A 72,089-nucleotide genomic window follows, 5' to 3' on the forward strand; every position below is an offset into this window, starting at 1 on the left:
AAGAGCTAGCACAAACCGTGTTTGATTTAGAGTTCCAAATACATGTATCCATATAGGAGAAAACAGACAGAAACCTAAAAATTAAAACTGTTACTGCAAACGAATGGTTTACCCTAGAAGCACGAAATTTGGTGAGCCAAGTGGGATTGGTGTACTGATCATTACCTGCAAGTATCATCAAAATTGGGGGAAAAAAGATTTGCTGAGATGTGAGGAAACTCGTAGTTTTTGGGAAGCTTGGCAAACCCTTTCAATGAAAGTGATTTTCGCCAGTCTCTGCTTAGGGCTACATCAATAGGAAACAAACCATAGAGCTAGAACTTGGAACTACTTTATTGTGTCAAGTTTGAAAGAGCTAGCAAAAACCGTTTGATTTAGAGTTCCAAATACATGTATCCATATAGGAGAAAACAGAGTGAAACCTAAAAATGAAAAGAGTTACTGCAAATGAACGGTTTAACCTAGAAGAATGAAATTTGGTGAGCCAAGTACGATTTGTGTACTGATCATTACTTGAAAGTATCATCAAGATGGGGTGAAAAAATATTTGCTGAGATTTCAGGAAACTCATAGATTTTTGGAAGCTTGGCAACCCCTTTCAATGAAAGTGATTTTAGCCAGTCTCTGCTTAGGGCTACATCAATGGGAAACAAACCATAGAGATACAACTTGGAACTACTTTATTGTGCCAAATTTCAAAGAGCTAGCACAAACCGTGTTTGATTTAGAGTTCCAAATACATGTATCCATATAGGAGAAAACAGACAGAAACCTAAAAATTAAAACTATTACTGCAAACGAATGGTTTAGCCTAGAAGCACGATATTTGGTGAGCCAAGTGGGATTGGTGTACTGATCATTACCTGCAAGTATCATCAAGATTGGGTCAAAAAAGATTTGCTGAGATGTGAGGAAACTCGTAGTTTTTGGGAAGGTTGGCAAACCCTTTCAATGAAAGTGATTTTCACCTGTCTCTGCTTAGGGCTACATCAATAGGAAACAAACCATAGAGCTAGAACTTGGAACTACTTTATTGTGTCAAGTTTGAAAGAGCTAGCAAAAACCGTTTGATTTAGAGTTCCAAATACATGTATCCATATAGGAGAAAACAGAGTGAAACCTAAATATTAAAACTGTTACTGCAAACGAACAGTTTAACCTAGAAGAACGACATTTGGTCCGCCAAGTGGGATTGGTGTACTGATCATTACCTGAAAGTATCATCAAGATTGGGTGAAAAAATATTTGCTGCCATTTCAGGAAACTCGTAGTTTTTTGGAAGCTTGGCAACCCCTTTCAATGAAAGTGATTTACGCCAGTCTCTGCTTAGGGCAACATCAATGGGAAAAAAACCATAGATACTGAAATTGGAACTAATTTATTGTATCAAGATTCAAAGGGCTAGCACAAACCGTGTTTGATTTACAGTTCCAAATATATGTATTCATATAGGAGACAACAGAGTGAAACCTAGAAATTTAAACTGTTACTGCAAAGGAACAATTTAACCTTGCAGAATGAAATTTTTTGAACCAACTGGGATTGGTGTACTGATCATTACCTGAAAGTATCATGAAATTTGGGTGAAAAAATATTTGCTGCCATTTCAGGAAACTCGTAGTTTTGGGAAGCTCAGCAACCCAGTTCAATGAAAGTGATTTTATCCATTATCTGCTTACGGCTACATCAATAGGAAACAAACCATAGATATAGACCTTTGAACTACTTTATTGTATCAAGGTTCAAAGAGGTAGCACAAACCGTGTTTGATTTTGAGATCCAAATATATGTATCCATATAGGATAAAACAGAGTGAAATCTAAAAATTTAAACTGTTACTGCAAAAGAACGGTTTAACTTAGAAGAACGAAGTTTGGTCCGCCAAGTGGGATTGGTGTACTGATCATTACCTGAAAGAATCATCAAGATTGGGTGAAAAAATATTTGCTGCCATTTCAGGAAGCTAGTAGTTTTTGGGAAGCTCGGCAACCCAGTTCAATGATAGTGATTTTCGCCAGTCTCTGCTTAGGGCTACATCAATAGGAAACAAACCATATAGATAGAACTTGGAACTACTTAATTTTGTCAAGTTTCAAAGAGCTAGCACAAACCGTTTTTGATTTTGACTTCCAAATACATGTATCCATATAGGAGAATAAAGAGTGAAACCTAAAAATTTAAACTGTTACTGCAAAAGAACGGTTTAACCTAGAAGAAGGAAATTTGGTCCGCCAAGTGGGATTGGTGTACTGATCATTACATGAAAGTATCATGAAGATTGGGTTAAAAAATAATTGCTACCATTTCAGGAAACTCGTAGTTTTGGGGACGCTTGGCAAACCCTTTCAATGAAAGTGATTGTCGCCAGTCTCTGCTTAGGGCTACATGAATAGGAAATCAAGCATAGAGAGAGAATTTGGAACTACTTTATTGTGTCAAGATTCAAAGAGCTAGCACAAACTGTGTTTTATTTAGAGTTCGAAATACATGTATGCATATAGGAGAAAACACAGTGAAACCTAAATATGAAAACGCTTATTGCAAACGAATCGTTTAACCTAGAAGAATGAACTTTGGTGAGCCAAGTGGGATTGGTGTACTGATCATTACCTGGATATATCATCAAGATTGGCTGGAAAAATATTTGCTGCCATTTCAGGAAACTCGTAGATTTGGGAAGCTTGTCAACCACTTTCAATGAAAGTGATTTTAGCCAGTCTCTGCTTGGGGCTACATCAATAGGAAACAAATCATAGAGACAAAACTTGGAACTACTTTATTTTGCCAAGTTTGAAGAGCTAGCACAAACCGTGTTTGAATTAGAATTCCAACTACATGTATCCATATAGGAGAAAACAGAGTGAAACCTAAACATGAAAACGGTTACTGCAAAGGAACGGTTTAGCATAAAAGAACGAAATTTGTTGAGCCAAGTGGGACTCGTTTACTGACCATTACCTGCAAGTATCATCAAGATTGGGTGAAAAAATGTTTGCTGAGATTTCAGGAAACTCGTACTTTTTTGGAAGCTTGGCAACACCTTTCAATGAAAGTCATTCTCGTAGGGTCTGCTAGGGGATAAACCAATAGGAAACAAACCATAGAGATAGAACTAGGAACTACATTATTGTGCCAAGTTTCAAAGAGGTAGCACAAACCGTGTTTGATTTAGAGTTCCAACTACATGTATCCATGGAAGAGAAAACAGAGTGAAACCTAAAAATGTAAACGGTTACTACAAACGAACGGTTTAACCTTGAAGAACGAAATTTGGTGAGCCAAGTGGGATTGGTGTAGTAATTATTACCTGAAGGTATCATTATGATAGGGTGAAAAAATGTTTGCTGAAACTTCAGGAAACTCGTACTTTTTTGGAAGCTTGCCTACCCCTTTCAATGAAAGTGATTTTCCTCAGTCTCTACTAGGGGCTACACCACTAGGAAACAAACCATAGAGATAGAATTTGGAAGTACTTTATTGTGCCAAGTTTCAAACAACCAGCACGAACCTTGTTTGATTTAGAGTTCCAACTACATGTATCCATGTATGAGAAAACAGAGTGAAACCTAAAAATGAAAACGGTTACTACAAACGAACGGCATAACCCGGAAGAACGAAATTTGGTGAGTCAAGTGGGATTGGTGTACTGATTATTATCTGAAAGTATCATGAAGTTTGGGTGAAAAATGTTTGCTGAGATTTCAGGAAACTCTTAGTTTGGCTAAGCGTGGCAACCCCTTTCAATGATGGTGATATTCCTCAGTGTCTGTTATTGGCTACACCAAGAGTAAACAAACCACAGAGATAGAACTTGGAACTAATTTATAGTGCCAAGCTTCCAATATCTAGCACAAACCGTGTTTGATTTAGAGTACCAACTACATGAATCCATATAGGAGAAAACAGAGTGAAACCTAAAAATGAAAACGATTCCTGCAAACGAACGGTTTAACCTAGAAGAACGAAATTTGGTGAGTCAAGTGGTATTGGCCTACTGATCATTACCTGAAAGTATCATCAAGATTGGGTGAAATACTGTTTGCTGAGATTTCAGGAAACTCGTGGGGTTTTTTTAGTTTGGCAACCCCTTTCAATGAAAGTTATTTTCGCCAGTCGGTGTTTGGCGCTACATCGATAGGAAACAAACCATAGAGAGAGAACTTGGAACTACTTTATTGTGCACAGTTTCAAAGAGCTAGCACAAACCATGATTTATTTAGAGTTCCAACTACATGGATCCATATAGGAGAAAACAGAGTAAAACCTAAAAATGAAATCGGTTACTGCAAAGGAACGGTTTAACCTAGAAGAACGAAATTTGGTGAGCCAAGTGGGATTGGTGTACTTATCATTACCTTAAAGTATCATCAAGCTTAGGTGAAAAAATGTTTTCTGAGTTTTCAGGAAACTTGTAGTTTTTTGGAAGCTTGGCAACCCCTTTAATGAAAGTTATTTTCGTCAATCTCTGCTTGACGCTACATCAATAGGAAACAAACCATAGAGATAGAACTTGGAACTACTTTATTGTACCAAGTTTCCAACACCTAGCACAAACCATGATTTATTTAGAGTTCCAACTACATGGATCCATATAGGAGAAAACAGAGTAAAACCTAAAAATGAAATCGGTTACTGCAAAGGAACGGTTTAACCTAGAAGAACGAAATTTGGTGAGCCAAGTGGGATTGGTGTACTGATCAATACCTGAAAGTATCATCAGGATTGGGTGAAAAAATGTTTGCAGAATTTCAGGAATCTAGTAATTTTTTGGAAACTTGGCAACACCTTTCAATGAAAGTGATTTTCCTCAGTCTCTGCTAGGGGTTACATCAATAGGAAAGAAACCATGAGTTAGAACTTGGAACTGCTTTATTGTGCCAAGTTTCAAAGAGATAGCACAAACGGTGTTTGATTTAGTGTTCCAACTACATGTATCCATACAGGAGAAAAGAGAGTGAAACCTAAAAATGAAAATAGTTACTGCAAATGAAGTGTTTAACCTAGAAGAACGAAATTTGGTGAGCCAAGTGGGATTGGTGTACTGATTATTATCTGAAAGTATCATCAAGATTGGGTGAAAAAATGTTTGCTGAGATTTCAGGAAACTCGTAGTTTGGGGGAAACTTGGCAACCCCTTTCAATGAAAGTGATTTTCCTCAGTCTCTGCTAGGGGCTACATTAATAGGAAACAAACCATAGAGATAGAACTTGGAACTACTTTATTGTGCCAAGTTTCAAAGAGCTAGCACAAACCAAGTTTGATTTACAGTTCCAACTACATGTATCCATATAGGAGAAAACAGAGTGAAACCTACAAATGAAAACGGTTACTGTAAACGAACGGTTTAACATAGAAGAAGGGAATTTGGTTAGCCACGTGGGATTGGTGTACTGATCATTACCTGAAACTATCATCCAGATTGGGTGAAAAAATGTTTGCTGAGATTTCAGGAATTCGTAGTTTTTTTGGAAGCTTGGCAACCCCTTTCAATGAAAGTGATTTTCGTCAGTCTCTGCTTGGGGCTACATTAATAGGAAACAAACCATAGAGAGAAAACTTGGTACTACTTTATTGTGCCAGATTTCAAAGAGCTAGTACAAACCGTGTTTGATTTAGAGTTCCAACTACATGTATCCTTATAGGAGAAAACAGAGTGAAACCTACAAATGAAAGTGGTTACTGCAAACAAACTGTTTAACCTAGAAGAACGAAATTTGGTGAGGAAATTGGGATTGGCGTATTGATGATTACCAGAAAGTATCATCAATATTGGGTGAAAAAATGTTTGCTGAGATTTCAGGAAACTCGTAGTTTTTTGAAAGCATGGAAACCCCTTTCAATGAAAGTGATTTTCCTCAGTCTCTCCTAGGTGCTACAACAATAGGAAACAAACCATACAGATAGAACTTGGAACTACTTTATTGTGCGAAGTTTCAAAGAGCTAACAAAACCATGTTTGATTTAGAGTTCCCACTACATGTATCCATATAGGAGAAAACAGAGTGAAACCTAAAAATGTAAACGGTTACTGCAAACGAATGGTTTAACCTAGAATTACGAAATTTGGTGAGCCAAGAAGGATTTGTGTACTGATCATTACCGGAAAGTATCATCAAGATTGGGTGAAAAAATGTTTGCTGAGATTTCAGGAATTCGTAGTTTTTTGGAAGCTTGGCAACCCCTTTCAATGAAAGTGATTTTCGTCAGTCTCTGCTTTGGGCTACATCAATAGGAAACAAACCATAGAGATAGAACTTGGTACTACTTTATTGTGCCAAGTTTCAAAGAGCTAGCACAAACCATGTTTGATTTAGAGTTCCAACTACATGTATCCATATAGGAGAAAACAGAGTGAAACCTAAAAATGAAAACGGTTACTGCAAATGAACGGTTTAACATAGAACTTAATTAGGTGAGCCAAGTGGGATTCTTATACTGATCATTACCTGAAAGTATCATCAAGGTTTCGTGAAAAAGTGTTTGCTGAGATATCTGGAAACTCATAGTTTTTTTGAAATTTGGCAACCCCAACAATGAAAGTGATTTTCATCAATCTCTGCAAGGGGTATATCAATACGAAAAAAAGCATAGAGATAGAACTTGGAACTACTGTATTGTGCCAAGTTTCAAAGAGCTAAGAGAAAACGTGTTTGTTTTAGAGTTCCAACTACATGTATCCATTAGTAGAAAACAGAGTGAAACCTAAAAATGAAAACGGTTACTGCAAACGAACGGTTTAATCTAGAAGAACTAAATTTGGTGAACCATGTGGGATTGGTGTACTGATCACTCCTGAAAGTATCATCAAGATTGGGTGAAAAAATGTTTGCTGAGATTTCAGGAAACTCACAGTTTTTTGGTACCTTGTCAACCCCTATCAATAAAAGTAATTTTCCTCAGTCTCTGGAAGGGACTACATCAATAGGAAACAAACCATAGAGACAGACCTTGGAACTACGTTATTGTGAAAAGATTCAAAGATCTAGCACAAACCGTGTTTGATTTAGAGTTCCAAGTACATGTATCCATATACGAAAAAACAGATTGAAACCTAAAAATTAAAACGGTTACTGCAAACGAACGTTTTAACCTAGAAGCTCGAAATTTGGTGAGCCAAGTGGGATTGGTGTACTGATCAGTACCGGAAAGTATCATCCAGATTGGGTGAAAAAATGTTTGCTGAGATTTCATGAATCTCGTAGTTTTTTGGAAGCTTGGAAACCCCTTTCAATGAAAGTGATTTTTCTCAGTCTCTGCTAGGGGCTACATCAATATGAAAGAAACCACAGATATAGAACATGGAACTACTTTATTATGGCAAGTTTCAAAGAGCTAGTACAAACCTTGTTTGATTTAGTGTTCCAACTCCATGTATCCATATAGGAGAAAACAGAGTGAAACCTAAAAATGAAAACGGTTACTGCAAACGAACGGTTTAACCTAAAAGAACGAAATTTGGTGAGTCAAGTGGGATTGGCGTATTGATCATTACCTGAAAGTATCATCAAGATTGGGTGAAAAAATGTTTGCTTTCAGGAAACTCGTATTTTTTTGGAAGGTTGGCAACCCCTTTCAATGAAAGTGATTTTCCTCAGTCTCTGCTAGGGGCTATCAATAGGAAACAAACCATAAAGATAGAACTTGGAACTGCTTTATTGTGCCAAGTTTCAAAGAGCTAGCAGAAACCGTGTTTGATTTAGAGTTCCAACTACATGTATCCATATAGGAGAAAACAGAGTGAAACCTAAAAGTGAAATCCGTTACTGCAAACGAACGCTTTAACCTAGAAGAACGAATTTTGGTGTGCCAAGTGGGATTGGTGTACTGATCATTACCTGAAAGTATCATCAAGATTGGGTGTAAAAATGTTTGCTGAGATTTCAGGAAACTCATAGTTTTTTTGAAACTTGTCAACCCCTATCAATGAAAGTGATTTTCCTCGTCTCTGCAAGGGGCTACATCAATAGGAAACAAATCATAGAGATAGAACTTGGAACTATTTATGGTGCCAAGTTTCAAAGAGCTAGCAAAACCGTGTTTGATTTAGAGTTTCAACTACATGTATCCATATAGGAGAAATCAGAGTGAACCCTAAAAATGAAAACGGTTACTGCAAATGAACGGTTTAACCTAGAAGCTCGAAATTTGGTGAGCCAAGTGGGATTCTTATAATGATCATTACCGGAAAGCATCATCCTGATTGGATGAAAAAATTGTTTGCTGATATTTCTGGCAACTCATAGCTTTTTGGAAGCTTGGCAACCCCTTTAAATGAAAGTGATATTTGCCAGTCTCTGCTTAGGGCTACACCAATAGGAAAGAAACCATACAGAGAGAACTTTGAACTATTTTATTGTGCCATATTTCAAAGAGCTAGCACAAACCGTGTTTGATTTAGAGTTCCAACTACATGTATCCATATAGGAGAAAACAGAGTGAAACCTAAAAATGAAAACGGTTACTGCAAACGAACGGTTTAACCTAGAACAACGAATTTTGGTGATCAAATGGGATTGTTGTAGTCATCAATACCTGACAGTATCATCAAGACTGGGTGAAAAAATGGTTGCTGAGATTTCAGGAAACTCGTAGTTTTTTGGAAGCTTGGCAACCCCTTTCAATGAAAGTGATTTTCCTCAGTGTCTGCTAGGGGCTTCATCAATAGGAAACAAAGCATAGAGATAGCACTTGGAACTACTTTATTTTGCCAAGTTTCAAAGAGCTAGCAGAAACCTTGTTTGATTTAGAGTTCCAAATACATGTATCATATAGGAGAAAACAAATTGAAACCTAAAAATGAAAACGGTTACCGCAAACGAACGGTTTAACCTAGAAGACTGAAATTTGGAGAGCCAAGTGGGATTGGTGTACTGATCAGTACCTGAAAGTATCATCAAGACTGGTGAAAACATGGTTGCTGAGATTTCAGGAAACTCGTGTTTTTTTAAGCTTGCCAACCCCTTTCAATGAAAGTGATGTTCGCCAGTCTCTACTTAGGGCTACAACTATAGGAAACAAACCATAGAGATAGAACTTGGAACTACTTTTTTGAACCAAGTGTCAAAGAGCTAGCACAAACAGTGTTTGATTTACAGTACTAAGTACATGTATCCATATACTAGAAAATAGAGTGAAACCTAAAAATGAAAACAGTTACTGCAAACCAATGGTTTAACCTAGAAGAACGAATTTTGGTGAGTCAAGTGGGATTGGCATACTGATCATTACCTGAAAGTATCATCAAGATTGTGTGAAAAAATGTTTGCTGAGATTTCAGGAAACTCGTTGTTTTTTGGAAGCTTGGCCACCCCTTTCAATGAAAGTTATATTCGGCAGTCTCTGCTTGGGGATACATCAACAGGAAACAAACCATAGAGATAGAACTTGGAACTACTTTATTGTGCCAAGTTTCAAAAAGATAGCAGAAACCGTGTTTGATTTAGAGTTCCAACTACATGTATCCATGTAGGAGAAAACAGAGTGAAACCTACAAACGAAAACGGTTACTGCAAACGAACGGTTTAACCTAGAAGAAAGAAATTTGGTGAGGCAATGGCATTTTGTACTGATCATTACCTGAAAGTATCATCAAGATTGGGAGAAAAAAAGTTTTCTGAGAATTCAGGAAACTCGTGTTTTTTGTAAGCTTGGCACCCCTTTCAATTAAAGTGATTTTCGCCAGTCTCTGCTTAGGGCAACAAGTATAGGAACAAACCATAGAGATAGAACTTGGAACTACTTTATTTTGCAAAGTGTCAAAGAGATAGCACAAACCGTGTTTGATTTAGAGTTCCAACTACATGTATCCAAATAGGAGAAAACAGAGTGAAACCTAAAAATGAAAACGATTCCTGCAAACGAATGCTTTTACCTAGAAGAACGAATTTTGATGAGCCAAGTGGGATTGGTGTACTGATCATTACCTGAAAGTATCATCAAGACTGGGTGAAAAAATGTATACAGAGATTTCTGGAAACTCGTGGTTTTTTGGAAGCTTGGCAACCCCTTTCAATGAAAGTGATTCTCATCAGTCTCTGCTTGGGGCTACTTCAATAGGAAACAAACCATAGGGATAGAACTTGGAACTACTTTATTGTGCCAAGTTTCAAAGAGCTAGCACAAACCGTGTTTGATTTACAGTTCCAACTACATGTATCCCTACAGGAGAAAACAGAGTGAAACCTAAAAATGAAAACGATTCCTGTAAACGAACGGTTTAACCTAGAAGAACGAAATTTGGTGAGTCAAGTGGTATTGGCCTACTGATCATTACCTGAAAGTATCATCAAGATTGGGTGAAATACTGTTTGCTTAGATTTCAGGAAACTCGTGGTTTATTGGAATCTTGGCAACCCCTTTCAATGAAAGTGATTGTCGCCAGTCTCTACTTAGGGCGACACCTATAGGAAACAAACCATAGAGATAGAACTTGGAACTACTTTATTGTGCCGAGTGTCAAAGAGATAGCACAAACCGTGTTTGATTTAGAGTTCCAACTACATGTATCCATATAGGAGAAAATAGAGTGAAACCTAAAAATGAAAACGGTTACTGCAAACGAACTGTTTAACCGAGAAAAGCGAAATTTGGTAAGTCAAGTGGGATTGGCGTACTGATCATTACCTGAAAGTATCATCAAGACTGGGTGAAAAAAATGTTTGCTGAGATTTTAGGAAACTCGTGGTTTTTTGGAAGCTTGGCAACAACTTTCAATTTAAGTGATTTTCCTCAGTCTCTGCTAGGGGCTACATCAATAGGAAACAAACTATAGAGATTGAACTTGGAAATACTTTATTGTGCCAAGTGTCAAAGAGCTAGAAGAAACCATGTTTGATTTAGAGTTCCAAATACATGTATCCATATAGGAGAAAACAGAGTGAAACCTAAAAATGAAAACGGTTACTCCAAACGAACGGTTTAACCCAGAAGAACGAAATTTGGTGAGCCATGTGGGATTGGTGTACTGATCTTTACCTGCAAGTATCATCAAGATTGGGTGAAAAAATGTTTGCTGAGATTTCAGGAAACTCGTAGTTTTTTGGAAGCTTGGCAACCCCTTTCAATGAAAGTGATTCTCGTCAGTCTCTGCTCGGGGCTACGTCAATAGGACACAAACCATAGCGATAGAACTTGGAACTACATTATTGTGCCAAGTTTCAAAGAGCTAGCACAAACCGTGTTTGATTTAGAGTTCCAAATACATGTATACATATAGGAGAAAACAGAGTGAAACCTAAACATGAAAACGGTTACTGTATAGGAACGGTTTAACCTAGAAGAACGAAATTTGGTGAGCCAAGTGGGATTTGTGTACTGATCATTACCTGAAAGTATCATCAAAATTGGGTGAAAAAATATTTGCTGAGATTTCAGGAAACTAGTAGTTTTTTGGAAGCTTGGCAACCCCTTTCAATGAAAGTTATTTTCGGCATTCTCTGCTTAGGGATACATCAATTGGAAAGAAACCATAGAGATAGAACTTGGAACTACTTTTTTGTGCAAAGTTTAAAAGAGCTAGCACAAACCGTGTTTGATTTAGAGTTCCAACTACATGTATCCATATAGGAGAAAACAGAGAGAAACCTAAAAATGAAAACGATTCGTGCAAACGAACGGTTTAACATAGAAGAACGAAATTTGGTGAGCCAAGTGGGATTGGTGTACTGATCATTACCTGAAAGTATCAGCAAGACTGGGTGAAAAAATGGTTGCTGAGATTTCAGGAAACTCGTAGTTTTTGCTAGCTTGGCAACCTATTTCAATGAAAGTTATTTTCGGCAGTCTCTGCTGGGTGCTACATCAATAGGAAACAAACCATAGAGATAGAACTTGGAAGTACTTTGTTGTGCCAAGTTTCAAAGAGATAGCACAAACCGTGTTTGATTTAGAGTTCCAACAACATGTATCCATATAGGAGAAAACAGAGTGAAACCTATAAATGAAAACGGTTAATGCAAATGAACGGTATTGCCTAGAAGAACGAATTTTGGTGAGCCAAGTGGGATTGGAGTACTGATCATTACCTGAAAGTATCATCAAGACTGGGTGAAAAAATGTTTGCTGAGATTTCTGGAAACTCGTGGTTTTTTGGAAGCTTGGTAACAACATTCAATGAATGTGATTTTCCCCAGTCTCTGCTAGGGGCTACATCAATAGGAAACAAACCATATAAATAGAACTTGGAACTACTTTTTTGTGCCAAGTTTCAAAGAGATAGTACAAACCGTGTTTTATTTGGAATTCCAACTACATGTATCCATATAGGAGAAAACAGAGTGAAACCTAAAAATGAAAATGATTCCTGCAAACGAATGGTTTAACCTAGAAAAACGAATTTTGGTGAGCCAAATGGGATTGGTGTACTGATCATTACCTGAAAGTATCATCAAGACTGGGTGAAAAAATGTTTGCTGAGATTTCAGGAAACTCGTAGCTATTTGGAAGCTTGTCAACCCCCTTCAATGAAAGTTATTTCCTGCAGTCTCTGCTTGGGGATACATCAATAGGAAAAAAACCATAGAGATTGAACTTGGAACTACTTTTTTGTGCCAAGTTTCAAAGTGCTAGCACAAACCGTGTTTGATTTAGAGTTCCAACTACATGTATCCATATAGGAGAAAACAGAGTGAAACCTAAGAATGAAAACGATTACTGCAAACCAACGGTTTAACCTAGAAGAACGAAATTTGGTGAGTCAAGTGGGATTGGTGTATTGATCATTACCTGAAAGTATCATCAAGACTGGGTGAAAAAATGTTTGGTGAGATTTCAGGAAACTCGTGGTTTTTTGGAAGCTTGGCAACCTCTTTCAGTTAAAGTGATTTTCGCCAGTCTCTGCTTAGGGCTACACCTATAGGTAACGAACCATAGAGATAGAACTTGGAACTACTTTATTGTGCCAAGTTTCAAAGAGATAGCACAAACCGTGTTTGATTTAGAGTTCCAACTACATGTATCCATATAGGAGAAAACAGAGTGAAACCTAAAAATGAAAACGGTTACTGCAAACGAAGGGTTTAACCTAGAAGAACGAATTTTGTATAGGCAAGTGGGATTGGTGTACTGATCATTAACTGAAAGTATCTTCAAGATTGGGTGAAGAAATGTTTACTGAGATTTCAGGAAACTTGTCGTTTTTTGGAAGCATGGCAACCCCTTTCAATGAATGTTATTTTGTCAGTCTCTGCTTGGGGCTACATCAATAGGAAACAAACCATAGAGAGAGAACTTGGAACTACTTTTTTGTGCTAAGATTCAAAGAGCTAGCACAAACCGTGTTTGATTTAGAGTTCAAACTACATGTATCCAAATAGGAGAAAACAGGGTGAAACCTAAAAATGAATACGGTTACTGCAAATGAACTGTTTAACCTAGATGAACGAATTTTGGTGACCCATCTGCGATTGGTGTACGGATCATTACCTGAAACTATCATCAAGATTGGGTGAAAAAATGGTTGCTGAGATTTCAGGAAACTCGTGGTTTTTTGGAAGCTTGGCAACCCCTTTCAATTAAAGTGATTTTCACCAGTTTCTGCTTAGGGCTAGACCTATAGGAATCAAACCATAGTGATAGAACTTGAAACTACTTTATTGTGCCGAGTGTCAAAGAGATAGCACAAACCGTGTTTGATTTAGAGTTCCAACTACATGGATCCATATAGGAGAACACAGAGTGAAACCTAAAAATGAAAACGGTTAATGCAAACGAACGGTTTTACCTAGAAGAACGAATTTTGATGAGCCAAGTGGGATTGGTGTACTGATCATTACCTGAAAGTATCATCAAGACTGGGTGAAAAAATGTTTGCTGAGATTTCATGAAAATCGTAGTAATTTGGAAGCTTGGCAACCCCTTTCAATGAAAGTTATTTTGGAGAGTCTCTGCTTGGGGCTACATCAATAGGAAAAAATCCATAGAGATAGAACTTGGAAATACATTTTTGTGCAAAGTTTCATAGAGCTAGCACAAACCGTGTTTGATTTAGAGTTCAATCTACATGTATCCATATAAGAGAAAACAAAGTGAAACCTAAAAATGAAAACGGTTACTGCAAACGAACGGTTTAACCTAGAAGAGCGAAATTTGGTCAGTCAAGTGGGATTGGTGTACTGATCATTACCTGAAAGTATCATCAAGAATGGGTGAAAAAATGGTTGCTGATATTTCTGGAAACTCATGTTTTTTGGAAGCTTGGCACCCCTTTCAATGAAAGTTATTTTCGGCAGTCTCTGCTTGGGGATACATTAAATAGGAAACAAACCGTAGAGATAGAACTTGGAACTATTTTTTGTGCCAAGTTTCAAAGAGCTAGCACAAACCGTGTTTCATTTAGAGTTCCAACTACATGTATCCTTATAGGAGAAAATAGAGTGAAACCTAAAAATGAAAACGGTTACTGCAAACGAACAGTTTAACCTAGAAGAAGGAAATTTGTTGGGTCAAGTGGGAGTGGCGTTCTTGATCATTATCTGAAAGTATCATCAAGATTGGGTGAAAAAATGTTTACTGAGATTTCAGGAAACTCGTGGTTTTTTGGAAGCTTGGCAACCCCTTTCAATGAAAGTGATTTTCACCAGTCTCTGCTCAGGGCTACCCTATAGGAAAAAAACCATAGAGATAGAACTTGGAACTACTTTATTGTGCCACGTTTCAAAGAGCTAGCAGGAACCGAGTTTTATTTAGCGTTCCAACTACATGTATCCATATAGGAGAAAACAGAGTGAAACCTAAAACTAAAACGGTTATGGCAAAGGATCGATTTAACCTAGAACAAAGAATTTTGGTGAGCCAAGTGGTATTGTGTACTGATCATTACCTGAAAGTATCATCAACATTGGGTGAAGTAATGTTTGCTGAGATTTCAGGAAACTCGTGGTTTTGTGGAAGCTTGGCAACCCCTTTCAATGCATGTGATTTTCCTCAGTTCTGCTTAGAGCTACATCTATAGGAAAAAAAACGTAGAGATAGATCTTGGAACTTCTTAATTGTGCCAAGTTTCAAAGAGCTAGCACAAACCGTGTTTGATTTAGAGTTCCAACTACATGTATCCATATAGGAGAAAACAGAGTGAAACCTAAAAGGAAAACGGTTACTGCAAACGAACGGTTTAACCTAGAAGAACGAATTTTTGTGAGCCAAGTGGGATTGGTGTACTGATCATTACCTGAAAGTATCATCAAGACTGGGTGAAAAAATGTTTGCTGAGATTTCAGAAAACACTTAGTTTTTCTAGCTTGGCAACCCCTTTCAATGAAAGTTATTTTCGGCAATCTCTGCTGGGTGCCACATCAATGGGAAACAAACCACAGAGAGAGAACTTGGAAACTACTTTATTGTGCCAAGTTACAAAGAGCCAGCAGAAACCGTGTTTGATTTAGTGTGCCTACTACATGTATCCATATAGAAGAAAAGAGAGTGAAACCTAAAAATGAAAAACGGTTACTGCAAACGAACGGTTTAACATTAGAAGAAACGAATTTTTTTTGAGCGAATGGGATTGGTGTACTGATCATTACCTGAAGAATCATCAAGACTGGGTGACAAAATGGTTCCTGAGATTTCAGGAAACTCGGGGTTTTTTGGAAGCTTGGCAACCCCTTTCAATGAAAGTGATTTTCCTCAGTCTCTGCTGGGTGCTACATCAATAGGAAACAAAACGTATAGATACAACTTGGAATTACTTTATTTTGCCAAGTTTCAAAGAGCTAGCACAAACCGTGTTTGATTTAGATTTCCAACTACATGTGTCCATATAGGTGAAAACAGAGTGAAACCTAAAAATGAAAACGGTTACTGCAAACGAACGGTTTAACATAGAAGAACGAATTTTGGTGAGCCAAGTGGGATTGGTGTACTGATCATTACCTGAAAGTATCACAAGATGGGGTGAAAAAATGTTTGCTGAGATTTCAGGAAACTCGTGGTTTTTTGGAAGCTTGGCAACCCTTTCAATGAAAGTGATTTTCCCCAGTCTCTGCTGGGTGCTACATCAATAGGAAACAAACCATAGAGATAGAACTTGGAACTACTTTATTGTGCCGCGTTTCAAATAGCTAGCAGAAACCGTGTTTTATTTAGCGTTCCAACTACATGTATCCATATAGGAGAAAACAGAGTGAAACCGAAAAATGAAAAACGGTTACGGCAAACGATCGATTTAACCTAGAACAAAGAATTTGGTGAGCCAAGTGGTATTGGTGTACTGATCATTACATGAAAGTATCATCAAGATTGTGTGAAGTAATGTTTGCTGAGATTTCAGGAAACTTGTGGTTTTGTGAAGCTTGGCAACCCCTTTCAATGGATGTGATTTTCCTCAGTTCTGCTTAGAGCTACACTTATAGGAAACAAAACGTAGAGATAAAACTTGGAACTTCTTCATTGTGCCAAGTTTCAAAGATCTAGCACAAACCGTGTTTGATTTAGAGTTCCAAATACATGTATCCATATAGGAGAAAACAGAGTGAAACCTAAAAAGGAAAACGGTTACTGCATACGAACGGTTTATCCTAGAAGAACGAATTTTTGTGAGCCAAGTGGGATTGGTGTACTGATCATTACCTGAAAGTATCATTAAGACTGGGTGAAAAAATGTTTGCTGAGATTTCAGAAAACTCGTAGTTTTTCTAACTTGGCAACCCCTTTCAATGAAAGTTATTTTCGGCAGTCTCTGCTTGGGGCTACTTCAATAGGAAACAAACCATAGGGATAGAACTTGGAACTACTTTTTTGTGCCAAGTTTCAAAGAGCTAGCACAAACCGTGTTTGATTTAGAGTTCAAACTACATGTATCCGTACAGAGAAAACAGAGTGAAACCTAAAAATGAAAACGTTTACTGCAAACGAACGGTTTAACCTAGAAGAACGAATTTTGGTGAGCCAAGTGGGATTGGTGTACAGATCATTACCTCCAAGAATGATCAAGATTGGGTGAAAAATTGCTTGCTGAGATTTCAGGAAACTCGTACTTTTTGAAGCTTGGCAACCCCTTTCAATGTAAGTGATTCTACTCAGGCGCTGCTTGGGGCTACTCCAATATGAAAAAAACCTAGGGATAGAACTTGGAACTACTTTATTGTGCCAAGTTTCAAAGAGCTAGCGCAAACCGTGTTTGATTTAGAGTTCAAACTCCATGTATCCGTATAGGAAAGAACAGAATGAAACCTAAAATTGAAAACGGTTACTACAAACGAACGGTTTAACCTAGAAGAACGAAATTTGGTGAGCCCAGTGGGATTGGTGTTCTGATCATTACCTGCAAGTGTCATGAAGATTGGGTGAAGAAATGTTTGCCGAGATTTCAGGAAACTCATAGTTTTTTGGAAGCTGGCAACCCCTTTGAATGAAAGTGATTCTTGTCAGTCTCTGCTTGGGGCCTACTTCAATAGAAACACACCAAACTATAGAACTTGCAACTACTTTATTGTGCCCAGTTTCAAAGAGCTAGCACAAACGTGTTTGATTTAGAGTTCAATCTACATGTATCCATATAGGAGAAAAAAGAGTGAAACCTAAAAATGTAAACAGGTTACTGCAATCGAACGGTTTAACCTAGAAGAACGAAATTTGGTGAGCCAAGTGGGATTGGTGTACTGATCTTTACCTGCAAGTATCATCAAGATTGGGTGAAAAAATGTTTGCTGAGATTTCAGGAACTCGTACTTTTTTGGAAGCTTGACAACCCCTTTCAATGAAAGTCATTCTCGTAGGGTCTGCTTGGGCCTACTTCAATAGGAAACAATCTATTGCGGATAGAACTTGTAACTACTTTATTGTGCCAAGTTTCAAAGAGGTAGCAGAAACCGTGTTTTATTTAGAGTTCAATATATATGTATCCATATAGGAGAATACAGAGTGAAACCAAAATATGAAAATGGTTACTGCAAACGAACGTTTTACTAGAAGAACGAAATTTGGTGAGCCAAGTGGGATTGGTGTACTGATCATTACCTGCAAGTATCAGCAAGATTGGGTGAAAAATGTTTGCTGAGATTTCAGGAAACTCGTAGATTTTGGAAGCTTGGCAACCCTTTGAATGAAAGTGATTCTTGTCAGTCTCTGCTTGGGGCTACTTCAATAGGAAACAAACCATAGCGATAGAACTTGGAACTACTTTGTTGTGCCAAGTTTCAAATGAGCTAGCAGGAAACCGTGTTTGATTTAGATTCAAAGTACATGTATCCATATAGGAGAAAACAGAGTGAAACCTAAAAATGAAAAATGGTTACTGCAAACGAACGGTTTAACCTAGAAGAACAAAATTTGGTTAGCCAAGTGGGAATGGTGTCCGGATTCATTACCTCCAAGTATGATCAAGAATGGTTGAACAAATAATTGTTGAGATTTCAGGAAACACGTAATTTTTTGGAAGCTTGGCAAACCTTTCAATGTAAGTGATTCTTGTCAGTCTCAGCTTGGGGCTACTTCAATAGGAAACAAACCACAGCGATAGAACTTGGAACTACTTTATTGTGCTAAGTTTCAAAGAGCTAGCACAAACCGTGTTTGATTTAGAGTTCAATGACATGTATCCATATAGGAGAAAACAGAGTGAAACTTTAAAAATGTAAACAGTTACTGCAAACGAACGGTTTAACCTAGAGAACGAAATTGGTGAGCCAAGTGGGATTGTGTACTCATCATTATCTGCAAGTATCAGCAAGATTGGGTGAACAATGTTTGCTGAGATTTCGGGAAACTCGTAGATTTTGGAAGCTTGGCAACCCCTTTGAATGAAAGTGATTCTTGTCAGTCTCTGCTTGGGGCTACTTCAATAGGAAACAAACCATAGCGATAGAACTTGGGACTACGTTATTGTGCCAAGTTTCAAAGAGCTAGCACAAACCGTGTTTGATTTAGAGTTCAATCTATATGTATCCATATAGAGAAAACAGAGTGAAAACCCTAAATATGAAAACAGTTACTGCAAATAAATGGTTTATCATAGAAAAACGAAATTTGGTGAGCCAAAGTAGGATTGGTGTACTGATAATTACCTGCAAGTATCATCAAGATTGGGTGAACAAATGTTTGCTGAGATTTCAGGAACTCACTGTTTTTGTAAGCTTGGCAACCCCTTTCAATGAAATTGATTCTTGTGAGTCTCGCTTGGCGCTACTTCAATAGGAAACACACCATACAGATACAACTTGGAAATACTTTATTTTGCCAAGTTTCAAAGAGCTAGCACAAACCGTGTTTGATTTAGAGTTCAATCTACATGTATCCGTATAGTAAAAAACAGAGTGAACCTAAAAATGAAAACGGTTACTGAAACGAACGGTTTAACCTTGAAGAACGAAATTTGGTTGAGCCAAGTGGATTGCTGTACTCATCATTACCTGCAAGTATCATCAAGATTGGGTGAAAAAATGTTTGCTGAGATTTCAGGAAACTCGTAGTTTTTGGAAGCTTGGCAACCCCTTTCAATGTAAGTGATTCTCCTCAGTCTCTGGCTTGGGGCTACTTCAATAGGAAACAAACCATAGCGATTGAACTTGGAACTACTTTATTGTGCAAGTTTCAAAGAGGTAGCACAAACCGTGTTTGATTTAGAGTTCAATCTACATGTATCCATATAGGAGAAAACAGAGTGAAACCTAAACATGAAAACGGTTACTGCAAAACAAACGGTTTAACCTAAAAGAACGAAATTTGGTGAGCCAAGTGGATTGGTGTACTGATCTTTACCTGCAAGTATCAGCAAGATTGGGTTTAAATATGTTTGCAGGGATTTCAGGAAACATAGTTTTTTTGGAATCTTGGCAACCCCTTTCAATGTAAGTGATTCTCGTCAGTCTCTGCTTGGGGCTACTTCAATAGGAAACAAACCATAGCGATAGAACTTGGAACTACTTTTTTGTGCCAAGTTTCAAAGAGCTAGTACAAATCGTGTTTGATTTAGAGTTCAATCTACATGTATCCATATAGGAGAAAACAGAGTGAACTCTAAAAATGAAACGGTTACTGCAAATAAATGGTTTATCTTAGAAGAACGAAATTTGGTGAGCCAAGTGGGATTGGTGTACTGATCATTACCTGCAACTATCAGCAAGATTGGGTGAAAAAAATGTATGCTGAGATTTCAGGAAACTCGTAGTTTTTTGGAAGCTTGGCAACCCCTTTCAATGTAAGTGATTCTCGTCAATCTCTGCTTGGGGCTACTTCCACAGGAAACAAACCATAGCGATAGAACTTGGAACTACTTTATTGTGCAAAGTTTCAAAGAGCTAACAGAAACCGCGTTTGATTTAGAGTTCAAACTACATGTATCCGTATAGGAGAAAAAAAGAGTGAAACCTAAAAATGAAAACGGTTACTGGAAATGAACGGTTTAACCTAGGAGAACGACATTTGGTGAGCCACGTGGGATTGTTGTACTGATCATTACCTGCAAGTATCATCAAGATTGGGTGAAAAAATGTTTGCTGAGATTTCAGGAAACTCGTAGATTTTGGAAGCTTGTCAACTCCTTTCAATGAAAGTGATTCATGTCAGTGTCTGCTTGGGCAACTTCAATAGGAAACAAACCATAGCGATAGAACTTGGAACTACTTTATTGTGCCAAGTTTCAAAGAACTAGCACAAACTGTGTTTGATTTAGCGTTCAAAATACATGTATCCGTATAGGAGAAAACAGAGTGAAACCTAAAAATGAAAACGGTTACTGGAAATGAAAGGTTTAACCTAGAAGAACGAAATTTGGTGAGCCAAGTGATATTGGTGTACTGATATTTACCTGCAAGTATCATCAAAATTGGGTGAAAAAATGTATGCTGAGATTTCAGGAAACTTGTAGTTTTTTGGAAGCTTGGCAACCCCTTTGAATGAAAGTGATTCTTGTCATTCTCTGCTTGGGGCTACTTCAATAAGAACAAACCATAGGGATAGAACTTGGAACTACTTTACTGTGCCAAGTTTCAAAGCTCTAGCACAAACCGTGTTTGATTTAGAGTTCAATCTACATGTATCCATACAAGAGAAAACACAGTGAAACCTAAAAATGTAACCAGTTACTGCAAACGATCGGTTTAAACTAAAAGAACGAAATTTGGTGAGCCAAGTGGGATTGGTGTTCTGATCATTACCTGCAAGTATCAGCAAGATTGGGTGAAAAAATGTTTGCTGAGATTTCAGGAAATGTAGTTTTTTGGAAGCTTGGCAACCCCTTTCAATGTACATGATTGTCGTCAGTCTCTGCTTTGGGCTACTTCAATAGGAAAAAAACCATAGCGATAGAACTTGGAACTATTTTATTGTGCCAAGTTTCAAAGAGCTAGCACAAACCGTGTTTGATTTAGAGTTCAATCTACATGTATCCATGTAGGAGAAAACAGAGTGAAACCTAAAAATGAAAACGGTTACTGCAAACGAATGGTTTAAGCTAGAAGAACGAAATTTTGTGAGCCAAGTGGGATTGGTGTCCTCATCATTACCTGCAAGTATCAGCAAGATTGGGTGAAAAAATGTTTACTGAGATTTCAGGAATCTCGTAGTTTTTTGGAAGCTTGGCAACCCCTTTTAATGTAAGTGATTCTCGTCAGCCTCTGCTTTGGGCTTCTTCAATTGGAAACAAACCATAGTGATAGAACTTGGAACTACTTTATTGTGCCAAGTTTCAAAGAGGTAGAACAAACCGTGTTTGATTTAGAGGTCAATCTACATGTATCCATTTAGGAGAAAACAGAGTGAAACCTAAAAATGAAATGGTTACTGCAAACGAACGGTTTAAGCTAGAAGAACGAAATTTGGTGAGCCTAGTGGGATTGGTGTCCTCATCATTACCTGCAAGTATCAGCAAGATTGGGTGAAAAAATGTTTGCTGAGATTTCAGGAATCGTAGTTTTTTGGAAGCTTGGCAACCCCTTTCAATGTACATGATTCTCGTCAGTCTCTGCTTGGGGCTACTTCAATAGGAAACAAACAGTAGCGATAGAACTTGGAACTACTTTATTGTGCCAAGTTTCAAAGAGCTAGCACAAACCGTGTTTGATTTAGAGTTCAATCGACATGTATCCATATAGGAGAAAACAGAGTGTACTCTAAAAATGAAAACGGTTACTGCAAACGAACGGTTTAACCTAGAAGATCGAAATTTATTGAGCCAAGTGGGAATTTTGTACTGATCATTAACTCCAAGTATGATCAAGATTGGGTGAAAAAATGTTTGCTAAGATTTCAGGAAACTCGTAGTTTTTTGGAAGCTTGGCAACCCCTTTCAATGAAACTGATTCTCGTCAGTGTCTGCTTGGGGCTACTTCAATAGGAAAAAAACCATAGCGATAGAACTTGGAACTACTTTATTTTGCCACGTTTCAAAGAGTTAAAACAAACCGTGTTTGATTTAGAGTTCAATCTACATGTATCCCTTTAGGAGAAAACAGAGTGTACTCTAAAAATGTAAACGGTTACTGCAAACGAATGGTTTAACCTAGAAGAACGAAATTTGGCGAGCCAAGTGGGAATTTTGTACTGATCATTAACTCCAAGTATGATCAAGATTGGGTGAAAAAATGTATGCTGAGATTTCAGGAAACTCGTAGTTTTTTGGAAGCTTGGCAACCCCTTTCAATGAAAGTGATTCCCGTCAGTGTCTTCTTGGGGCCACTTCAATAGGAAACAAACCACAGCGATAAAACTTGGAACTAATTTCTTGTGCCAAGTTTCAAAGAGCTAGCACAAACCGTGTTTGATTTAGAGTTCAATCTACATGTATCCATATAGGAGAAAACACAGTGAACTCTAAAAATGAAAAAAGGTTACTGCAAATAAATGGTTTATCTTAGAAGAACGAAATTTGGTGAGCCAAGTGGGATTCGTGTACTGATCATTACTTGCAAGTATCATCAAGATGGGGTGAAAAAATGTTTGCTGAGATTTCAGGAAACTCATAGTTTTTTGGAAGCTTGGCAACCCCTTTGAATGAAAGTGATTCTTGTCAGTCTCTGCTTGGGGCTACTTCAAAAGGAAACAAACCATAGCGATAGAAGTTGGAACAACTTTATTGTGCCAAGTTTCAAAGAGCTAGCACAAACCGTGTTTGATTTAGAGTTCAATCTACATGTATCCATATAGGAGAAAACACAGTGAAACCTAAAAATATAAACGGTTACTGCAAACGAACGGTTTAACCTAGAAGAACGAAATTTGGTGAGCCAAGTGAGATTGGTGTACTGATCATTACCTGCAAGTATCATCAAGATTGGGTGAAAAAATGTTTGCTGAGATTTCAGAAAACTCGTAGTTTTTTGGAAGCTTGGCAACCCCTTTCAATGAAAGTGATTCTCTTCAGTGTCTGCTTGAGGCTACTTCAATAGGAAACAAACCATAGGGATAGAACTTTGAACTACTTTATTGTGCCAAGTTTCAAAGAGCTAGCACAAACCGTGTTTGATTCAGATTTCAATCTATATGTATCCATATAGGAGAATACAGAGTGAAACCAAAATATGAAAATGGTTCCTGCAAACGAACGGTTTAACCTAGAAGAACGATGTTTGGTGAGCAAGTGGAATTGGTGTTCTGATCATTACCTGCAAGTATCATCAAGATTGGGTGAAAAAATGTTTGCTGTGATTTCAGGAAACTCGTACATTTTTGGAAGCTTGGCAACCCCTTTCAATGAAAGTGATTCTCCTCAGTCTCTGCTTGGGGCTACTTCATTGGGAAACAAACCATAGTGATAGAACTTGGAACTACTTTATTGTGCCAAGTTTCAAAGAGCTAGCACAAACCGTGTTTGATTTAGAGTTCAATCTACATGTATCCATATAGGAGAAAACAGAGTGAACTCTAAAAATGAAAAAGGTTACTGCAAATAAATGATTTATCTTAGAAGAACGAAATTTGGTGAGCCAAGTGGGATTGGTGTACTGATCATTACCTGCCAGTATCATCAAGATGGGGTGAAAAAATGTTTGCTGAGATTTCAGGAAACTCGTATTTTTTTGGAAGCTTGGCAACCCCTTTCTATGAAAGTGATTCTCCTCAGTCTCTGTTTGGGGTATTTCAATGGGAAACAAAACACAGTGACAGAACTTGGAACTAATTTATTGTGCCAAGTTTCAAAGCTCTAGCACACATGGTGTTTGATTTAGAGTTCAGTCTACATGTATCCATATAGGAGAAAACACAGTGAAACCTAAAAATGTTACTGCAAACGAACGGTTTAACCTAGAAGAACGAAATTTGGTGAGCCAAGTGCGAATGGTGTACTGATCATTACCTCCAAGTATGATAAAGATTTGGTGAAAAAATGTTTGCTGAGATTTAAGGAAACTCGTAGTTTTTTGGAAGCTTGTCAACCCCTTTCCTTTAAAGTGATTCTTGTCAGTCTCTGCTTGGGGCTACTTCAATAGGAAACAAATCATAGCGATAGAACATGGAACTACTTTATTGTGCCAAGTTCAAAGAGCTAGCACAAACCGTGTTTTATTTAGAGTTCAATCGACATGTATCCTTATAGGAGAAAACAGAGTGAAACCTAAAAATGAAAACGGTTACTGCAAACGAACGGTTTAACCTAGAAGAACGAAATTTGGTGAGCAAAGTGGGAATGCTGTACTGATCATTACCTCCAGGTATGATCGAGATTGGGTGAAAAAATGTTTGCTGAGATTTCAGGAAACTCGTAGTTTTTTTGGAAGCTTGGAAACCCCTTTAAATGAAAGTGATTCTCCTCAGTCTCTGCTTGGGGCTACTTCAATGGGAAACAAACCATAGTGATAGAACTTGGAACTACTTTATTGTGCCAAATTTCAAAGAGCTAGCACAAACCGTGTTTGATTTAGAGTTCAATCTACATGTATCCATATAGGAGAAAACAGAGTGAACTCTAAAAATGAAAAAGGTTACTGCAAATAAATGGTTTATCTTAGAAGAACGAAATTTGGTGAGCCAAGTGGCATTGGTGTACTGATCATTACATGCAAGTATCATCAAGATGGGGTAAAAAAATGTTTGCTGAGATTTCAGGAAACTCGTAGTTTTTTGGAAGCTTGGCAACCCCTTTCAAAGAAAGTGATTCTCCTCAGTCTCTGTTTGGGGCTACTTCAATGGGAAACAAACCATAGTGATAGAACTAGGAACTACTTTATTGTGCCAAGTTTCAAAGAGCTAGCACAAACCCTGTTTGATTTAGAGTTCACACTACATGTATCCATATAGGAGAAAACAGAGTGAAACCTAAAAATATAAACGGTTACTGCAAACGAACGGTTTAACCTAGAAGAACGAAATTTGGTGAGCCAAGTGGGATTGGTGTACTGATCATTACCTGCAAGTATCATCAAGTTTGGGTGAAAAAATGTTTGCTGAGATTTCAGAAAACTCGTAGTTTTTAGGAAGCTTGGAAACCCCTTTCATTGAAAGTGATTCTCGTCAGTGTTTGCTTGAGGCTACTTTAATAGGAAACAAACCATAGGGATAGAACTTGGAACATATTTATTGTGCCAAGTTTCAAAGAGCTAGCACAAACCCTGTTTGATTCAGAGTTCAGTCTATATGTATCCATATAGGACAATACAGAGTGAAACCAAAATATGAAAATGGTTCCTGTAAACGAACGGTTTAACCTAGAAGAACAAAGTTTGGTGAGCAAGTGGGATTGGTGTTCTGATCATTACCTGCAAGTATCATCAAGATTGGGTGAAAAAATGTTTGCTGAGATTTCAGGAAACTCGTACATTTTTGGAAGCTTGGCAACCCGTTTCAATGAAAGTCATTCTCCTCAGTCTCTGCTTTGGGCTACTTCAATGGAAAACAAACCATAGTGATAGAACTTGGAACTACTTTATTGTGCCAAATTTCAAAGAGCTAGCACAAACCGTGTTTGATTTAGAGTTCAATCTACATGTATCCATATAGGAGAAAACAGAGTGAACTCTAAAAATGAAAAAGGTTACTGCAAATAAATGGTTTATCTTAGAAGAACGAAATTTGGTGAGCCAAGTGGGACTGGTGTACTGATCATTACCTGCAAGTATCATCAAGATGGGGTGAAAAAATGTTTGCTGAGATTTCAGGAAACTCGTAGTTTTTTGGAAGCTTGGCAACCCCTTTCAATGAAAGTGATTCTCCTCAGTCTCTGTTTGGGGCTATTTCAATGGGAAACAAAACACAGTGATAGAACTTGGACCTAATTTATTGTGCCAAGTTTCAAAGCTCTAGCACACACCGTGTTTGATTTAGAGTTCAGTCTACATGTATCCATATAGGAGAAAACACAGTGAAACCTAAAAATGTTACTGCAAACGAAGGGTTTAACCTAGAAGAACGAAATTTGGTGAGGCAAGTGCGAATGGTGTACTGATCATTACCTCCAAGAATGATCAAGATTGGGTGAAAAAATGTTTGCTGAGATTTAAGGAAACTCGTAGTTTTTTGGAAGCTTGGCAACACCTTTCAATGAAAGTGATTCTCGTCAGTGTCTGCTTGAGGCTACTTCAATAGGAAACAAACCATAGGGATAGAACTTGGAACTACTTTATTGTGCCAAGTTTCAAAGAGCTAGCACAAACCGTGTTTGATTCAGAATTCAATCTATATGTATCCATATAGGAGAATACAGAGTGAAACCAAAATATGAAAATGGTTCCTGCAAACGAACGGTTTAACCTAGAAGAACGAAGTTTGGTGAGCATGTGGGATTGGTGTTCTGATCATTACCTTCAAGTATCATCAAGATTGCGTGAAAAAATATTTGCTGAGATTTCAGGAAACTCGTACATTTTTGGAAGCTTGGCAACCCGTTTCAATGAAAGTCATTCTCCTCAGTCTCTGCTTTGGGCTACTTCAATGGGAAACAAACCATAGTGATAGAACTTGGAACTACTTTATTGTGCCAAATTTCAAAGAGCTAGCACAAACCGTGTTTGATTTAGAGTTCAATCTACATGTATCCATATAGGAGAAAACAGAGTGAACTCTAAAAATGAAAAAGGTTACTGCAAATAAATGGTTTATCTTAGAAGAACGAAATTTGGTGAGCCAAGTGGGATTGTTGTACTGATCATTACCTGCAAGTATCATCAAGATGGGGTGAAAAAATGTTTGCTGAGATTTCAGGAAACTCGTAGTTTTTTGGAAGCTTGGCAACCCCTTTCAATGAAAGTGATTCTCCTCAGTCTCTGTTTGGGCCTATTTCAATGGGAAACAAAACACTGTGATAGAACTTGGACCTAATTTATTGTGCCAAGTTTCAAAGCTCTAGCACACACAGTGTTTTATTTAGAGTTCAGTCTACATGTATCCATATAGGAGAAAACACAGTGAAACCTAAAAATGTTACTGGAAACGAACGGTTTAACCCAGAAGAACAAAATTTGGTGAGCCAAGTGCGAATGGTGTACTGATCATTACCTCCAAGTATGATCAAGATTTAGTGAAAAAATGTTTGCTGAGATTTAAGGAAACTCGTAGTTTTTTGGAAGCTTGGCAACCCCTTTCCATGAAAGTGATTCTTGTCAGTCTCTGCTTGGGCCTACTTCAATAGGAAACAAATCATAGCGATAGAACTTGGAACTACTTTATTGTGCCAAGTTTCAAAGAGCTAGCACAATTCGTGTTTTATTTAGAGTTCAATCGACATGTATCCATATAGGAGAAAACAGAGTGAAACCTAAAAATCACAATGGTTACTGCAAACGAATGGTTTAACCTAGAAGAACGAAATTTGGTGAGCGAAGTGGGAATGCTGTACTGATCATTACCTCCAAGTATGATCGAGATTGGGTGAAAAAATGTTTGCTGAGATTTCAGGAAACTCGTAGTTTTTTGGAAGCTTGGAAACCCCTTTCAATGAAAGTGATTCTCCTCAGTCTCTGCTTGGGGCTACTTCAATGGGAAACAAACCATAGCGATAGAACTTGGAACTACTTTATTGTGCCAAGTTTCAAAGAGCTAGCACAAACCGTGTTTGATTTAGAGTTCAATCTACATGTATCCATATAGGAGAAAACAGAGTGAACTCTAAAAATGAAAAAGATTACTGCAAATAAATGGTATATCTTAGACGAACGAAATTTGGTGAGCCAAGTGGGATTGGGGTACTGATCATTACCTGCAAGTATCATCAAGATTGGGTGAAAAAATGATTGCTGAGATTTCAGGAAATTCGTAGTTTTTTGGATGCTTGGCAACCCCTTTCAATGAATGTGATTCTCGTCAGTCTCTGCTTGGGGCTACTTCAATAGGACACAATCCATAGCGATAGAACTTCGAACTACATTATTGTGCCAAGTTTCAAAGAGCTAGCACAAACCGTGTTTGATTTTGAGTTCCAACTACATGTATCCATATAAGAGAAAACAGAGTGAAACCTAAACATGAAAACGGTTACTGCAAAGGAACGGTTTAACCTAGAAGATCGAAATTTGGTGAGCCAAGTGGAATTGGTGTACTGATCATTACCTGCAAGTATCATCAATATTGGGTGAAAAAATGTTTGCTGAGATTTCAGGAAACTCGTAGTTTTTTTGGAAGCTGGGCAACCCCTTTCAATGAATTTGATTCTCGTCAGTCTCTGCTTTGGGCTACTTCAATAGGACACAAACCATAGTGATAGAACTTGGAACTACATTAATGTGCCAAGTTTCAAAGAGCTAGCACAAACCGTGTTTGATTTTGAGTTCCAACTACATGTATCCATATAGGAGAAAACAGAGTGAAACCTAAACATGAAAACGGTTTCTGAAAAGGAACGGTTTAACCTAGAAGATTGAAATTTGGTGAGCCAAGTGAGATTGGTGTACTGATCATTACCTTCAAGTATCATCAAGATTGGGTGAAAAAATGTTTGCTTAGATTTCAGGAAACTCGTAGTTTTTTGGAAGTTTGCAACCCCTTTCAATGAAAGTGATTCTCGTCAGTCTCTGCTTGGGGCTACTTCAATAGGACAAAATACATAGCGATAGAACTGGGAACTACATTATTGTGCCAAGTTTCAAAGAGCTAGAACAAACCGTGTTTGATTTTGAGTTCCAACTACATGTATCCATATAAGAGAAAACAGAGTGAAACCTAAACATGAAAACGGTTACTGCAAAGGAACGCTTTAACCTAGAAGAACGAAATTTGGTGAGCCAAGTGGGATGGTGTACTGATCATTACCTGCCAGTATCATCAAGATTGGGTGAAAAAATATTTGCTGAGATTTCAGGAAACTCGTAGTTTTTTGGAAGCTTGGCAACCCCTTTCAATGAATGTGATTCTCGTCAGTCTCTGCTCGGGGCTACTTCAATAGGACAGAAACAATAGCGATAGAACTTGGAACTACATTATTTTGCCAAGTTTCAAAGAGCTAGCACAAACCGTGTTTGATTTAGAGTTCCAACTACATGTATCCATATAGGAGAAAACAGAGTGAAACCTAAACATGAAAACGGTTACTGCAAAGGAACGGTTTAACCTAGAAGAACGAAATTTGGTGAGCCAAGTGGGACTGGTGTACTGATCATTACCTGCAAGTATCATCAATATTGGGTGAAAAAATGTTTGCTGAGATTTCAGGAAACTCGTAGTTTTTTTGGAAGCTGGGCAACCCCTTTCAATGAATTTGATTCTCGTCAGTCTCTGCTTGGGGCTACTTCAATAGGACACAAACCATAGTGACAGAACTTGGAACTACATTATTGTGCCAAGTTTCAAAGAGGTCGCACAAACCGTGTTTGATTTAGAGTTCCAACTACATGTATCCATATAGTAGAAAACAGAGTGAAACCTAAACATGAAAACGTTTACTGCAAAGGAACGGTTTAACCTAGAAGATTGAAATTTGGTGAGCCAAGTGAGATTGGTGTACTGATCATTACCTTCAAGTATCATCAAGATTGGGTGAAAAAATGTTTGCTTAGATTTCAGGAAACTCGTAGTTTTTTGGAAGCTTTGCAACCCCTTTCAATGAAAGTGATTCTCGTCAGTCTCTGCTTGGGGCTACTTCCATAGGACAAAAATCATAGCGATAGAACTTGGAACTACATTATTGTGCCAAGTTTCAAAGAGCTAGCACAAACCGTGTTTGATTTAGAGTTCCAACTACATGTATCCATATAGTAGAAAACAGAGTGAAACCTAAACATGAAAACGGTTACCGCAAAGGAACAGTTTAACCTAGAAGAACGAAATTAGGTGAGACAAGTGGGACTGGTGTACTGATCATTACCTGCAAGTACCATCAATATTGGGTGAAAAAATGATTGCTGAGATTTCAGGAAATTCGTAGTTTTTTGGAAGGTTGGCAACCCCTTTCAATGAATGTGATTCTCCTCAGTCTCTCCTTGGGGCTACTTCAATAGGACAAAATACATAGCGATAGAACTGGGAACTACATTATTGTGCCAAGTTTCAAAGAGCTAGAACAAACCGTGTTTGATTTTGAGTTCCAACTACATGTATCCATATAAGAGAAAACAGAGTGAAACCTAAACATGAAAACGGTTACTGCAAAGGAACGCTTTAACCTAGAAGAACGAAATTTGGTGAGCCAAGTGGGATGGTGTACTGATCATTACCTGCCAGTATCATCAAGATTGGGTGAAAAAATATTTGCTGAGATTTCAGGAAACTCGTAGTTTTTTGGAAGCTTGGCAACCCCTTTCAATGAATGTGATTCTCGTCAGTCTCTGCTCGGGGCTACTTCAATAGGACAGAAACAATAGCGATAGAACTTGGAACTACATTATTTTGCCAAGTTTCAAAGAGCTAGCACAAACCGTGTTTGATTTAGAGTTCCAACTACATGTATCCATATAGGAGAAAACAGAGTGAAACCTAAACATGAAAACGGTTACTGCAAAGGAGCGGTTTAACCTAGAAGAACGAAATTTGGTGAGCCAAGTGGGACTGGTGTACTGATCATTACCTGCAAGTATCATCAATATTGGGTGAAAAAATGTTTGCTGAGATTTCAGGAAACTCGTAGTTTTTTTGGAAGCTGGGCAACCCCTTTCAATGAATTTGATTCTCGTCAGTCTCTGCTTGGGGCTACTTCAATAGGACACAAACCATAGTGACAGAACTTGGAACTACATTATTGTGCCAAGTTTCAAAGAGGTAGCACAAACCGTGTTTGATTTAGAGTTCCAACTACATGTATCCATATAGTAGAAAACAGATTGAAACCTAAACATGAAAACGTTTACTGCAAAGGAACGGTTTAACCTAGAAGATTGAAATTTGGTGAGCCAAGTGAGATTGGTGTACTGATCATTACCTTCAAGTATCATCAAGATTGGGTGAAAAAATGTTTGCTTAGATTTCAGGAAACTCGTAGTTTTTTGGAAGCTTTGCAACCCCTTTCAATGAAAGTGATTCTCGTCAGTCTCTGCTTGGGGCTACTTCCATAGGACAAAAATCATAGCGATAGAACTTGGAACTACATTATTGTGCCAAGTTTCAAAGAGCTAGCACAAACCGTGTTTGATTTAGAGTTCCAACTACATGTATCCATATAGGAGAAAACAGAGTGAAACCTAAACATGAAAACGGTTACCGCAAAGGAACAGTTTAACCTAGAAGAACGAAATTAGGTGAGCCAAGTGGGACTGGTGTACTGATCATTACCTGCAAGTACCATCAATATTGGGTGAAAAATGATTGCTGAGATTTCAGGAAATTCGTAGTTTTTTGGAAGGTTGGCAACCCCTTTCAATGAATGTGATTCTCCTCAGTCTCTCCTTGGGGCTACTTCAATAGGACAAAATACATAGCGATAGAACTGGGAACTACATTATTGTGCCAAGTTTCAAAGAGCTAGAACAAACCGTGTTTGATTTTGAGTTCCAACTACATGTATCCATATAAGAGAAAACAGAGTGAAACCTAAACATGAAAACGGTTACTGCAAAGGAACGCTTTAACCTAGAAGAACGAAATTTGGTGAGCCAAGTGGGATGGTGTACTGATCATTACCTGCCAGTATCATCAAGATTGGGTGAAAAAATTTTTTGCTGAGATTTCAGGAAACTCGTAGTTTTTTGGAAGCTTGGCAACACCTTTCAATGAATGTGATTCTCGTCAGTCTCTGCTCGGGGCTACTTCAATAGGACAGAAACAATAGCGATAGAACTTGGAACTACATTATTTTGCCAAGTTTCAAAGAGCTAGCACAAACCGTGTTTGATTTAGAGTTCCAACTACATGTATCCATATAGGAGAAAACAGAGTGAAACCTAAACATGAAAACGGTTACTGCAAAGGAACGGTTTAACCTAGAAGAACGAAATTTGGTGAGCCAAGTGGGACTGGTGTACTGATCATTACCTGCAAGTATCATCAATATTGGGTGAAAAAATGTTTGCTGAGATTTCAGGAAACTCGTAGTTTTTTTGGAAGCTGGGCAACCCTTTCAATGAATTTGATTCTCGTCAGTCTCTGCTTGGGGCTACTTCAATAGGACACAAACCATAGTGACAGAACTTGGAACTACATTATTGTGCCAAGTTTCAAAGAGGTAGCACAAACCGTGTTTGATTTAGAGTTCCAACTACATGTATCCATATAGTAGAAAACAGAGTGAAACCTAAACATGAAAACGTTTACTGCAAAGGAACGGTTTAACCTAGAAGATTGAAATTTGGTGAGCCAAGTGAGATTGGTGTACTGATCATTACCTTCAAGTATCATCAAGATTGGGTGAAAAAATGTTTGCTTAGATTTCAGGAAACTCGTAGTTTTTTGGAAGCTTTGCAACCCCTTTCAATGAAAGTGATTCTCGTCAGTCTCTGCTTGGGGCTACTTCCATAGGACAAAAATCATAGCGATAGAACTTGGAACTACATTATTGTGCCAAGTTTCAAAGAGCTAGCACAAACCGTGTTTGATTTAGAGTTCCAACTACATGTATTCATATAAGAGAAAACAGAGTGAAACCTAAACATGAAAACGGTTACTGCAAAGGAAGGCTTTAACCTAGAAGAACGAAATTTGGTGAGCCAAGTGGGATGGTGTACTGATCATTACCTGCCAGTATCATCAAGATTGGGTGAAAAAATGTTTGCTTAGATTTCAGGAAACTCGTAGTTTTTGGAAGCTTTGCAACCCCTTTCAATGAAAGTGATTCTCGTCAGTCTCTGCTTGGGACTACTTCCATAGGACAAAAACCATAGCGATAGAACTTGGAACTACATTATTGTGCCAAGTCTCAAAGAGCTAGCACAAAACCGTGTTTGATTTAGAGTTCCAAGTACATGTATCCATATAGGAGAAAACTGAGTGAAACTTAAACATGAAAACGGTTACCGCAAAGGGAACGGTTAACCTAGAAGAACGAAATTTGGTGAGCCAAGTGGGACTGGTGTACTGATCATTACCTGCAAGTACCATCAATATTGGGTGAAAAAATGATTGCTGAGATTTCAGGAAATTCGTAGTTTTTTGGAAGTTTGGCAACCCCTTTCAATGAATGTGATTCTCGTCAGTCTCTGCTTGGGGCTACGTCAATAGGACACAAACCATAGCGATAGAACTTGGAACTACATTATTGTGCCAAGTTTCAAAGAGCTAGCACAAACTGTGTTTGATTTTGAGTTCCAACTACATGTATCCATATAAGAGAAAACAGAGTGAAACCTAAACATGAAAACGGTTACTGCAAAGGAACGGTTTAACCTAGAAGATCGAAATTTGGTGAGCCAATTGGAATGGTGTACTGATCATTACCTGCAAGTATCATCAAGATTGGGTGAAAAAATGTTTGCTTAGATTTCAGGAAACTCGTAGTTTTTTGGAAGCTTGGCAACCCCTTTCAATGAATGTGATTCTCGTCAGCCTCTGCTGGAGCTACTTCCATAGGACAAAAACCATAGTGATAGAACTTGGAACTACATTATTGTGCCAAGTTTCAAAGAGCTAGCACAAACCGTGTTTGATTTAGAGTTCCAACTACATGTATCCATATAGGAGAAAACAGAGTGAAACCTAAACATGAAATCGGTTCCTGCAAAGGAAGGTTTAACCTAGAAGAACGAATTCGGTGAGCCAAGTGGGATGGGTGTACTGATCATTACCTGCAAGTATCATCAAGACTGGGTGAAAAAATGTTTGCTAAGATTTCAGGAAAGTCGTAGTTTTTTGGAAGCTTGGCAACCCCTTTCAATGAATGTGAATCTCGTCAGTCTCTGCTTGGGGCTACTTCCATAGGACACAAACCATAGCGATAGAACTTGGATCTACATTATTGTGCCAAGTTTCAAAGAGCTAGCACAAACCGAGTTTGATTTTGAGTTCCAACTACATGTATCCATATAGGAGAAAACAGAGTGAAACCTAAACATGAAAACGGTTTCTGCAAAGGAACGGTTTAACCTAGAAGATCGAAATTTGATGAGCCAAGTGGAATTGGCCTACTGATCATTACCTGCAAGTATCATCAAGATTGGGTGAAAAAATGTTTGCTGAGATTTCAGGAAACTCGTAGTTTTTTGGAAGCTTTGCAACCCCTTTCAATGAAAGTGATTCTCGTCAGTCTCTGCTTGGGGCTACTTCCATAGGACACAAACCATAGCGATAGAACTTAGAACTACATTATTGTGCCAAGTTTCAAAGAGCTAGCACAAACCGTGTTTGATTTAGAGTTCCAAATACATGTATCCATATAGGAGAAAACAGAGTGAAACCTAAACATGAAAACGGTTACCGCAAAGGAACGGTTTAACCTAGAAGAACGAAATTTGGTGAGCCAAGTGGGACTGGTGTCCTGATCATTACCTGCTAGTATCATCAATATTGGGTGAAAAAATGATTGCTGAGATTTCAGGAAATATGTAGTTTTTTGGAAGCTTGGCAACCCCTTTCAAAGAATGTGATTCTCGTCAGTCTCTGCTTGGGGCTACTTCAATAGGACACAAACCATAGCGATAGAACTTGGAACTACATTATTGTGGTACGTTTCAAAGAGCTAGCACAAACTGTGTTTGATTTAGAGTTCCAACTACATGTATCCATATAAGAGAAAACAGAGTGAAACCTAAACATGAAAATGGTTACTGCAAAGGAACGGTTTAACCTAGAAGAACGAAATTTGGTGAGCCACGTGGGATTGGTGTACTGATCATTACCTGCAAGTATCATCAATATTGGTTGAAAAAATGTTTGCTGAGATTTCAGGAAACTCGAAGATTTTGGAAGCTTTGCAACCCCTTTCAATGAAAGTGATTCTCGTCAGTCTCTGCTTGGGGCTACTTCCATAGGACAAAAATCATAGCGATAGAACTTGGAACTACATTATTGTGCCAAGTTTCAAAGAGCTAGCACAAACCGTGTTTGATTTAGAGTTCCAACTACATGTATCCATATAGGAGAAAACAGAGTGAAACCTAAACATGAAAACGGTTACCGCAAAGGAACAGTTTAACCTAGAAGAACGAAATTAGGTGAGCCAAGTGGGACTGGTGTACTGATCATTACCTGCAAGTACCATCAATATTGGGTGAAAAAATGATTGCTGAGATTTCAGGAAATTCGTAGTTTTTTGGAAGGTTGGCAACCCCTTTCAATGAATGTGATTCTCCTCAGTCTCTCCTTGGGGCTACTTCAATAGGACAAAATACATAGCGATAGAACTGGGAACTACATTATTGTGCCAAGTTTCAAAGAGCTAGAACAAACCGTGTTTGATTTTGAGTTCCAACTACATGTATCCATATAAGAGAAAACAGAGTGAAACCTAAACATGAAAACGGTTACTGCAAAGGAACGCTTTAACCTAGAAGAACGAAATTTTGGTGAGCCAAGTGGGATGGTGTACTGATCATTACCTGCCAGTATCATCAAGATTGGGTGAAAAAATATTTGCTGAGATTTTAGGAAACTCGTAGTTTTTTGGAAGCTTTGCAACCCCTTTCAATGAAAGTGATTCTCGTCAGTCTCTGCTTGGGGCTACTTCCATAGGACACAAACCATAGCGATAGAACTTGGAACTACATTATTGTGCCAAGTTTCAAAGAGCTAGCACAAACCGTGTTTGATTTAGAGTTCCAAATACATGTATCCATATAGGAGAAAACAGAGTGAAACCTAAACATGAAAACGGTTACCGCAAAGGAACGGTTTAACCTAGAAGAACGAAATTTGGTGAGCCAAGTGGGACTGGTGTACTGATCATTACCTGCTAGTATCATCAATATTGGGTGAAAAAATGATTGCTGAGATTTCAGGAAATATGTAGTTTTTTGGAAGCTTGGCAACCCCTTTCAAAGAATGTGATTCTCGTCAGTCTCTGCTTGGGGCTACTTCAATAGGACACAAACCATAGCGATAGAACTAGGAACTACTTTATTGTGCCAAGTTTCAAAGAGCTAGCACAAACCCTGTTTGATTTAGAGTTCACACTACATGTATCCATATAGGAGAAAACAGAGTGAAACCTAAAAATATAAACGGTTACTGCAAACGAACGGTTTAACCTAGAAGAACGAAATTTGGTGAGCCAAGTTGGATTGGTGTACTGATCATTACCTGCAAGTATCATCAAGTTTGGGTGAAAAAATGTTTGCTGAGATTTCAGAAAACTCGTAGTTTTTAGGAAGCTTGGAAACCCCTTTCATTGAAAGTGATTCTCGTCAGTGTCTGCTTGAGGCTACTTTAATAGGAAACAAACCATAGGGATAGAACTTGGAACATATTTATTGTCCCAAGTTTCAAAGAGCTAGCACAAACCCTGTTTGATTCAGAGTTCAGTCTATATGTATCCATATAGGACAATACAGAGTGAAACCAAAATATGAAAATGGTTCCTGTAAACGAACGGTTTAACCTAGAAGAACGAAGTTTGGTGAGCAAGTGGGATTGGTGTTCTGATCATTACCTGCAAGTATCATCAAGATTGGGTGAAAAAATGTTTGCTGAGATTTCAGGAAACTCGTACATTTTTGGAAGCTTGGCAACCCGTTTCAATGAAAGTCATTCTCCTCAGTCTCTGCTTTGGGCTACTTCAATGGAAAACAAACCATAGTGATAGAACTTGGAACTACTTTATTGTGCCAAATTTCAAAGAGCTAGCACAAACCGTGTTTGATTTAGAGTTCAATCTACATGTATCCATATAGGAGAAAACAGAGTGAACTCTAAAAATGAAAAAGGTTACTGCAAATAAATGGTTTATCTTAGAAGAACGAAATTTGGTGAGCCAAGTGGGACTGGTGTACTGATCATTACCTGCAAGTATCATCAAGATGGGGTGAAAAAATGTTTGCTGAGATTTCAGGAAACTCGTAGTTTTTTGGAAGCTTGGCAACCCCTTTCAATGAAAGTGATTCTCCTCAGTCTCTGTTTGGGGCTATTTCAATGGGAAACAAAACACAGTGATAGAACTTGGACCTAATTTATTGTGCCAAGTTTCAAAGCTCTAGCACACACCGTGTTTGATTTAGAGTTCAGTCTACATGTATCCATATAGGAGAAAACACAGTGAAACCTAAAAATGTTACTGCAAACGAACGGTTTAACCTAGAAGAACGAAATTTGGTGAGGCAAGTGCGAATGGTGTACTGATCATTACCTCCAAGAATGATCAAGATTGGGTGAAAAAATGTTTGCTGAGATTTAAGGAAACTCGTAGTTTTTTGGAAGCTTGGCAACACCTTTCAATGAAAGTGATTCTCGTCAGTGTCTGCTTGAGGCTACTTCAATAGGAAACAAACCATAGGGATAGAACTTGGAACTACTTTATTGTGCCAAGTTTCAAAGAGCTAGCACAAACCGTGTTTGATTCAGAATTCAATCTATATGTATCCATATAGGAGATACAGAGTGAAACCAAAATATGAAAATGGTTCCTGCAAACGAACGGTTTAACCTAGAAGAACGAAGTTTGGTGAGCAAGTGGGATTGGTGTTCTGATCATTACCTTCAAGTATCATCAAGATTGCGTGAAAAAATATTTGCTGAGATTTCAGGAAACTCGTACATTTTTGGAAGCTTGGCAACCCGTTTCAATGAAAGTCATTCTCCTCAGTCTCTGCTTTGGGCTACTTCAATGGGAAACAAACCATAGTGATAGAACTTGGAACTACTTTATTGTGCCAAATTTCAAAGAGCTAGCACAAACCGTGTTTGATTTAGAGTTCAATCTACATGTATCCATATAGGAGAAAACAGAGTGAACTCTAAAAATGAAAAAGGTTACTGCAAATAAATGGTTTATCTTAGAAGAACGAAATTTGGTGAGCCAAGTGGGATTGTTGTACTGATCATTACCTGCAAGTATCATCAAGATGGGGTGAAAAAATGTTTGCTGAGATTTCAGGAAACTCGTAGTTTTTTGGAAGCTTCGCAACCCCTTTCAATGAAAGTGATTCTCCTCAGTCTCTGTTTGGGCCTATTTCAATGGGAAACAAAACACTGTGATAGAACTTGGACCTAATTTATTGTGCCAAGTTTCAAAGCTCTAGCACACACAGTGTTTGATTTAGAGTTCAGTCTACATGTATCCATATAGGAGAAAACACAGTGAAACCTAAAAATGTTACTGGAAACGAACGGTTTAACCTAGAAGAACAAAATTTGGTGAGCCAAGTGCGAATGGTGTACTGATCATTACCTCCAAGTATGATCAAGATTTAGTGAAAAAATGTTTGCTGAGATTTAAGGAAACTCGTAGTTTTTTGGAAGCTTGGCAACCCCTTTCCATGAAAGTGATTCTTGTCAGTCTCTGCTTGGGCCTACTTCAATAGGAAACAAATCATAGCGATAGAACTTGGAACTACTTTATTGTGCCAAGTTTCAAAGAGCTAGCACAATTCGTGTTTTATTTAGAGTTCAATCGACATGTATCCATATAGGAGAAAACAGAGTGAAACCTAAAAATCACAATGGTTACTGCAAACGAACGGTTTAACCTAGAAGAACGAAATTTGGTGAGCGAAGTGGGAATGCTGTACTGATCATTACCTCCAAGTATGATCGAGATTGGGTGAAAAAATGTTTGCTGAGATTTCAGGAAACTCGTAGTTTTTTGGAAGCTTGGAAACCCCTTTCAATGAAAGTGATTCTCCTCAGTCTCTGCTTGGGGCTACTTCAATGGGAAACAAACCATAGCGATAGAACTTGGAACTACTTTATTGTGCCAAGTTTCAAAGAGCTAGCACAAACCGTGTTTGATTTAGAGTTCAATCTACATGTATCCATATAGGAGAAAACAGAGTGAACTCTAAAAATGAAAAAGATTACTGCAAATAAATGGTATATCTTAGAAGAACGAAATTTGGTGAGCCAAGTGGGATTGGGGTACTGATCATTACCTGCAAGTATCATCAAGATTGGGTGAAAAAATGATTGCTGAGATTTCAGGAAATTCGTAGTTTTTTGGATGCTTGGCAACCCCTTTCAATGAATGTGATTCTCGTCAGTCTCTGCTTGGGGCTACTTCAATAGGACACAATCCATAGCGATAGAACTTCGAACTACATTATTGTGCCAAGTTTCAAAGAGCTAGCACAAACCGTGTTTGATTTTGAGTTCCAACTACATGTATCCATATAAGAGAAAACAGAGTGAAACCTAAACATGAAAACGGTTACTGCAAAGGAACGGTTTAACCTAGAAGATCGAAATTTGGTGAGCCAAGTGGAATTGGAGTACTGATCATTACCTGCAAGTATCATCAATATTGGGTGAAAAAATTTTTGCTGAGATTTCAGGAAACTCGTAGTTTTTTTGGAAGCTGGGCAACCCCTTTCAATTAATTTGATTCTCGTCAGTCTCTGCTTTGGGCTACTTCAATAGGACACAAACCATAGTGATAGAACTTGGAACTACATTAATGTGCCAAGTTTCAAAGAGCTAGCACAAACCGTGTTTGATTTTGAGTTCCAACTACATGTATCCATATAGGAGAAAACAGAGTGAAACCTAAACATGAAAACGGTTTCTGAAAAGGAACGGTTTAACCTAGAAGATTGAAATTTGGTGAGCCAAGTGAGATTGGTGTACTGATCATTACCTTCAAGTATCATCAAGATTGGGTGAAAAAATGTTTGCTTAGATTTCAGGAAACTCGTAGTTTTTTGGAAGCTTTGCAACCCCTTTCAATGAAAGTGATTCTCTCAGTCTCTGCTTGGGGCTACTTCCATAGGACAAAAATCATAGCGATAGAACTTGGAACTACATTATTGTGCCAAGTTTCAAAGAGCTAGCACAAACCGTGTTTGATTTAGAGTTCCAACTACATGTATCCATATAGGAGAAAACAGAGTGAAACCTAAACATGAAAACGGTTACCGCAAAGGAACAGTTTAACCTAGAAGAACGAAATTAGGTGAGCCAAGTGGGACTGGTGTACTGATCATTACCTGCAAGTACCATCAATATTGGGTGAAAAAATGATTGCTGAGATTTCAGGAAATTCGTAATTTTTTGGAAGGTTGGCAACCCCTTTCAATGAATGTGATTCTCCTCAGTCTCTCCTTGGGGCTACTTCAATAGGACAAAACACATAGCGATAGAACTGGGAACTACATTATTGTGCCAAGTTTCAAAGAGCTAGAACAAACCGTGTTTGATTTTGAGTTCCAACTACATGTATCCATATAAGAGAAAACAGAGTGAAACCTAAACATGAAAACGGTTACTGCAAAGGAACGGTTTAACCTAGAAGAACGAAATTCGGTGAGCCAAGTGGGATTGGTGTACTGATCATTACCTGCAAGTATCATCAAGACTGGGTGAAAAAATGTTTGCTAAGATTTCAGGAAAGTCGTAGTTTTTTTGGAAGCTTGGCAACCCCTTTCAATGAATGTGAATCTCGTCAGTCTCTGCTTGGGGCTACTTCCATAGGACACAAACCATAGCGATAGAACTTGGAACTACATTATTGTGCCAAGTTTCAAAGAGCTAGCACAAACCGAGTTTGATTTTGAGTTCCAACTACATGTATCCATATAGGAGAAAACAGAGTGAAACCTAAACATGAAAACGGTTTCTGCAAAGGAACGGTTTAACCTAGAAGATCGAAATTTGATGAGCCAAGTGGAATTGGCCTACTGATCATTACCTGCAAGTATCATCAAGATTGGGTGAAAAAATGTTTGCTGAGATTTCAGGAAACTCGTAGTTTTTTGGAAGCTTTGCAACCCCTTTCAATGAAAGTGATTCTCGTCAGTCTCTGCTTGGGGCTACTTCCATAGGACACAAACCATAGCGATAGAACTTAGAACTACATTATTGTGCCAAGTTTCAAAGAGCTAGCACAAACCGTGTTTGATTTAGAGTTCCAAATACATGTATCCATATAGGAGAAAACAGAGTGAAACCTAAACATGAAAACGGTTACCGCAAAGGAACGGTTTAACCTAGAAGAACGAAATTTGGTGAGCCAAGTGGGACTGGTGTCCTGATCATTACCTGCTAGTATCATCAATATTGGGTGAAAAAATGATTGCTGAGATTTCAGGAAATATGTAGTTTTTTGGAAGCTTGGCAACCCCTTTCAAAGAATGTGATTCTCGTCAGTCTCTGCTTGGGGCTACTTCAATAGGACACAAACCATAGCGATAGAACTTGGAACTACATTATTGTGGTACGTTTCAAAGAGCTAGCACAAACTGTGTTTGATTTAGAGTTCCAACTACATGTATCCATATAAGAGAAAACAGAGTGAAACCTAAACATGAAAATGGTTACTGCAAAGGAACGGTTTAACCTAGAAGAACGAAATTTGGTGAGCCACGTGGGATTGGTGTACTGATCATTACCTGCAAGTATTATCAATATTGGTTGAAAAAATGTTTGCTGAGATTTCAGGAAACTCGAAGATTTTGGAAGCTTTGCAACCCCTTTCAATGAAAGTGATTCTCGTCAGTCTCTGCTTGGGGCTACTTCCATAGGACAAAAATCATAGCGATAGAACTTGGAACTACATTATTGTGCCAAGTTTCAAAGAGCTAGCACAAACCGTGTTTGATTTAGAGTTCCAACTACATGTATCCATATAGGAGAAAACAGAGTGAAACCTAAACATGAAAACGGTTACCGCAAAGGAACAGTTTAACCTAGAAGAACGAAATTAGGTGAGCCAAGTGGGACTGGTGTACTGATCATTACCTGCAAGTACCATCAATATTGGGTGAAAAAATGATTGCTGAGATTTCAGGAAATTCGTAGTTTTTTGGAAGGTTGGCAACCCCTTTCAATGAATGTGATTCTCCTCAGTCTCTCCTTGGGGCTACTTTAATAGGACAAAATACATAGCGATAGAACTGGGAACTACATTATTGTGCCAAGTTTCAAAGAGCTAGAACAAACCGTGTTTGATTTTGAGTTCCAACTACATGTATCCATATAAGAGAAAACAGAGTGAAACCTAAACATGAAAACGGTTACTGCAAAGGAACGCTTTAACCTAGAAGAACGAAATTTGGTGAGCCAAGTGGGATGGTGTACTGATCATTACCTGCCAGTATCATCAAGATTGGGTGAAAAAATATTTGCTGAGATTTCAGGAAACTCGTAGTTTTTTGGAAGCTTTGCAACCCCTTTCAATGAAAGTGATTCTCGTCAGTCTCTGCTTGGGGCTACTTCCATAGGACACAAACCATAGCGATAGAACTTGGAACTACATTATTGTGCCAAGTTTCAAAGAGCTAGCACAAACCGTGTTTGATTTAGAGTTCCAAATACATGTATCCATATAGGAGAAAACAGAGTGAAACCTAAACATGAAAACGGTTACCGCAAAGGAACGGTTTAACCTAGAAGAACGAAATTTGGTGAGCCAAGTGGGACTGGTGTACTGATCATTACCTGCTAGTATCATCAATATTGGGTGAAAAAATGATTGCTGAGATTTCAGGAAATATGTAGTTTTTTGGAAGCTTGGCAACCCCTTTCAAAGAATGTGATTCTCGTCAGTCTCTGCTTGGGGCTACTTCAATAGGACACAAACCATAGCGATAGAACTAGGAACTACTTTATTGTGCCAAGTTTCAAAGAGCTAGCACAAACCCTGTTTGATTTAGAGTTCACACTACATGTATCCATATAGGAGAAAACAGAGTGAAACCTAAAAATATAAACGGTTACTGCAAACGAACGGTTTAACCTGGAAGAACGAAATTTGGTGAGCCAAGTGGGATTGGTGTACTGATCATTACCTGCAAGTATCATCAAGTTTGGGTGAAAAAATGTTTGCTGAGATTTCAGAAAACTCGTAGTTTTTAGGAAGCTTGGAAACCCCTTTCATTGAAAGTGATTCTCGTCAGTGTCTGCTTGAGGCTACTTTAATAGGAAACAAACCATAGGGATAGAACTTGGAACATATTTATTGTCCCAAGTTTCAAAGAGCTAGCACAAACCCTGTTTGATTCAGAGTTCAGTCTATATGTATCCATATAGGACAATACAGAGTGAAACCAAAATATGAAAATGGTTCCTGTAAACGAACGGTTGAACCTAGAAGAACGAAGTTTGGTGAGCAAGTGGGATTGGTGTTCTGATCATTACCTGCAAGTATCATCAAGATTGGGTGAAAAAATGTTTGCTGAGATTTCAGGAAACTCGTACATTTTTGGAAGCTTGGCAACCCGTTTCAATGAAAGTCATTCTCCTCAGTCTCTGCTTTGGGCTACTTCAATGGAAAACAAACCATAGTGATAGAACTTGGAACTACTTTATTGTGCCAAATTTCAAAGAGCTAGCACAAACCGTGTTTGATTTAGAGTTCAATCTACATGTATCCATATAGGAGAAAACAGAGTGAACTCTAAAAATGAAAAAGGTTACTGCAAATAAATGGTTTATCTTAGAAGAACGAAATTTGGTGAGCCAAGTGGGACTGGTGTACTGATCATTACCTGCAAGTATCATCAAGATGGGGTGAAAAAATGTTTGCTGAGATTTCAGGAAACTCGTAGTTTTTTGGAAGCTTGGCAACCCCTTTCAATGAAAGTGATTCTCCTCAGTCTCTGTTTGGGGCTATTTCAATGGGAAACAAAACACAGTGATAGAACTTGGACCTAATTTATTGTGCCAAGTTTCAAAGCTCTAGCACACACCGTGTTTGATTTAGAGTTCAGTCTACATGTATCCATATAGGAGAAAACAGAGTGAAACCTAAACATGAAAACGGTTTCTGAAAAGGAACGGTTTAACCTAGAAGATTGAAATTTGGTGAGCCAAGTGAGATTGGTGTACTGATCATTACCTTCAAGTATCATCAAGATTGGGTGAAAAAATGTTTGCTTAGATTTCAGGAAACTCGTAGTTTTTTGGAAGCTTTGCAACCCCTTTCAATGAAAGTGATTCTCTCAGTCTCTGCTTGGGGCTACTTCCATAGGACAAAAATCATAGCGATAGAACTTGGAACTACATTATTGTGCCAAGTTTCAAAGAGCTAGCACAAACCGTGTTTGATTTAGAGTTCCAACTACATGTATCCATATAGGAGAAAACAGAGTGAAACCTAAACATGAAAACGGTTACCGCAAAGGAACAGTTTAACCTAGAAGAACGAAATTAGGTGAGCCAAGTGGGACTGGTGTACTGATCATTACCTGCAAGTACCATCAATATTGGGTGAAAAAATGATTGCTGAGATTTCAGGAAATTCGTAATTTTTTGGAAGGTTGGCAACCCCTTTCAATGAATGTGATTCTCCTCAGTCTCTCCTTGGGGCTACTTCAATAGGACAAAACACATAGCGATAGAACTGGGAACTACATTATTGTGCCAAGTTTCAAAGAGCTAGAACAAACCGTGTTTGATTTTGAGTTCCAACTACATGTATCCATATAAGAGAAAACAGAGTGAAACCTAAACATGAAAACGGTTACTGCAAAGGAACGGTTTAACCTAGAAGAACGAAATTCGGTGAGCCAAGTGGGATTGGTGTACTGATCATTACCTGCAAGTATCATCAAGACTGGGTGAAAAAATGTTTGCTAAGATTTCAGGAAAGTCGTAGTTTTTTTGGAAGCTTGGCAACCCCTTTCAATGAATGTGAATCTCGTCAGTCTCTGCTTGGGGCTACTTCCATAGGACACAAACCATAGCGATAGAACTTGGAACTACATTATTGTGCCAAGTTTCAAAGAGCTAGCACAAACCGAGTTTGATTTTGAGTTCCAACTACATGTATCCATATAGGAGAAAACAGAGTGAAACCTAAACATGAAAACGGTTTCTGCAAAGGAACGGTTTAACCTAGAAGATCGAAATTTGATGAGCCAAGTGGAATTGGCCTACTGATCATTACCTGCAAGTATCATCAAGATTGGGTGAAAAAATGTTTGCTGAGATTTCAGGAAACTCGTAGTTTTTTGGAAGCTTTGCAACCCCTTTCAATGAAAGTGATTCTCGTCAGTCTCTGCTTGGGGCTACTTCCATAGGACACAAACCATAGCGATAGAACTTAGAACTACATTATTGTGCCAAGTTTCAAAGAGCTAGCACAAACCGTGTTTGATTTAGAGTTCCAAATACATGTATCCATATAGGAGAAAACAGAGTGAAACCTAAACATGAAAACGGTTACCGCAAAGGAACGGTTTAACCTAGAAGAACGAAATTTGGTGAGCCAAGTGGGACTGGTGTCCTGATCATTACCTGCTAGTATCATCAATATTGGGTGAAAAAATGATTGCTGAGATTTCAGGAAATATGTAGTTTTTTGGAAGCTTGGCAACCCCTTTCAAAGAATGTGATTCTCGTCAGTCTCTGCTTGGGGCTACTTCAATAGGACACAAACCATAGCGATAGAACTTGGAACTACATTATTGTGGTACGTTTCAAAGAGCTAGCACAAACTGTGTTTGATTTAGAGTTCCAACTACATGTATCCATATAAGAGAAAACAGAGTGAAACCTAAACATGAAAATGGTTACTGCAAAGGAACGGTTTAACCTAGAAGAACGAAATTTGGTGAGCCACGTGGGATTGGTGTACTGATCATTACCTGCAAGTATTATCAATATTGGTTGAAAAAATGTTTGCTGAGATTTCAGGAAACTCGAAGATTTTGGAAGCTTTGCAACCCCTTTCAATGAAAGTGATTCTCGTCAGTCTCTGCTTGGGGCTACTTCCATAGGACAAAAATCATAGCGATAGAACTTGGAACTACATTATTGTGCCAAGTTTCAAAGAGCTAGCACAAACCGTGTTTGATTTAGAGTTCCAACTACATGTATCCATATAGGAGAAAACAGAGTGAAACCTAAACATGAAAACGGTTACCGCAAAGGAACAGTTTAACCTAGAAGAACGAAATTAGGTGAGCCAAGTGGGACTGGTGTACTGATCATTACCTGCAAGTACCATCAATATTGGGTGAAAAAATGATTGCTGAGATTTCAGGAAATTCGTAATTTTTTGGAAGGTTGGCAACCCCTTTCAATGAATGTGATTCTCCTCAGTCTCTCCTTGGGGCTACTTCAATAGGACAAAACACATAGCGATAGAACTGGGAACTACATTATTGTGCCAAGTTTCAAAGAGCTAGAACAAACCGTGTTTGATTTTGAGTTCCAACTACATGTATCCATATAAGAGAAAACAGAGTGAAACCTAAACATGAAAACGGTTACTGCAAAGGAACGGTTTAACCTAGAAGAACGAAATTCGGTGAGCCAAGTGGGATTGGTGTACTGATCATTACCTGCAAGTATCATCAAGACTGGGTGAAAAAATGTTTGCTAAGATTTCAGGAAAGTCGTAGTTTTTTTGGAAGCTTGGCAACCCCTTTCAATGAATGTGAATCTCGTCAGTCTCTGCTTGGGGCTACTTCCATAGGACACAAACCATAGCGATAGAACTTGGAACTACATTATTGTGCCAAGTTTCAAAGAGCTAGCACAAACCGAGTTTGATTTTGAGTTCCAACTACATGTATCCATATAGGAGAAAACAGAGTGAAACCTAAACATGAAAACGGTTTCTGCAAAGGAACGGTTTAACCTAGAAGATCGAAATTTGATGAGCCAAGTGGAATTGGCCTACTGATCATTACCTGCAAGTATCATCAAGATTGGGTGAAAAAATGTTTGCTGAGATTTCAGGAAACTCGTAGTTTTTTGGAAGCTTTGCAACCCCTTTCAATGAAAGTGATTCTCGTCAGTCTCTGCTTGGGGCTACTTCCATAGGACAAAAATCATAGCGATAGAACTTGGAACTACATTATTGTGCCAAGTTTCAAAGAGCTAGCACAAACCGTGTTTGATTTAGAGTTCCAACTACATGTATCCATATAGGAGAAAACAGAGTGAAACCTAAACATGAAAACGGTTACCGCAAAGGAACAGTTTAACCTAGAAGAACGAAATTAGGTGAGCCAAGTGGGACTGGTGTACTGATCATTACCTGCAAGTACCATCAATATTGGGTGAAAAAATGATTGCTGAGATTTCAGGAAATTCGTAGTTTTTTGGAAGGTTGGCAACCCCTTTCAATGAATGTGATTCTCCTCAGTCTCTCCTTGGGGCTACTTTAATAGGACAAAATACATAGCGATAGAACTGGGAACTACATTATTGTGCCAAGTTTCAAAGAGCTAGAACAAACCGTGTTTGATTTTGAGTTCCAACTACATGTATCCATATAAGAGAAAACAGAGTGAAACCTAAACATGAAAACGGTTACTGCAAAGGAACGCTTTAACCTAGAAGAACGAAATTTGGTGAGCCAAGTGGGATGGTGTACTGATCATTACCTGCCAGTATCATCAAGATTGGGTGAAAAAATATTTGCTGAGATTTCAGGAAACTCGTAGTTTTTTGGAAGCTTTGCAACCCCTTTCAATGAAAGTGATTCTCGTCAGTCTCTGCTTGGGGCTACTTCCATAGGACACAAACCATAGCGATAGAACTTGGAACTACATTATTGTGCCAAGTTTCAAAGAGCTAGCACAAACCGTGTTTGATTTAGAGTTCCAAATACATGTATCCATATAGGAGAAAACAGAGTGAAACCTAAACATGAAAACGGTTACCGCAAAGGAACGGTTTAACCTAGAAGAACGAAATTTGGTGAGCCAAGTGGGACTGGTGTACTGATCATTACCTGCTAGTATCATCAATATTGGGTGAAAAAATGATTGCTGAGATTTCAGGAAATATGTAGTTTTTTGGAAGCTTGGCAACCCCTTTCAAAGAATGTGATTCTCGTCAGTCTCTGCTTGGGGCTACTTCAATAGGACACAAACCATAGCGATAGAACTAGGAACTACTTTATTGTGCCAAGTTTCAAAGAGCTAGCACAAACCCTGTTTGATTTAGAGTTCACACTACATGTATCCATATAGGAGAAAACAGAGTGAAACCTAAAAATATAAACGGTTACTGCAAACGAACGGTTTAACCTGGAAGAACGAAATTTGGTGAGCCAAGTGGGATTGGTGTACTGATCATTACCTGCAAGTATCATCAAGTTTGGGTGAAAAAATGTTTGCTGAGATTTCAGAAAACTCGTAGTTTTTAGGAAGCTTGGAAACCCCTTTCATTGAAAGTGATTCTCGTCAGTGTCTGCTTGAGGCTACTTTAATAGGAAACAAACCATAGGGATAGAACTTGGAACATATTTATTGTCCCAAGTTTCAAAGAGCTAGCACAAACCCTGTTTGATTCAGAGTTCAGTCTATATGTATCCATATAGGACAATACAGAGTGAAACCAAAATATGAAAATGGTTCCTGTAAACGAACGGTTTAACCTAGAAGAACGAAGTTTGGTGAGCAAGTGGGATTGGTGTTCTGATCATTACCTGCAAGTATCATCAAGATTGGGTGAAAAAATGTTTGCTGAGATTTCAGGAAACTCGTACATTTTTGGAAGCTTGGCAACACGTTTCAATGAAAGTCATTCTCCTCAGTCTCTGCTTTGGGCTACTTCAATGGAAAACAAACCATAGTGATAGAACTTGGAACTACTTTATTGTGCCAAATTTCAAAGAGCTAGCACAAACCGTGTTTGATTTAGAGTTCAATCTACATGTATCCATATAGGAGAAAACAGAGTGAACTCTAAAAATGAAAAAGGTTACTGCAAATAAATGGTTTATCTTAGAAGAACGAAATTTGGTGAGCCAAGTGGGACTGGTGTACTGATCATTACCTGCAAGTATCATCAAGATGGGGTGAAAAAATGTTTGCTGAGATTTCAGGAAACTCGTAGTTTTTTGGAAGCTTGGCAACCCCTTTCAATGAAAGTGATTCTCCTCAGTCTCTGTTTGGGGCTATTTCAATGGGAAACAAAACACAGTGATAGAACTTGGACCTAATTTATTGTGCCAAGTTTCAAAGCTCTAGCACACACCGTGTTTGATTTAGAGTTCAGTCTACATGTATCCATATAGGAGAAAACAGAGTGAAACCTAAACATGAAAACGGTTTCTGAAAAGGAACGGTTTAACCTAGAAGATTGAAATTTGGTGAGCCAAGTGAGATTGGTGTACTGATCATTACCTTCAAGTATCATCAAGATTGGGTGAAAAAATGTTTGCTTAGATTTCAGGAAACTCGTAGTTTTTTGGAAGCTTTGCAACCCCTTTCAATGAAAGTGATTCTCTCAGTCTCTGCTTGGGGCTACTTCCATAGGACAAAAATCATAGCGATAGAACTTGGAACTACATTATTGTGCCAAGTTTCAAAGAGCTAGCACAAACCGTGTTTGATTTAGAGTTCCAACTACATGTATCCATATAGGAGAAAACAGAGTGAAACCTAAACATGAAAACGGTTACCGCAAAGGAACAGTTTAACCTAGAAGAACGAAATTAGGTGAGCCAAGTGGGACTGGTGTACTGATCATTACCTGCAAGTACCATCAATATTGGGTGAAAAAATGATTGCTGAGATTTCAGGAAATTCGTAATTTTTTGGAAGGTTGGCAACCCCTTTCAATGAATGTGATTCTCCTCAGTCTCTCCTTGGGGCTACTTCAATAGGACAAAACACATAGCGATAGAACTGGGAACTACATTATTGTGCCAAGTTTCAAAGAGCTAGAACAAACCGTGTTTGATTTTGAGTTCCAACTACATGTATCCATATAAGAGAAAACAGAGTGAAACCTAAACATGAAAACGGTTACTGCAAAGGAACGGTTTAACCTAGAAGAACGAAATTCGGTGAGCCAAGTGGGATTGGTGTACTGATCATTACCTGCAAGTATCATCAAGACTGGGTGAAAAAATGTTTGCTAAGATTTCAGGAAAGTCGTAGTTTTTTTGGAAGCTTGGCAACCCCTTTCAATGAATGTGAATCTCGTCAGTCTCTGCTTGGGGCTACTTCCATAGGACACAAACCATAGCGATAGAACTTGGAACTACATTATTGTGCCAAGTTTCAAAGAGCTAGCACAAACCGAGTTTGATTTTGAGTTCCAACTACATGTATCCATATAGGAGAAAACAGAGTGAAACCTAAACATGAAAACGGTTTCTGCAAAGGAACGGTTTAACCTAGAAGATCGAAATTTGATGAGCCAAGTGGAATTGGCCTACTGATCATTACCTGCAAGTATCATCAAGATTGGGTGAAAAAATGTTTGCTGAGATTTCAGGAAACTCGTAGTTTTTTGGAAGCTTTGCAACCCCTTTCAATGAAAGTGATTCTCGTCAGTCTCTGCTTGGGGCTACTTCCATAGGACACAAACCATAGCGATAGAACTTAGAACTACATTATTGTGCCAAGTTTCAAAGAGCTAGCACAAACCGTGTTTGATTTAGAGTTCCAAATACATGTATCCATATAGGAGAAAACAGAGTGAAACCTAAACATGAAAACGGTTACCGCAAAGGAACGGTTTAACCTAGAAGAACGAAATTTGGTGAGCCAAGTGGGACTGGTGTCCTGATCATTACCTGCTAGTATCATCAATATTGGGTGAAAAAATGATTGCTGAGATTTCAGGAAATATGTAGTTTTTTGGAAGCTTGGCAACCCCTTTCAAAGAATGTGATTCTCGTCAGTCTCTGCTTGGGGCTACTTCAATAGGACACAAACCATAGCGATAGAACTTGGAACTACATTATTGTGGTACGTTTCAAAGAGCTAGCACAAACTGTGTTTGATTTAGAGTTCCAACTACATGTATCCATATAAGAGAAAACAGAGTGAAACCTAAACATGAAAATGGTTACTGCAAAGGAACGGTTTAACCTAGAAGAACGAAATTTGGTGAGCCACGTGGGATTGGTGTACTGATCATTACCTGCAAGTATTATCAATATTGGTTGAAAAAATGTTTGCTGAGATTTCAGGAAACTCGAAGATTTTGGAAGCTTTGCAACCCCTTTCAATGAAAGTGATTCTCGTCAGTCTCTGCTTGGGGCTACTTCCATAGGACAAAAATCATAGCGATAGAACTTGGAACTACATTATTGTGCCAAGTTTCAAAGAGCTAGCACAAACCGTGTTTGATTTAGAGTTCCAACTACATGTATCCATATAGGAGAAAACAGAGTGAAACCTAAACATGAAAACGGTTACCGCAAAGGAACAGTTTAACCTAGAAGAACGAAATTAGGTGAGCCAAGTGGGACTGGTGTACTGATCATTACCTGCAAGTACCATCAATATTGGGTGAAAAAATGATTGCTGAGATTTCAGGAAATTCGTAGTTTTTTGGAAGGTTGGCAACCCCTTTCAATGAATGTGATTCTCCTCAGTCTCTCCTTGGGGCTACTTCAATAGGACAAAATACATAGCGATAGAACTGGGAACTACATTATTGTGCCAAGTTTCAAAGAGCTAGAACAAACCGTGTTTGATTTTGAGTTCCAACTACATGTATCCATATAAGAGAAAACAGAGTGAAACCTAAACATGAAAACGGTTACTGCAAAGGAACGCTTTAACCTAGAAGAACGAAATTTGGTGAGCCAAGTGGGATGGTGTACTGATCATTACCTGCCAGTATCATCAAGATTGGGTGAAAAAATATTTGCTGAGATTTCAGGAAACTCGTAGTTTTTTGGAAGCTTTGCAACCCCTTTCAATGAAAGTGATTCTCGTCAGTCTCTGCTTGGGGCTACTTCCATAGGACACAAACCATAGCGATAGAACTTGGAACTACATTATTGTGCCAAGTTTCAAAGAGCTAGCACAAACCGTGTTTGATTTAGAGTTCCAAATACATGTATCCATATAGGAGAAAACAGAGTGAAACCTAAACATGAAAACGGTTACCGCAAAGGAACGGTTTAACCTAGAAGAACGAAATTTGGTGAGCCAAGTGGGACTGGTGTACTGATCATTACCTGCTAGTATCATCAATATTGGGTGAAAAAATGATTGCTGAGATTTCAGGAAATATGTAGTTTTTTGGAAGCTTGGCAACCCCTTTCAAAGAATGTGATTCTCGTCAGTCTCTGCTTGGGGCTACTTCAATAGGACACAAACCATAGCGATAGAACTAGGAACTACTTTATTGTGCCAAGTTTCAAAGAGCTAGCACAAACCCTGTTTGATTTAGAGTTCACACTACATGTATCCATATAGGAGAAAACAGAGTGAAACCTAAAAATATAAACGGTTACTGCAAACGAACGGTTTAACCTAGAAGAACGAAATTTGGTGAGCCAAGTGGGATTGGTGTACTGATCATTACCTGCAAGTATCATCAAGTTTGGGTGAAAAAATGTTTGCTGAGATTTCAGAAAACTCGTAGTTTTTAGGAAGCTTGGAAACCCCTTTCATTGAAAGTGATTCTCGTCAGTGTCTGCTTGAGGCTACTTTAATAGGAAACAAACCATAGGGATAGAACTTGGAACATATTTATTGTCCCAAGTTTCAAAGAGCTAGCACAAACCCTGTTTGATTCAGAGTTCAGTCTATATGTATCCATATAGGACAATACAGAGTGAAACCAAAATATGAAAATGGTTCCTGTAAACGAACGGTTTAACCTAGAAGAACGAAGTTTGGTGAGCAAGTGGGATTGGTGTTCTGATCATTACCTGCAAGTATCATCAAGATTGGGTGAAAAAATGTTTGCTGAGATTTCAGGAAACTCGTACATTTTTGGAAGCTTGGCAACCCGTTTCAATGAAAGTCATTCTCCTCAGTCTCTGCTTTGGGCTACTTCAATGGAAAACAAACCATAGTGATAGAACTTGGAACTACTTTATTGTGCCAAATTTCAAAGAGCTAGCACAAACCGTGTTTGATTTAGAGTTCAATCTACATGTATCCATATAGGAGAAAACAGAGTGAACTCTAAAAATGAAAAAGGTTACTGCAAATAAATGGTTTATCTTAGAAGAACGAAATTTGGTGAGCCAAGTGGGACTGGTGTACTGATCATTACCTGCAAGTATCATCAAGATGGGGTGAAAAAATGTTTGCTGAGATTTCAGGAAACTCGTAGTTTTTTGGAAGCTTGGCAACCCCTTTCAATGAAAGTGATTCTCCTCAGTCTCTGTTTGGGGATATTTCAATGGGAAACAAAACACAGTGATAGAACTTGGACCTAATTTATTGTGCCAAGTTTCAAAGCTCTAGCACACACCGTGTTTGATTTAGAGTTCAGTCTACATGTATCCATATAGGAGAAAACACAGTGAAACCTAAAAATGTTACTGCAAACGAACGGTTTAACCTAGAAGAACGAAATTTGGTGAGGCAAGTGCGAATGGTGTACTGATCATTACCTCCAAGAATGATCAAGATTGGGTGAAAAAATGTTTGCTGAGATTTAAGGAAACTCGTAGTTTTTTGGAAGCTTGGCAACACCTTTCAATGAAAGTGATTCTCGTCAGTGTCTGCTTGAGGCTACTTCAATAGGAAACAAACCATAGGGATAGAACTTGGAACTACTTTATTGTGCCAAGTTTCAAAGAGCTAGCACAAACCGTGTTTGATTCAGAATTCAATCTATATGTATCCATATAGGAGAATACAGAGTGAAACCAAAATATGAAAATGGTTCCTGCAAACGAACGGTTTAACCTAGAAGAACGAAGTTTGGTGAGCAAGTGGGATTGGTGTTCTGATCATTACCTTCAAGTATCATCAAGATTGCGTGAAAAAATATTTGCTGAGATTTCAGGAAACTCGTACATTTTTGGAAGCTTGGCAACCCGTTTCAATGAAAGTCATTCTCCTCAGTCTCTGCTTTGGGCTACTTCAATGGGAAACAAACCATAGTCATAGAACTTGGAACTACTTTATTGTGCCAAATTTCAAAGAGCTAGCACAAACCGTGTTTGATTTAGAGTTCAATCTACATGTATCCATATAGGAGAAAACAGAGTGAACTCTAAAAATGAAAAAGGTTACTGCAAATAAATGGTTTATCTTAGAAGAACGAAATTTGGTGAGCCAAGTGGGATTGTTGTACTGATCATTACCTGCAAGTATCATCAAGATGGGGTGAAAAAATGTTTGCTGAGATTTCAGGAAACTCGTAGTTTTTTGGAAGCTTGGCAACCCCTTTCAATGAAAGTGATTCTCCTCAGTCTCTGTTTGGGCCTATTTCAATGGGAAACAAAACACTGTGATAGAACTTGGACCTAATTTATTGTGCCAAGTTTCAAAGCTCTAGCACACACAGTGTTTGATTTAGAGTTCAGTCTACATGTATCCATATAGGAGAAAACACAGTGAAACCTAAAAATGTTACTGGAAACGAACGGTTTAACCTAGAAGAACAAAATTTGGTGAGCCAAGTGCGAATGGTGTACTGATCATTACCTCCAAGTATGATCAAGATTTAGTGAAAAAATGTTTGCTGAGATTTAAGGAAACTCGTAGTTTTTTGGAAGCTTGGCAACCCCTTTCCATGAAAGTGATTCTTGTCAGTCTCTGCTTGGGCCTACTTCAATAGGAAACAAATCATAGCGATAGAACTTGGAACTACTTTATTGTGCCAAGTTTCAAAGAGCTAGCACAATTCGTGTTTTATTTAGAGTTCAATCGACATGTATCCATATAGGAGAAAACAGAGTGAAACCTAAAAATCACAATGGTTACTGCAAACGAACGGTTTAACCTAGAAGAACGAAATTTGGTGAGCGAAGTGGGAATGCTGTACTGATCATTACCTCCAAGTATGATCGAGATTGGGTGAAAAAATGTTTGCTGAGATTTCAGGAAACTCGTAGTTTTTTGGAAGCTTGGAAACCCCTTTCAATGAAAGAGATTCTCCTCAGTCTCTGCTTGGGGCTACTTCAATGGGAAACAAACCATAGCGATAGAACTTGGAACTACTTTATTGTGCCAAGTTTCAAAGAGCTAGCACAAACCGTGTTTGATTTAGAGTTACCACTACATGTATCCATATAGGAGAAAACAGAGTGAAACCTAAACATGAAAACGGTTACTGCAAAGGAACGGTTTAACCTAGAAGAACGAAATTTGGTGAGCCAAGTGGGATTGGGGTACTGATCATTACCTGCAAGTATCATCAAGATTGGGTGAAAAAATGATTGCTGAGATTTCAGGAAATTCGTAGTTTTTTGGATGCTTGGCAACCCCTTTCAATGAATGTGATTCTCGTCAGTCTCTGCTTGGGGCTACTTCAATAGGACACAATCCATAGCGATAGAACTTCGAACTACATTATTGTGCCAAGTTTCAAAGAGCTAGCACAAACCGTGTTTGATTTTGAGTTCCAACTACATGTATCCATATAAGAGAAAACAGAGTGAAACCTAAACATGAAAACGGTTACTGCAAAGGAACGGTTTAACCTAGAAGATCGAAATTTGGTGAGCCAAGTGGAATTGGTGTACTGATCATTACCTGCAAGTATCATCAATATTGGGTGAAAAAATTTTTGCTGAGATTTCAGGAAACTCGTAGTTTTTTTGGAAGCTGGGCAACCCCTTTCAATGAATTTGATTCTCGTCAGTCTCTGCTTTGGGCTACTTCCATAGGACACAAACCATAGTGATAGAACTTGGAACTACATTAATGTGCCAAGTTTCAAAGAGCTAGCACAAACCGTGTTTGATTTTGAGTTCCAACTACATGTATCCATATAGGAGAAAACAGAGTGAAACCTAAACATGAAAACGGTTTCTGAAAAGGAACGGTTTAACCTAGAAGATTGAAATTTGGTGAGCCAAGTGAGATTGGTGTACTGATCATTACCTTCAAGTATCATCAAGATTGGGTGAAAAAATGTTTGCTTAGATTTCAGGAAACTCGTAGTTTTTTGGAAGCTTTGCAACCCCTTTCAATGAAAGTGATTCTCTCAGTCTCTGCTTGGGGCTACTTCCATAGGACAAAAATCATAGCGATAGAACTTGGAACTACATTATTGTGCCAAGTTTCAAAGAGCTAGCACAAACCGTGTTTGATTTAGAGTTCCAACTACATGTATCCATATAGGAGAAAACAGAGTGAAACCTAAACATGAAAACGGTTACCGCAAAGGAACAGTTTAACCTAGAAGAACGAAATTAGGTGAGCCAAGTGGGACTGGTGTACTGATCATTACCTGCAAGTACCATCAATATTGGGTGAAAAAATGATTGCTGAGATTTCAGGAAATTCGTAATTTTTTGGAAGGTTGGCAACCCCTTTCAATGAATGTGATTCTCCTCAGTCTCTCCTTGGGGCTACTTCAATAGGACAAAATACATAGCGATAGAACTGGGAACTACATTATTGTGCCAAGTTTCAAAGAGCTAGAACAAACCGTGTTTGATTTTGAGTTCCAACTACATGTATCCATATAAGAGAAAACAGAGTGAAACCTAAACATGAAAACGGTTACTGCAACGGAACGCTTTAACCTAGAAGAACGAAATTTGGTGAGCCAAGTGGGATGGTGTACTGATCATTACCTGCCAGTATCATCAAGATTGGGTGAAAAAATATTTGCTGAGATTTCAGGAAACTCGTAGTTTTTTGGAAGCTTGGCAACCCCTTTCAATGAATGTGATTCTCGTCAGTCTCTGCTCGGGGCTACTTCAATAGGACAGAAACAATAGCGATAGAACTTGGAACTACATTATTTTGCCAAGTTTCAAAGAGCTAGCACAAACCGTGTTTGATTTAGAGTTCCAACTACATGTATCCATATAGGAGAAAACAGAGTGAAACCTAAACATGAAAACGGTTACTGCAAAGGAACGGTTTAACCTAGAAGAACGAAATTTGGTGAGCCAAGTGGGACTGGTGTACTGATCATTACCTGCAAGTATCATCAATATTGGGTGAAAAAATGTTTGCTGAGATTTCAGGAAACTCGTAGTTTTTTTGGAAGCTGGGCAACCCCTTTCAATGAATTTGATTCTCGTCAGTCTCTGCTTGGGGCTACTTCAATAGGACACAAACCATAGTGACAGAACTTGGAACTACATTATTGTGCCAAGTTTCAAAGAGGTAGCACAAACCGTGTTTGATTTAGAGTTCCAACTACATGTATCCATATAGTAGAAAACAGAGTGAAACCTAAACATGAAAACGTTTACTGCAAAGGAACGGTTTAACCTAGAAGATTGAAATTTGGTGAGCCAAGTGAGATTGGTGTACTGATCATTACCTTCAAGTATCATCAAGATTGGGTGAAAAAATGTTTGCTTAGATTTCAGGAAACTCGTAGTTTTTTGGAAGCTTTGCAACCCCTTTCAATGAAAGTGATTCTCGTCAGTCTCTGCTTGGGGCTACTTCCATAGGACAAAAATCATAGCGATAGAACTTGGAACTACATTATTGTGCCAAGTTTCAAAGAGCTAGCACAAACCGTGTTTGATTTAGAGTTCCAACTACATGTATCCATATAGGAGAAAACAGAGTGAAACCTAAACATGAAAACGGTTTCTGCAAAGGAACGGTTTAACCTAGAAGATCGAAATTTGATGAGCCAAGTGGAATTGGCCTACTGATCATTACCTGCAAGTATCATCAAGATTGGGTGAAAAAATGTTTGCTGAGATTTCAGGAAATTCGTAGTTTTTTGGAAGGTTGGCAACCCCTTTCAATGAATGTGATTCTCCTCAGTCTCTCCTTGGGGCTACTTCAATAGGACAAAATACATAGCGATAGAACTGGGAAGTACATTATTGTGCCAAGTTTCAAAGAGCTAGAACAAACCGTGTTTGATTTTGAGTTCCAACTACATGTATCCATATAAGAGAAAACAGAGTGAAACCTAAACATGAAAACGGTTACTGCAAAGGAACGCTTTAACCTAGAAGAACGAAATTTGGTGAGCCAAGTGGGATGGTGTACTGATCATTACCTGCCAGTATCATCAAGATTGGGTGAAAAAATATTTGCTGAGATTTCAGGAAACTCGTAGTTTTTTGGAAGCTTTGCAACCCCTTTCAATGAAAGTGATTCTCGTCAGTCTCTGCTTGGGGCTACTTCCATAGGACACAAACCATAGCGATAGAACTTGGAACTACATTATTGTGCCAAGTTTCAAAGAGCTAGCACAAACCGTGTTTGATTTAGAGTTCCAAATACATGTATCCATATAGGAGAAAACAGAGTGAAACCTAAACATGAAAACGGTTACCGCAAAGGAACGGTTTAACCTAGAAGAACGAAATTTGGTGAGCCAAGTGGGACTGGTGTACTGATCATTACCTGCTAGTATCATCAATATTGGGTGAAAAAATGATTGCTGAGATTTCAGGAAATATGTAGTTTTTTGGAAGCTTGGCAACCCCTTTCAAAGAATGTGATTCTCGTCAGTCTCTGCTTGGGGCTACTTCAATAGGACACAAACCATAGCGATAGAACTAGGAACTACTTTATTGTGCCAAGTTTCAAAGAGCTAGCACAAACCCTGTTTGATTTAGAGTTCACACTACATGTATCCATATAGGAGAAAACAGAGTGAAACCTAAAAATATAAACGGTTACTGCAAACGAACGGTTTAACCTAGAAGAACGAAATTTGGTGAGCCAAGTGGGATTGGTGTACTGATCATTACCTGCAAGTATCATCAAGTTTGGGTGAAAAAATGTTTGCTGAGATTTCAGAAAACTCGTAGTTTTTAGGAAGCTTGGAAACCCCTTTCATTGAAAGTGATTCTCGTCAGTGTCTGCTTGAGGCTACTTTAATAGGAAACAAACCATAGGGATAGAACTTGGAACATATTTATTGTCCCAAGTTTCAAAGAGCTAGCACAAACCCTGTTTGATTCAGAGTTCAGTCTATATGTATCCATATAGGACAATACAGAGTGAAACCAAAATATGAAAATGGTTCCTGTAAACGAACGGTTTAACTAGAAGAACGAAGTTTGGTGAGCAAGTGGGATTGGTGTTCTGATCATTACCTGCAAGTATCATCAAGATTGGGTGAAAAAATGTTTGCTGAGATTTCAGGAAACTCGTACATTTTTGGAAGCTTGGCAACCCGTTTCAATGAAAGTCATTCTCCTCAGTCTCTGCTTTGGGCTACTTCAATGGAAAACAAACCATAGTGATAGAACTTGGAACTACTTTATTGTGCCAAATTTCAAAGAGCTAGCACAAACCGTGTTTGATTTAGAGTTCAATCTACATGTATCCATATAGGAGAAAACAGAGTGAACTCTAAAAATGAAAAAGGTTACTGCAAATAAATGGTTTATCTTAGAAGAACGAAATTTGGTGAGCCAAGTGGGACTGGTGTACTGATCATTACCTGCAAGTATCATCCAAGATGGGTGAAAAAATGTTTGCTGAGATTTCAGGAAACTCGTAGTTTTTTGGAAGCTTGGCAACCCCTTTCAATGAAAGTGATTCTCCTCAGTCTCTGTTTGGGGCTATTTCAATGGGAAACAAAACACAGTGATAGAACTTGGACCTAATTTATTGTGCCAAGTTTCAAAGCTCTAGCACACACCGTGTTTGATTTAGAGTTCAGTCTACATGTATCCATATAGGAGAAAACACAGTGAAACCTAAAAATGTTACTGCAAACGAACGGTTTAACCTAGAAGAACGAAATTTGGTGAGGCAAGTGCGAATGGTGTACTGATCATTACCTCCAAGAATGATCAAGATTGGGTGAAAAAATGTTTGCTGAGATTTAAGGAAACTCGTAGTTTTTTGGAAGCTTGGCAACACCTTTCAATGAAAGTGATTCTCGTCAGTGTCTGCTTGAGGCTACTTCAATAGGAAACAAACCATAGGGATAGAACTTGGAACTACTTTATTGTGCCAAGTTTCAAAGAGCTAGCACAAACCGTGTTTGATTCAGAAATTCAATCTATATGTATCCATATAGGAGAATACAGAGTGAAACCAAAATATGAAAATGGTTCCTGCAAACGAACGGTTTAACCTAGAAGAACGAAGTTTTGGTGAGCAAGTGGGATTGGTGTTCTGATCATTACCTTCAAGTATCATCAAGATTGCGTGAAAAAATATTTGCTGAGATTTCAGGAAACTCGTACATTTTTGGAAGCTTGGCAACCCGTTTCAATGAAAGTCATTCTCCTCAGTCTCTGCTTTGGGCTACTTCAATGGGAAACAAACCATAGTGATAGAACTTGGAACTACTTTATTGTGCCAAATTTCAAAGAGCTAGCACAAACCGTGTTTTGATTTAGAGTTCAATCTACATGTATCCATATAGGAGAAAACAGAGTGAACTCTAAAAATGAAAAAGGTTACTGCAAATAAATGGTTTATCTTAGAAGAACGAAATTTGGTGAGCCAAGTGGGATTGTTGTACTGATCATTACCTGCAAGTATCATCAAGATGGGGTGAAAAAATGTTTGCTGAGATTTCAGGAAACTCGTAGTTTTTTGGAAGCTTGGCAACCCCTTTCAATGAAAGTGATTCTCCTCAGTCTCTGTTTTGGGCCTATTTCAATGGGAAAACAAAACACTGTGATAGAACTTGGACCTAATTTATTGTGCCAAGTTTCAAAGCTCTAGCACACACAGTGTTTGATTTAGAGTTCAGTCTACATGTATCCATATAGGAGAAAACACAGTGAAACCTAAAAATGTTACTGGAAACGAACGGTTTAACCTAGAAGAACAAAATTTGGTGAGCCAAGTGCGAATGGTGTACTGATCATTACCTCCAAGTATGATCAAGATTTAGTGAAAAAATGTTTGCTGAGATTTAAGGAAACTCGTAGTTTTTTGGAAGCTTGGCAACCCCCTTTTCATGAAAGTGATTCTTGTCAGTCTCTGCTTGGGCCTACTTCATAGGAAACAAATCATAGCGATAGAACTTGGAACTACTTTATTGTGCCAAGTTTCAAAGAGCTAGCACAATTCGTGTTTTATTTAGAGTTCAATCGACATGTATCCATATAGGAGAAAACAGAGTGAAACCTAAAAATCCCAATGGTTACTGCAAACGAACGGTTTAACCTAGAAGAACGAAATTTGGTGAGCGAAGTGGGAATGCTGTACTGATCATTACCTCCAAGTATGATCGAGATTGGGTGAAAAAATGTTTGCTGAGATTTCAGGAAACTCGTAGTTTTTTTGGAAGCTTGGAAACCCCTTTCAATGAAAGTGATTCTCCTCAGTCTCTGCTTGGGGCTACTTCAATGGGAAACAAACCATAGCGATAGAACTTGGAACTACTTTATTGTGCCAAGTTTCAAAGAGCTAGCACAAACCGTGTTTGATTTAGAGTTACCACTACATGTATCCATATAGGAGAAAACAGAGTGAAACCTAAACATGAAAACGGTTACTGCAAAGGAACGGTTTAACCTAGAAGAACGAAATTTGGTGAGCCAAGTGGGATTGGGGTACTGATCATTACCTGCAAGTATCATCAAGATTGGGTGAAAAAATGATTGCTGAGATTTCAGGAAATTCGTAGTTTTTTGGATGCTTGGCAACCCCTTTCAATGAATGTGACTCTCGTCAGTCTCTGCTTGGGGCTACTTCAATAGGACACAATCCATAGCAATAGAACTTCGAACTACATTATTGTGCCAAGTTTCAAAGAGCTAGCACAAACCGTGTTTGATTTTGAGTTCCAACTACATGTATCCATATAAGAGAAAACAGAGTGAAACCTAAACATGAAAACGGTTACTGCAAAGGAACGGTTTAACCTAGAAGATCGAAATTTAGTGAGCCAAGTGGAATTGGTGTACTGATCATTACCTGCAAGTATCATCAATATTGGGTGAAAAAATTTTTGCTGAGATTTCAGGAAACTCGTAGTTTTTTTGGAAGCTGGGCAACCCCTTTCAATGAATTTGATTCTCGTCAGTCTCTGCTTTGGGCTACTTCAATAGGACACAAACCATAGTGATAGAACTTGGAACTACATTAATGTGCCAAGTTTCAAAGAGCTAGCACAAACCGTGTTTGATTTTGAGTTCCAACTAACATGTATCCATATAGGAGAAAACAGAGTGAAACCTAAACATGAAAACGGTTTCTGAAAAGGAACGGTTTAACCTAGAAGATTGAAATTTGGTGAGCCAAGTGAGATTGGTGTACTGATCATTACCTTCAAGTATCATCAAGATTGGGTGAAAAAATGTTTGCTTAGATTTCAGGAAACTCGTAGTTTTTTGGAAGCTTTGCAACCCCTTTCAATGAAAGTGATTCTCTCAGTCTCTGCTTGGGGCTACTTCCATAGGACAAAAATCATAGCGATAGAACTTGGAACTACATTATTGTGCCAAGTTTCAAAGAGCTAGCACAAACCGTGTTTGATTTAGAGTTCCAACTACATGTATCCATATAGGAGAAAACAGAGTGAAACCTAAACATGAAAACGGTTACCGCAAAGGAACAGTTTAACCTAGAAGAACGAAATTAGGTGAGCCAAGTGGGACTGGTGTACTGATCATTACCTGCAAGTACCATCAATATTGGGTGAAAAAATGATTGCTGAGATTTCAGGAAATTCGTAATTTTTTGGAAGGTTGGCAACCCCTTTCAATGAATGTGATTCTCCTCAGTCTCTCCTTGGGGCTACTTCAATAGGACAAAATACATAGCGATAGAACTGGGAACTACATTATTGTGCCAAGTTTCAAAGAGCTAGAACAAACCGTGTTTGATTTTGAGTTCCAACTACATGTATCCATATAAGAGAAAAACAGAGTGAAACCTAAACATGAAAACGGTTACTGCAAAGGAACGCTTTAACCTAGAAGAACGAAATTTGGTGAGCCAAGTGGGATGGTGTACTGATCATTACCTGCCAGTATCATCAAGATTGGGTGAAAAAATATTTGCTGAGATTTCAGGAAACTCGTAGTTTTTTGGAAGCTTGGCAACCCCTTTCAATGAATGTGATTCTCGTCAGTCTCTGCTCGGGGCTACTTCAATAGGACAGAAACAATAGCGATAGAACTTGGAACTACATTATTTTGCCAAGTTTTCAAAGAGCTAGCACAAACCGTGTTTGATTTAGAGTTCCAACTACATGTATCCATATAGGAGAAAACAGAGTGAAACCTAAACATGAAAACGGTTACTGCAAAGGAACGGTTTAACCTAGAAGAACGAAATTTGTGAGCCAAGTGGGACTGGTGTACTGATCATTACCTGCAAGTATCATCAATATTGGGTGAAAAAATGTTTGCTGAGATTTCAGGAAACTCGTAGTTTTTTTTGGAAGCTGGGCAACCCCTTTCAATGAATTTGATTCTCGTCAGTCTCTGCTTGGGGCTACTTCAATAGGACACAAACCATAGTGACAGAACTTGGAACTACATTATTGTGCCAAGTTTCAAAGAGGTAGCACAAACCGTGTTTGATTTAGAGTTCCAACTACATGTATCCATATAGTAGAAAACAGAGTGAAACCTAAACATGAAAACGTTTACTGCAAAGGAACGGTTTAACCTAGAAGATTGAAATTTGGTGAGCCAAGTGAGATTGGTGTACTGATCATTACCTTCAAGTACATCAAGATTGGGTGAAAAAATGTTTGCTTAGATTTCAGGAAACTCGTAGTTTTTTGGAAGCTTTGCAACCCCTTTCAATGAAAGTGATTCTCGTCAGTCTCTGCTTGGGGCTACTTCCATAGGACAAAAATCATAGCGATAGAACTTGGAACTACATTATTGTGCCAAGTTTCAAAGAGCTAGCACAAACCGTGTTTGATTTAGAGTTCCAACTACATGTATCCATATAGGAGAAAACAGAGTGAAAACCTAAACATGAAAACGGTTACCGCAAAGGAACAGTTTAACCTAGAAGAACGAAATTAGGTGAGCCAAGTGGGACTGGTGTACTGATCATTACCTGCAAGTACCATCAATATTGGGTGAAAAAATGATTGCTGAGATTTCAGGAAATTCGTAGTTTTTTTGGAAGGTTGGCAACCCCTTTCAATGAATGTGATTCTCCTCAGTCTCTCCTTGGGCTACTTCAATAGGACAAAATACATAGCGATAGAACTGGGAACTACATTATTGTGCCAAGTTTCAAAGAGCTAGAACAAACCGTGTTTGATTTTGAGTTCCAACTACATGTATCCATATAAGAGAAAACAGTGTGAAACCTAAACATGAAAACGGTTACTGCAAAGGAACGCTTTAACCTAGAAGAACGAAATTTGGTGAGCCAAGTGGGATGGTGTACTGATCATTACCTGCCAGTATCATCAAGATTGGGTGAAAAAAATATTTGCTGAGATTTCAGGAAACTCGTAGTTTTTTGGAAGCTTGGCAACCCCTTTCAATGAATGTGATTCTCGTCAGTCTCTGCTCGGGGCTACTTCAATAGGACAGAAACAATAGCGATAGAACTTGGAACTACATTATTTTGCCAAGTTTCAAAGAGCTAGCACAAACCGTGTTTGATTTAGAGTTCCAACTACATGTATCCATATAGGAGAAAACAGAGTGAAACCTAAACCATGAAAACGGTTACTGCAAAGGAACGGTTTAACCTAGAAGAACGAAATTTGGTGAGCCAAGTGGGACTGGTGTACTGATCATTACCTGCAAGTATCATCAATATTGGGTGAAAAAATGTTTGCTGAGATTTCAGGAAACTCGTAGTTTTTTGGAAGCTGGGCAACCCCTTTCAATGAATTTGATTCTCGTCAGTCTCTGCTTGGGGCTACTTCAATAGGACACAAACCATAGTGACAGAACTTGGAACTACATTATTGTGCCAAGTTTCAAAGAGGTAGCAAAAACCGTGTTTGATTTAGAGTTCCAACTACATGTATCCATATAGGAGAAAACAGAGTGAAACCTAAACATGAAAACGTTTTACTGCAAAGGAACGGTTTAACCTAGAAGATTGAAATTTGGTGAGCCAAGTGAGATTGGTGTACTGATCATTACCTTCAAGTATCATCAAGATTGGGTGAAAAAATGTTTGCTTAGATTTCAGGAAACTCGTAGTTTTTTTGGAAGCTTTGCAACCCCTTTCAATGAAAGTGATTCTCGTCAGTCTCTGCTTGGGGCTACTTCCATAGGACAAAAATCATAGCGATAGAACTTGGAACTACATTATTGTGCCAGTTTCAAAGAGCTAGCACAAACCGTGTTTGATTTAGAGTTCCAACTACATGTATCCATATAGGAGAAAACAGAGTGAAACCTAAACATGAAAACGGTTACCGCAAAGGAACGGTTTAACCTAGAAGAACGAAATTAGGTGAGCCAAGTGGGACTGGTGTACTGATCATTACCTGCAAGTACCATCAATATTGGGTGAAAAAATGATTGCTGAGATTTCAGGAAATTCGTAGTTTTTTGGAAGGTTGGCAACCCCTTTCAATTGAATGTGCTTCTCGTCAGTCTCTGCTCGGGGCTACTTCAATAGGACAGAAACAATAGCGATAGAACTTGGAACTACATTATTTTGCCAAGGTTTCAAAGAGCTAGCACAAACCGTGTTTGATTTAAGTTCCAACTACATGTATCCATATAGGAGAAAACAGAGTGAAACCTAAACATGAAAACGGTTACTGCAAAGGAACGGTTTAACCTAGAAGAACGAAATTTGGTGAGCCAAGTGGGACTGGTGTACTGATCATTACCTGCAAGTATCATCAATATTGGGTGAAAAAATGTTTGCTGAGATTTCAGGAAACTCGTAGTTTTTTTGGAAGCTGGGCAACCCCTTTCAATGAATTTGATTCTCGTCAGTCTCTGCTTGGGGCTACTTCAATAGGACACAACCATAGTGACAGAACTTGGAACTAGATTATTGTGCCAAGTTTCAAAGAGGTAGCACAAACCGTGTTTGATTTAGAGTTCCAACTACATGTATCCATATAGGAGAAAACAGAGTGAAACCTAAACATGAAATCGTTTACTGCAAAGGAACGGTTTAACCTAGAAGATTGAAATTTGGTGAGCCAAGTGAGATTGGTGTACTGATCATTACCTTCAAGTATCATCAAGATTGGGTGAAAAAATGTTTGCTTAGATTTCAGGAAACTCGTAGTTTTTGGAAGCTTTGCAACCCCTTTCAATGAAAGTGATTCTCGTCAGTCTCTGCTTGGGACTACTTCCATAGGACAAAAACCATAGCGATAGAACTTGGAACTACATTATTGTGCCAAGTCTCAAAGAGCTAGCACAAACCGTGTTTGATTTAGAGTTCCAAGTACATGTATCCATATAGGAGAAAACTGAGTGAAACTTAAACATGAAAACGGTTACCGCAAAGGAACGGTTTAACCTAGAAGAACGAAATTTGGTGAGCCAAGTGGGACTGGTGTACTGATCATTACCTGCAAGTACCATCAATATTGGGTGAAAAAATGATTGCTGAGATTTCAGGAAATTCGTAGTTTTTTGGAAGGTTGGCAACCCCTTTCAATGAATGTGATTCTCGTCAGTCTCTGCTTGGGGCTACGTCAATAGGACACAAACCATAGCGATAGAACTTGGAACTACATTATTGTGCCAAGTTTCAAAGAGCTAGCACACACCGTGTTTGATTTAGAGTTCCAACTACATGTATCCATATAGGAGAAAAACAGAGTGAAACCTAAACATGAAATCGGTTCCTGCAAAGGAACGGTTTAACCTAGAAGAACGAAATTCTGTGAGCCAAGTGGGATTGGTGTACTGATCATTACCTGTAAGTATCATCAAGACTGGGTGAAAAAATGTTTGCTAAGATTTCAGGAAAGTCGTAGTTTTTTTGGAAGCTTGGCAACCCCTTTCAATGAATGTGAATCTCGTCAGTCTCTGCTTGGGGCTACTTCCATAGGACACAAAACCATAGCGATAGAACTTGGAACTACATTATTGTGCCAAGTTTCAAAGAGCTAGCACAAACCGAGTTTGATTTTGAGTTCCAACTACCTGTATCCATATAGGAGAAAACAGAGTGAAACCTAAACATGAAAAACGGTTTCTGCAAAGGAACGGTTTAACCTAGAAGATCGAAATTTGATGAGCCAAGTGGAATTGGCTACTGATCATTACCTGCAAGTATCATCAAGATTGGGTGAAAAAATGTTTGCTGAGATTTCAGGAAACTCGTAGTTTTTGAAGCTTTGCAACCCCTTTCAATGAAAGTGATTCTCGTCAGTCTCTGCTTGGGGCTACTTCCATAGGACACAAACCATAGCGATAGAACTTAGAACTACATTATTGTGCCAAGTTTCAAAGAGCTAGCACAAACCGTGTTTGATTTAGAGTTCCAAATACATGTATCCATATAGGAGAAAACAGAGTGAAACCTAAACATGAAAACGGTTACCGCAAAGGAACGGTTTAACCTAGAAGAACGAAATTTGGTGAGCCAAGTGGGACTGGTGTCCTGATCATTACCTGCTAGTATCATCAATATTGGGTGAAAAAATGATTGCTGAGATTTCAGGAAATATGTAGTTTTTTGGAAGCTTGGCAACCCCTTTCAAAGAATGTGATTCTCGTCAGTGTCTGCTTGGGGCTACTTCAATAGGACACAAACCATAGAGATAGAACTTGGAACTACATTATTGTGGTACGTTTCAAAGAGCTAGCACAAACTGTGTTTGATTTAGAGTTCCAACTACATGTATCCATATAAGAGAAACAGAGTGAAACCTAAACATGAAAAATGGTTACTGCAAAGGAACGGTTTTAACCTAGAAGAACGAAATTTGGTGAGCCACGTGGGATGGTGTACTGATCATTACCTGCAAGTATCATCAATATTGGTTGAAAAAAATGTTTGCTGAGATTTCAGGAAACTCGAAGTTTTTTGGAAGCTTTGCAACCCCTTTCAATGAAAGTGATTCTCGTCAGTCTCTGCTTGGGGGCTACTTCCATAGGACAAAAATCATAGCGATAGAACTTGGAACTACATTATTGTGCCAAGTTTCAAAGAGCTAGCACAAACCGTGTTTGATTTAGAGTTCCAACTACATGTATCCATATAGGAGAAAACAGAGTGAAACCTAAACATGAAAACGGTTACCGCAAAGGAACAGTTTAACCTAGAAGAACGAAATTAGGTGAGCCAAGTGGGACTGGTGTACTGATCATTACCTGCAAGTACCATCAATATTGGGTGAAAAAATGATTGCTGAGATTTCAGGAAATTCGTAGTTTTTTGGAAGGTTGGCAACCCCTTTCAATGAATGTGATTCTCCTCAGTCTCTCCTTGGGGCTACTTCAATAGGACAAAATAACATAGCGATAGAACTGGGAACTACATTATTGTGCCAAGTTTCAAAGAGCTAGAACAAACCGTGTTTGATTTTGAGTTCCAACTACATGTATCCATATAAGAGAAAACAGAGTGAAACCTAAACATGAAAACGGTTACTGCAAAGGAACGCTTTAACCTAGAAGAACGAAATTTGGTGAGCCAAGTGGGATGGTGTACTGATCATTACCTGCCAGTATCATCAAGATTGGGTGAAAAAATATTTGCTGAGATTTTCAGGAAACTCGTAGTTTTTTGGAAGCTTGGCAACCCCTTTCAATGAATGTGATTCTCGTCAGTCTCTGCTCGGGGCTACTTCAATAGGACAGAAACAATAGCGATAGAACTTGGAACTACATTATTTTGCCAAGTTTCAAAGAGCTAGCACAAACCGTGTTTGATTTAGAGTTCCAACTACATGTATCCATATAGGAGAAAACAGAGTGAAACCTAAACATGAAAACGGTTACTGCAAAGGAACGGTTTAACCTAGAAGAACGAAATTTGGTGAGCCAAGTGGGACTGGTGTACTGATCATTACCTGCAAGTATCATCAATATTAGGTGAAAAAATGTTTGCTGAGATTTCAGGAAACTCGTAGTTTTTTTGGAAGCTGGGCAACCCCTTTCAATGAATTTGATTCTCGTCAGTCTCTGCTTGGGGCTACTTCCATAGGACACAAACCATGTGACAGAACTTGGAACTACATTATTGTGCCAAGTTTCAAAGAGCTAGCACAAACTGTGTTTGATTTTGAGTTCCAACTACATGTATCCATATAAGAGAAAACAGAGTGAAACCTAAACATGAAAACGGTTACTGCAAAGGAACGGTTTAACCTAGAAGATCGAAATTTGGTGAGCCAATTGGAATTGGTGTACTGATCATTACCTGCAAGTATCATCAAGATTGGGTGAAAAAATGTTTGCTTAGATTTCAGGAAACTCGTAGTTTTTTGGAAGCTTGGCAACCCCTTTCAATGAAAGTGATTCTCGTCAGCCTCTGCTTGGAGCTACTTCCATAGGACACAAACCATAGTGATAGAACTTGGAACTACATTATTGTGCCAAGTTTCAAAGAGCTAGCACAAACCGTGTTTGATTTAGAGTTCCAACTACATGTATCCATATAGGAGAAAACAGAGTGAAACCTAAACATGAAATCGGTTCCTGCAAAGGAACGGTTTAACCTAGAAGAACGAAATTCTGTGAGCCAAGTGGGATTGGTGTACTGATCATTACCTGCAAGTATCATCAAGACTGGGTGAAAAATGTTTGCTAAGATTTCAGGAAAGTCGTAGTTTTTTTGGAAGCTTGGCAACCCCTTTCAATGAATGTGAATCTCGTCAGTCTCTGCTTGGGGCTACTTCCATAGGACACAAACCATAGCGATAGAACTTGGAACTACATTATTGTGCCAAGTTTCAAAGAGCTAGCACAAACCGAGTTTGATTTTGAGTTCCAACTACATGTATCCATATAGGAGAAAACAGAGTGAAACCTAAACATGAAAACGGTTTCTGCAAAGGAACGGTTTAACCTAGAAGATCGAAATTTGATGAGCCAAGTGGAATTGGCCTACTGATCATTACCTGCATGTATCATCAAGATTGGGTGAAAAAATGTTTGCTGAGATTTTCAGGAAACTCGTAGTTTTTGGAAGCTTTGCAACCCCTTTCAATGAAAGTGATTCTCGTCAGTCTCTGCTTGGGGCTACTTCCATAGGACACAAACCATAGCGATAGAACTTAGAACTACATTATTGTGCCAAGTTTCAAAGAGCTAGCACAAACCGTGTTTGATTTAGAGTTCCAAATACATGTATCCATATAGGAGAAAACAGAGTGAAACCTAAACATGAAAACGGTTACCGCAAAGGAACGGTTTAACCTAGAAGAACGAAATTTGGTGAGCCAAGTGGGACTGGTGTCCTGATCATTACCTGCTAGTATCATCAATATTGGGTGAAAAAATGATTGCTGAGATTTCAGGAAATATGTAGTTTTTTGGAAGCTTGGCAACCCCTTTCAAAGAATGTGATTCTCGTCAGTGTCTGCTTGGGGCTACTTCAATAGGACACAAACCATAGAGATAGAACTTGGAACTACATTATTGTGGTACGTTTCAAAGAGCTAGCACAAACTGTGTTTGATTTAGAGTTCCAACTACATGTATCCATATAAGAGAAAACAGAGTGAAACCTAAACATGAAAATGGTTACTGCAAAGGAACGGTTTAACCTAGAAGAACGAAATTTGGTGAGCCACGTGGGATGGTGTACTGATCATTACCTGCAAGTATCATCAATATTGGTTGAAAAAATGTTTGCTGAGATTTCAGGAAACTCGAAGTTTTTTGGAAGCTTTGCAACCCCTTTCAATGAAAGTGATTCTCGTCAGTCTCTGCTTGGGGCTACTTCCATAGGACAAAAATCATAGCGATAGAACTTGGAACTACATTATTGTGCCAAGTTTCAAAGAGCTAGCACAAACCGTGTTTGATTTAGAGTTCCAACTACATGTATCCATATAGGAGAAAACAGAGTGAAACCTAAACATGAAAACGGTTACCGCAAAGGAACAGTTTAACCTAGAAGAACGAAATTAGGTGAGCCAAGTGGGACTGGTGTACTGATCATTACCTGCAAGTACCATCAATATTGGGTGAAAAAATGATTGCTGAGATTTCAGGAAATTCGTAGTTTTTTGGAAGGTTGGCAACCCCTTTCAATGAATGTGATTCTCCTCAGTCTCTCCCTTGGGGCTACTTCAATAGGACAAAATACATAGCGATAGAACTGGGAACTACATTATTGTGCCAAGTTTCAAAGAGCTAGAACAAACCGTGTTTGATTTTGAGTTCCAACTACATGTATCCATATAAGAGAAAACAGAGTGAAACCTAAACATGAAAACGGTTACTGCAAAGGAACGCTTTAACCTAGAAGAACGAAATTTGGTGAGCCAAGTGGGATGGTGTACTGATCATTACCTGCCAGTATCATCAAGATTGGGTGAAAAAATATTTGCTGAGATTTCAGGAAACTCGTAGTTTTTTGGAAGCTTGGCAACCCTTTCAATGAATGTGATTCTCGTCAGTCTCTGCTCGGGGCTACTTCAATAGGACAGAAACAATAGCGATAGAACTTGGAACTACATTATTTTGCCAAGTTTCAAAGAGCTAGCACAAACCGTGTTTGATTTAGAGTTCCAACTACATGTATCCATATAGGAGAAAACAGAGTGAAACCTAAACATGAAAACGGTTACTGCAAAGGAACGGTTTAACCTAGAAGAACGAAATTTGGTGAGCCAAGTGGGACTGGTGTACTGATCATTACCTGCAAGTATCATCAATATTAGGTGAAAAAATGTTTGCTGAGATTTCAGGAAACTCGTAGTTTTTTTGGAAGCTGGGCAACCCCTTTCAATGAATTTGATTCTCGTCAGTCTCTGCTTGGGGCTACTTCCATAGGACACAAACCATAGTGACAGAACTTGGAACTACATTATTGTGCCAAGTTTCAAAGAGCTAGCACAAACTGTGTTTGATTTTGAGTTCCAACTACATGTATCCATATAAGAGAAAACAGAGTGAAACCTAAACATGAAAACGGTTTCTGCAAAGGAACGGTTTAACCTAGAAGATCGAAATTTGGTGAGCCAATTG

This window comes from Urocitellus parryii, chromosome X, assembly GCF_045843805.1.
Source record: "Urocitellus parryii isolate mUroPar1 chromosome X, mUroPar1.hap1, whole genome shotgun sequence".
NCBI classification, from domain to species: domain Eukaryota; kingdom Metazoa; phylum Chordata; class Mammalia; order Rodentia; family Sciuridae; genus Urocitellus; species Urocitellus parryii.